This window comes from Sphaerodactylus townsendi, linkage group LG04 (assembly GCF_021028975.2).
Source record: "Sphaerodactylus townsendi isolate TG3544 linkage group LG04, MPM_Stown_v2.3, whole genome shotgun sequence".
Lineage (NCBI taxonomy): Eukaryota > Metazoa > Chordata > Lepidosauria > Squamata > Sphaerodactylidae > Sphaerodactylus > Sphaerodactylus townsendi.
In genome coordinates this window covers 97,854,122-97,915,069 of record NC_059428.1, presented here as the reverse complement: position 1 = coordinate 97,915,069, position 60,948 = coordinate 97,854,122, and the positions used below count along the sequence as shown (strand labels likewise).

Genomic DNA, 60,948 nt, shown 5'->3' with positions numbered 1-60,948 from the left:
AGAGAGATTTTGACTGGCCTAGAATTATGTTAACAGAATTCTGGAGAGGGAGATTTGGAGGACAAGAATTCCAAATTTCCCACTCTCCTATGATTCCCCATTGGTCCACCAAAATCAGTATTGTCTACTCACACTTGTGGCAGGTGGGAACTGAACCTAAGACCACCTTCACACCAAGCAGGTACATGACCATAGAGCCACAGTTCTTCCCTCTAACATTCTAAGGAGTATTTGTACCATATAAGTATCAAAACAAATGTGATAATATAATACTATACTGAAGAACAGCAAGTGCACCAGCAGCAGAAAAATACTTGTGATATTCATTTCTTTATTTTATCAATAGAGGTCACTGCAGCCCTTCACTGCACATTAACAGTCACTCTCTATAATAAGCAAATGCAATCAAAGAATTCCAATAACAAATGTAGTTTAAACTTTCAGAGTGCGGAAGCCACTTTGAAGGACTTATGAAATAATGATGATATGATTTTTAGGATGGAATGGAGTTATTTCATCTGAAAGCTCAGGATTTGAAAGGGAGAAAAATTTCCCAGTGTAAAGACATGGCACCCATTTCCAATTCATAGTTCTCTCAGCACATAATCTGGAATCCTATGATCACATGTATGGAAGAAATGGGCTACAAAATGTTCTTCTCTTAAATTGACTTGCTTGAAGAGTGCAAGTTAGCTTATCTCAATGCCCTGGCCAGGGCTCTGCTGGCTTTGAGTGCAAGAAAATGTTCAGAGTGCAAGATAGGATTGGGATTCTGTTGGTGTAACATCCACCCCACTGCCCAACTGCCTCCCTGCCTGGACTTGTAGAGGTGGTCTCGAACATGGTATTGAGGACTCGTGGAATGGTTGTCTTGGAGGGGCTTCAACATCCATGCCAAATCTACCTTGTCAGGAGCATTTCACAATTTCATGGTCTCCATGATAACCATGAGTCAGTCTCAGGTAATAACTGTTCCTACACATGGTGAAGGTCACAGTCTTGATCTGGTGTTTTGATCTGGACAGGAAGAGGGTGATCTGAGGGAGGACTGAAGAAAGTCTTGTCATGGACAGACCACTACTAGCTGCGGTTTAGAGTTAGAGGGGTACCAAGATGTTGCAGAGGTAGGGGATTGATTAATCTGCCTAGCTTCAGCTCATTTGAAAACCCTCTGTGTTGGCAGCAAAGAAATGATATTTTTCTTCCTCCATTGCTTTCAGCACAGTGTAGATTTACAAAACACTTCTGAGTGTTCAGGAGCCTATTGGGGTCTGGGCAATAGGAGGAGGTGAACTGCTTTGCAGCTGGCTGTCTTTATTTGTTCTCTACAATCAGTTTCCTTACTCATATCTAAAAGGGTGGTAATCCATGCACTTAATTCATGACTGCTAAGGAAAATGTTTGAGTTTCCAGTACGTGAATGTACTTTAAGCATCAATACCAAACTCTGTTCTCTAAAGAAAACCCGAGGTACTGTATTTCTATCTGCATTTCTGGTTTTTTTAGATAATTCTTTTTGCTTAGGATTGTGAATAAATCCTGCAAAACTTAGACCAGTGTGAGTAAAAGTATAGGAATTTTATAAGTATATAAAAGTATAGCAAAAGTATAGCATGGAAGCACTGCATCTATCAGACAAACTTTCTACAACTGGAGGTGAGACAGCACAATCCCGTTTAATGCAGATCTTCTGATGTGGAAAACCTGTCATTAATCCCAAATGTGGGCCTTCACAACTTGTTCATCAAGCCAAATGGCAACCTACCAGCTATGTGTTACCGTCTGCTAAGTGCTTGACAATCCCCTATTAGGAATATGCTTTTTCTCCCTATAATAAACATTTTGTTCATTTTCATTATATGAATTATTGAGTATGTTTACTTTCACTTTTATTTCCATTGGGTTCAGAGGAAAATATTTCTGGCTTTAATTTCTCTGTTTTTTATCCCACAGGGATGGAATTTTCAGGGCTCATTTCCTTTATCAAGGATCCCCTTGTGACAGATTTGAGACTGGTAGGAGCAGGGGTGCCAAAGGCAAAGTGCAAAGCAAATAAATGCAAAATAGGAAAGCTAATAATAGCATCTATCCATCCATCTCATCCACCAGTTTTGCTATTCTAAGAAACACAACAAGTGGAGCTTTTGGAGTTTGATTTCCAAGATGGGGCTGCCATAAGTTGGCTGCAACTTAACAGTCCCTAACTATTATTATTTCATTGATGTGGAAATGAATGGACAACCTTACCTCCCTCAGTTGGAAGTGGAAAACAAATTTCAAATTCCTATTGTATATCATGAAGATAAACCTGATATTGAGAGCATTGTTATTCCTCACTAGTATCCATAATTGAGGTGTCTAAGCTAAAAGAGAAGGAAAAATTTATAACAGCATAGTTCTAATAGAACTCCAATAAATAATTACCCAGCTTATTCCAAACTGGCAGCCAAGGGGTGCCCAGCTGCCACTCCCAAAGAGGCTTCCTAGTGGCATGGGGAAGCTCAAAAAGTGAAAATACTTCCCAGCCACTGTGAAGGATGACTTCAGTCTAAATTCTCGGACACCGGCGTAACACATCGAATGGTTGAGAAGGAGCAGATTAATGTAACCCCCCATCCCTGCTCCCAACCCACCTCTGCTATGCCAAAGGCAGCGGCAGGGCTGCTGGGACACTGGTTCAGCATCCGGCGCCGCATCTCAGCACTAGGGAGGGCTGTGGTGGGGTAGATGCCCTGGGGAGGGCAAATCCATTGGCACTGCCACATTCTGTTTCCAGCAGCCAATTCCTTCCCCTCTGGATGGGGCCCTAACTTAGTCACTAATCAGCTCAAATGTATTCCTCAATGTATCTTAGAATACAAATGGGATTCCATTACAGCTAGGGGTGCCAGCTATGACTTGAGAAATTTCTGATTTTGGTTGATGAGGTAGTTGATGAGGTGAGTGAGCTCAGTGGGTCTGTAATGCCATAGTACCTGCCCTCTGAAGCTGCTCTTTCCTCTATGAAGGTTTGGGGATCGCTAGCAATGCTGGGATGACTGCAGGACTCACATGTAGGTTGGTAATTTTATTTATAGTTTTGATCTAGAATTACTTCTCACAGTTGTTTACATGTTACTTCTCTCCCTTCCCCCACCCCCAAATAAAAAGAACAGGAAATTATAATCTAAAATAGCTCCAGTAGAAGGATGGGCCGCAATAAACCAAAGCTGATGTTGACTCTGGAAACTTTACACAGTTGAAACCGATACTCAGATGTTTCACCATTAGCTCAGATCGTCTCAAAAAAAAAAAAAGGTAAGGCAGGGTAGGCTGTGTAGCAGTCTATATTTCCACTACTCTTTCAATAAGGCAAGCCTGTCTATGTTCTGCAGGACAGAATGCTCTGAAGCAATAAAAATCACGAGTTCCTTTGCACAATGCAGCTCAAAAGATGGCTCGGCATAGCTGTACACTTTCAGTGCAAGAACCTTTCCTGCTGTAGAATATTAAGGTTTTTTCCTGAGCTGCTTCCTGCTGTTGCCAGTCTTGGAATCCATTACTGAATCTGTTAGAAGACCCTGGAATTGAGATCTGGCACCTGGTATGGCACAGGTGTTTCCCTGCAGCTACCAATTGCTTCAAATTCCCTTCTCAGTGAGTTACTAGATTCAACAGGAATGGGATGGCTCTGCATAACAAGGGATTTCAAAGAGATGCAGGAAAGTAAGACTGTGAGTTAACCAAAAGGATGAAAGGGTGAGAGGAACCCTCCAAACCAGGATTGAAAGTACTCCAGAAGGACTGCAATGTTGACAGCAGTGGAGAGACTGTTAAAGGCAGAAGAAAAACCAGCCAGTTAGGATTATAAAAGCCTTGAGAGGCAGATTGGGGGGATTTCCAAATTGCCTCAATTCCTGGATTCCTCTCAACTTGTTCCTTCTATCAGCAAGTTTTATCAACCAGTGCTTATCAGCAGGGTAATAAAACAAGCTACCACAGAAAAAGTAGGTTTTCTGCATAAGCAGAAAATCATTAAAAAAAGGAATTTTTTTCAACATGAAGGCCCAACAAATGTTGAGTATATTCATTGCTTTCCAGAGCTACGTTATGTTGGGCACGGTCAGGAGTGTATCTAACTTAATCCCACCACCCACACACTCTACCATGCTTAAGCTTTTGAGGGTTCTAACGTTTTTAAATGTTTAAAGAGTCTCCACAGAGGATTGATAAGGATCTAAGGGAAAGTACTTTCTTTGTATGTAAGCAACACTCCGCTTCAGAACCAAGCCTTTAAACTGCAAAATGACAGAGATTCAGACAGGTTATAGTATCCTGGAAAGGGAAGTGAAATTTGGGCTATCATAAGACACACACTGTCCAGTGGACTATATGAATAGAAATGCAGCTATGTTTCTAGACTGAGTGGAGGGAGAGAAATGAAGAGAAAAGGGAAGAAGACTGATTATGATGGGTACAGCAAGAGGTAGGTGTGATTTACAGTGGTGTACCACCAACGGGGTGGAGTGGGGCATGACGCCCCGGGCAGAGCCACGGTGGAGGTGTGGCCAGGCCGCAGAGGAGGAGTGGTGGTGGGCGTTCCGGGGTGGGGCAGGCAGTGCCGCTGCAGGGACACGGCATACGCGTGCCCCAGGCAGAGTTTCCCAATGCTCTGCCTCTGGTGATTTATGATTCTTAAAAAATTACATTGCTCAGGTTGGAGTCAAAGATGGAACTATTGCCTGTCCCTCATACAGCTTAAAGCCTGATAAAGATTTTCCAGTATGAGCTATTTACCTCAGCACTCATCAGGTTAACAATGGCCTCCCCATAACCTGTAAATCAGAAACAGCCTAACACTCTCATCCAGAGCTAATACTCTCTTCCTAGCCGCCTATTCCTAAAAGCTGTAAAATGATATCAGCCTTCAGGCTTCTGCAAATCAGGGTAATTGCAATGCAATTCAGGATAACAGTCAATAATGGAACTAAGTGTTCCTTCAAAATTGTATTTCAATTTAGATTGGAAATCTGCCAATTTTGTTTCCTTTCCAGATCAATACAACCACTCTCTCTAGGTTTTTTTCCCTTCATTACATGTAGGCAAAGTAATTAGTTCATTTTTTTTTGCAACTACAGATTTAGTGTCGCTCTTACAAACACACATTGTTCTTTTTTGCTGCCATTTAAAGTAAACAGTTTTATTCCATGACTCATTCTGAGCCTGTACAAAAGTTCAACTTGACGTCACCCCTGAATTAGAGACACCTTCTTGTACAGGTGCTATGTACAGGTGCTTTCAGATACATTCATTGAGCTCCACCAAAGTAAGCATGACCCCACACCACCTGTGCATAAGCTATCCCCATTCGCCATCAACAGAAGAGCTATGGCTGTATGTGGCAAGTGAATCCAGTCCATAGAGGTTGCTATGGTGTCAGACATCAGATATCTCACCTGTTGTAGTGTGAAAGATGTCTGGTGTGGTCCACAGCAGTAAAGAAAGGCACTCACAATAGACCCAGAAAGGAAACAGGTAGATGGAGCTAGTGAAACACTCTTTCTTGCTGCAACAGAAGATTTAAAGGTATATCTCTAGTATCCAGCTTACAAGGTGCAATTCCTACAGCTCACCCATGACAAAAAAAAGTTGTGCTACACAGTCTGTTCCACTGTACACCTCCCCCCGCCCCACCACCACACACCTACACCATGGGGTTGAACAAGTGAGGAGCTTGATTTGAAGAGACTCATTGTCAGATATATGTTTCTTTTGTACTATAATGCTTATTTCACAACTTGATTGTCTTCAAGGTAGGGTACATATGACAATTTAGAAAGTGGAGTTTACTCTTCCACTTTAGAACTGCATCTGTATTAAAGAGCTTTACTGTCAGTTACGATTTAATCATGGGTTACTTTCCACAGTTTCTATTAGGCAGTGATTCAATTTTATAGCCACATCACTAGATCCCTTAATTGCATTGTATTTAACATATCAACCCAGGCAGGCATTGTGGCTGTTTGATGCTGTCTGTATTATTTGCTTTGACTCCTACCAGTTTGAACAGTTTGTCTATGAATGGCAGGCAAGATTCTTTACTATGGCTCACCATACTTTTTAAAAATGTGCAGGGATGGATATCTGTATGCCAGGTCAAAGAAGCAAGATTTGGATTTGTTTCATGACTGGAAAAAATGCATAAAATGTGAGTGATGCTTCCACCCGGGCCAGGCACTTTAGTTCCTTGGCCCCATCCTGGCTGAATGCTCTGCCTGTCCATCTGGGCCCTGCGGGACTTTGAGCAGTTCTGCAGGACCTGTAAAAACTGAGCTGTTCCACTGAGCTGCATTTCTATTCATATAGTCCACTGGGCCCTCGTGGGAGACAGCCACTGATAGTGCCATTCCCTGTATTGTAAGGCTCCAGAGCTGCCATCTTGAAAGTGGTTTTAATGAGTATGAGCATGGACATGCGCTGGATATGGTTTTATGATGTTTTTATCTGAATTCTTACGCTGTATACCTCCCAGAGCCCTTCAGGTGTGGGCGCTATAGTAAAAATAAATAAATAATAAAGATCTATTGCACAACACCAACAAACTAGTCCACAAAGCTATTTATGAAGGAAAAATAGCAGGCCTAAGACAAGGCAGCTACGCTCCTTCAGCTTATCACACAGACAGCACAGAACAGCACGTTCTATTATTGGCTCTCTGGGCATTTGCCCAATACTGCAAACTTGCAGAATCAGGAGTACTTACTTCAATTGCACCCCAAACCAATGAAATTTAAATCTTTTTCACCATGTGATCAGTGCCTCTGTAGGCAACCAAATGGTGGGAAAGAAGCAGTGTAGTCAATGCCAGTCAATGCACACTTAGGCATGTGGGAGATACCACTAAACCAGGGGTCTGCAACCTGCGGCTCTCCAGATGTTCATGGACTACAAACACCATCAGCCCCTGCCACCATGGCCAAATCCCATGGCCAAATGGGATTTGTAGTCCATGAACATCTGGAGAGCCGCAGGTTCCAGACCCCTGCACTAAACCAATACGTATGTATGTAAACGCTGTCAAATCACAACTGACAACTCCAGCAAGAGGCTTTCAAGGCAAGTGAGAAGCAGCGGCAGTCGGCCATCTCCTTCCTCTGCAGTCTTCCATGGCAATTTCCTACCCAAGTACCAACCTGGTTTAGATTTTGAGATCTGATTAAATCAGGCTATGGGGTATCATTCCACATGTACTGGTAAACCAAAAGGGCTAAGCAAATCTTTATGGATCAGAAGGTAAGACTGCAATGATAATTTCATGTGAAGCCAGTCCACAGAAATACATTTATTTAATTTAAACACTATTTTTTGAGAGTTAATACCTCCCATTGTGTGTTCTTGAATTGTTCAGCACTGTACAGTATGGCAGAGTGGCCTATGCTGATACTAATCAACCTGTTGTTGAGACGGTTTTCAGTGCAGAGATCTCACGATGCACATAATGCCTTAAGACAATTGCCTGTGCTGCTGCTTCATCTCAAGAGAGGTACACTCAACCTCAAAATGGAATGTATTTTAAACAATTATTATTCTAAGGAACCAGTCTTACAATTGACTTTGTATTTTTCAAAGAGTTCTTGTAAATAAATGGTCCCTAGTCAAGCACAGCCTTGATCTAGATGGCCTAGGCCAGGGGGTGGCCAACCTATGGTGTTCCAGATGTTCATGGACTACAATTCCCATCAGCCCCTGCCAATTGGCAGTGCTTGCAGGGGCTGATGGGAACTGTAGTCCGTGAACATCTGGAGCACCATAGGTTAGCCACCCCTGACCTAGGCCGTGCTAATTTCATTAGATCTCAGAAGCTAAGCAGGTTTGGCCCTGGTTAGTATTTAGAGGGTAGACTGCAATGAATACCAAGTCACTGCACAGAAGCAGGTAATGGCAACCACCTCTGTCTGTCTCTTTCCTTGGAAATCTTATGGAGTCACCATAAGCTCGCTGCAACTTGTTAGCATTTTCCACTACCAGTTAAACATAACGGTTTCTCTGACTGACTGCTTTTAGTACAAAAACAACACCTCCATCCAGAATATCTCTGTCCACTGTGACATATACCAAAGAAAGACTAGGTTTAAAGCTGAAAGACTGGAAGAACAAATCCATATTTAGATTCCATTAAATGGATGAGACTTTTACATAAACTGCCAAAGCATAAACAAGTTACAATTTCCAATCATTTTATTTTCCACATAATATCTGTGTAAACATTTCCTGTCAGCTAAACTGGAATCAGAAAGCTGTCAACAGTTTCTGACAGAACACAGCCCAAGGAATGAAAATTGCTATCTGTTCTGTAGAGGAAGAGGGGAAATAATCACTCTTTTCTTCTAGGAAAGTGTCTTTTCGCTGCACCAATGTGTCCTTCATTTCTGGTGTCTGCTGCCCATCGGACGGAGGATGTTGAGGGGAGTTCTGCTGTGTCCATCTCATCTGAAGACTCACTTTCCTGAACATCATTTTCAAGCACTGTATTCAGTTGAGGGGGTAAAAGTGGTTTTTCTGCCATAAACACTTCGGCTGACTGGTTTGCTCTTCTTCCTTGACTTGTAAATCCAGCTGGACCAGCTCTTAAATGCAGCTGTCTCATTGGAAGCATTTCCTGCTGTTGCTGCTTATTTGGATGTGGTCCTGGCCGAGGTTGCGAACTTAATGTAATGAATACAGACTCAGAGTCACTGCTGTAGTCTCCTGAATTAAAATTCGAGTGATTAGTATAAAAAGAGACAATCCCAAAAGTCAATTGCAGCATTTTCACCTCCTCATTCGTAGCCTGAAACAGAATCTCTTTTGAAGTACAAATAGGTCATTTATCAATGAGCAACCATAATGTCACATAGGGAAGGAATTTGCTCTCTCCAATGGCTTGTACAAAGTAGATGAAATAATTATAAAATAGACTTAATTGGAACAAATCTGTGCAGATCAAAGAGGCCACCTTGGAAGGTTGGGACCATCTCTCACATTACACAGATGTAAACTTGGGTTTGTTACTGCACTCACCAGGGTGCTACATCTAATCTTATATCTATTTTGAAAGTATTTATGCTACATATTTGCAAACATGTTCCTTGCATTCACATTTTACCCACTGTAGAATCTTAGAAGTGCATGTATACAACGTATGAAATGACCTTAAGGCAAATTTCTAGTCCGCAGGTATAGGGAGATATATGTGCAATCATTGAGTAGTATCTTCAAGAGCATAAAATTTTGTATCCTGATGCCCCCAAGTTTTCATAGCCCACTAATTTGCTCTCCTTGCTTCCCTATTTGTAGCATAGTTATCACTTTTACCAGTTCTCATGGAAAAAGGAGGAATCCAGATTTAGCTTATGGAATTCAGGAGGAGGCAGGACTTCCTTTTGAAGAAGCCATGCTGGTTTTCCTTATGTAGTCACGATATGGAGTAAGAACTGGCCTCCCCACCATTCTGGGTAGTCAGGGGTTTAGAAAATAAAACGCCCTGTGTGTTCAATATAGGAAAACTGGGTGAAATTCTCCACATGAAGCTTGCTGGGCCAGGCCCAGTTCTCTCAGCCCTCTTAGAAGCGGGCAATGGCAAACCACCTTTGAATGTCTCTTGCCTTGAAAACCCTACAGGGTTATCATAAGTCAGTTGTGACTTGACAGCACACAAGACCCTGATTCCCATTTCTCAAATTCTATTAACTTCCCAATCATCAAGATTTTTTTTTGTTTCATCCAGGCTGTCTATATTCCCTACAGTCACCCCACCACCACCATATCTTTTTGGCTAAGTGTTGCCTCCTGTTTTGCTTCATAGAGATTCTCCACATTTGAAGGGGCAAAGGGACAGATTCAAGTCCCATTGCACCTCAGTTCACATATTCAACTGCCTGAAAGAGACGCAGGTAGTTTGCAAGCTTGGCTTTTGGCCATGCCATAATAAAATGATCCGAGTCAGGCAATTACCATGCGCAAAGCTTGAAATTATCACAGCAAGGGATGTAGCCACTGTCGCTATCTGGGATCCCTATTATACACATTGTATAATGGAATCAATGAGTTATTATACATAATATAGGTTCTAACACTGCTATGGTACTTTTACCCCCAGTTCAAGACATTCAATCACATTATAATTTTCTATTTCAGCTATTTCTGATAGGCAAACCTATCATTACATAATTGCTTTGGTTACCATTGAGAAACAGGAGGAGTTTCAGGTCACCTGCAATTAATGGAGTTTTAAAGGTCTAGGTTTTTTTTTTACCAAACCTTGTTAGCATCAGGATATCAGAGGGCAAGTTGTTTACCTTTATGGAATGACTAAAATGCACACGAACACCTTAGAGATACAAAGGCACTTCTGGCTACTTACAGCAGGTCTGCTTGAGTTCCAAAACATATAGTCAACCACTCATTATTAAAAATTATCAAACAGGTTTTTAAAAAATCACCTAGGCACAGTCCTCCAAACATGACAAAAACATCAGTGTTCGGGCACCAAATGCAGTTTCGCCACGGTACACTTTTATTCCTTTCCTTTCTGAGAGGTCAAAGGCAGAGGGCCCAATTCAAAATTTGAAATGGCTATTAGTAGCTTCTGAAACAGGCTGGAGTACTGCAGGACAAAGGGATAGAAATGCTCATATTCCGTCAGCACAGCTCCACTGAAGGGAAGAGACCATTTATTTCCTTTGTCCAACACCACCACCACCTCCTCCTGCAACTTGTCAACTTGTGGGCCCCACAGCACAAAGAATGATCTTTCCAAGCATTTCCTGAAGGAGCTTCAGGATTGGACCAGAAGGAGGGAAAACACTGTGTTACTCGTACATAGAGATGGTTGGAGTCAACCCACCAGATTTACCACAGAGAGTATTCCTTATTATGCTTGTACAGGCAAGATCTAGGGATATCAAAAGTCTTATCTGTCTAGAGTTGCCTTCTAAGGACCTTGAGAAGCACCCCCCCCCCCCCCCCTCACTGAAAGGTACCTACTTTTCTTTTTCCCCTTCATGCTGCTTTAAAAGATACTTTGGCTGCATCCATGTATTGACCTGTTACGCAATGGCACTCTGTCCTGTGGTAAGCACACATTCCCTTTAGGTTTCAATTATGGACATGTTTTCTCCCTCCCAAACTTACTGAGGCATAGATCCAATATTCCCCGCAGTTTCAGAAAGCAGGGAAACCATGATGTTTTTTCTGCCTGCACAGGGTAACCAAAGCAGAGCACCATCTGCCTGCCTGCCTTCCCTGTCTGCCTTCCCTTGCCAACTCATGGGAAGGCTCTCACTCTCCCTTCTTTTTTTAAATTTTAACCACAATGTTCTATTGCAGAGGTGAAAAAACATCAAAACAGCCCAAAAAGTTTTTAAAAATTTAAATGATGACAAAGAAAAAGGCAGTAATGAACCCAGTGACCAGGGATGATTCGCAAGCAGGGGCAGGCAAAATGGCAGCCAGAATCAGAGCAAACAGTAGGGTCTCCTCACACGTGCAATGGACCACGGGGAGACCCCATTGCAGAGCAGACAGCCTCATGGTATTGTGCTATTGTTACCATCAATTGCAATTGGATTGTTTCATCCACCTGGAAAACCTAGTTATGAACAATTACTGTAGCACAATTATAGTGAAAGATCCATGATGTGAGGATGAAGCCCTTTTAAAAAGATGGCAGTTCTACCTCCCCTATCATGTTTGGTTTTCAGAAGACTTAGGCACAAAGTCTTGCTGATTACCCTTCATGGAAGAAAGAAATGAGGGCATGGAGTTAAATGCTGTCACTGTGAAGCAGGCATGTCAGGATGTGCTAAGAGAAAGCTCCAGCCAGCACCTTGCTGGCTACATAAATTCTCCATCCTGATTCAAAACCATTATAGGCACTGGCAACCTGACAGTCAATATTAAGCAAGGCATTAATGAAAGCATCAACCTGTGGCTTGTCTTTCATGGAAGGGTCAGGGGATGGAATTGGGTAATTCAGCAAGGTGTGGGGTTCCAAGAGGGCCAAGCCCGGCCTGCCAGCATATTACCATGTTGAGGTCTATTTATGTCACAGACATTTTTTTCTTGACTCAAGAAGAAAAGAATAGCCATGACAAATCAGACTTTGGGCCACCTTCCTGTCTCCAATATACTAAGCAACTGCCACAGGGAAGGCCACAAAAGCAGGTCACTGGCAACAACCTTCCCCCACTGACTGACCCCCAGTCTCGTTTGATTGTATTATGGGATAGTGTGGGAGATTGTACCTGACCAAATGACACTTAGACTGTGTGGAAAAGTCTTACCTGATAAGTCATAATTCCTGACTTTTCTTCTAGCTAGTTGAGAATTGCCGAAGGGCAGAGACAAATAACGCATGTTTCGTACAGCAGCCTGTGGACAAAGAACTGGTGTTAAGGAAAGAGGCAGTCTTAATGATTCTAGAACCCCAGGCAAAAGGTGCCCAGCATCACTGCCAACACCTACCAGATCTCCTGTTGAGACCAAGCAAGGTATGGTCCTCACCTCAAGTAAGATGGGCAAGAAGCCACTGCTGCTTCTGGAAGCCAAATGCTCAAGCCCAGCTTGCCTTTCTTGTCCTTCCTTCTTAGGGGCTGCTGCCCCTGCTTCCCACTGACTAAAACTACCCCAGTTAAGGGACCTTTTACAAAGCAACAGAAAGCAACAGCAGCTTGTACTAAACATCCCAAGGTTCTATTTGGCAGCAGAACCTTGAGACGGCTGCAACAATCCAGGCTGAAGTTACAGGAAGTCATTTCTGATGTACTTCAGAGTTGACTACAAAAAGAACACATTGTAAAAATGCTTCTAGTGGGAACAGATCTTAATAGAAATTCATCATGATGAGAACAGAATTGATGGATAGAATCAGTGGAACTAGAATCAGAGGGATTGGGGTACTGTGGGACAGTTCTAGTGAATGGAAATTTAGGCTCCACTTTTATTGGAAGAAAGTTCTTGAAGTTCCTCATAAATTTCATCCTTCTTCCAATTATGCCTTCATAAAACATGGCTGCATTAGCTGGCCCCCAAAGTTTGAAGTTAGGGATGAATTTCCCTTAAGATCAAAGTGACCAGATGTAGTTTAGAGCTTAAGGGTTGTTTTGAGTGACTTCCAGCCCACAGTGTGTGAAAGACTGGTATTCAAGGGAGAGGCTGAACACAATTATACATTTGCTTTCGGTATTGTTGCAGGTTTTTTTTACAAGGGACTTGCATACTAGACAATTACTCATGCTTGTAAACAAAGGAACTAAACTCAGACATTAAAAATAGGAAGAAAAGGAAGGTGCCCTGGGAAAAATATACCTTTATATCTCACTGTAGTGAAAAGAACATGAATAATCACAGTCAAAGGGTGGTATTTTCTTATTATCTCTTCCCTCAGTAGGAACAAAACATTAAAAAGTTCAAAGTACAGAACTAGTGCAAATCCTGAAAACATACAATGAAGTTGCGAATGGATGATGTAAGATGTCTTTTACCCTGAATGCATTCTAATCGAAATTAGTCTACAGCAGAGTACAAACTAAAAATTTATTGTAGCACTAGCAGCAAAGCCCATTGCAGAGGAGATGCAATGGGTCCTAGCAAAGGGTTGAAGAGGAAGCATCTGCACCTGCAATGGGCATTACTGGTGCTGTAGTGGTGCCCACCCCACCCTTCCTCGTGGTGCAGCACTTACCTGGGTCTGGCTCAGGGTCGGAGAGGTGTGGCTTGGGGTAGGTAGGAAGGTGAGGATACAGAGAGGGTACAGAGAAGTGGCTTTGGTGGGGGAGGGAAGTAAGGTGAGTGTTGGGGTAGGGGAGGGTGGCAAGGTATGGGTAGTGGTTGGAGAGGGTGGCAAGGAGGGGCTAGGGGTAGAGGGAGGGTGGCAAGGGGGGTTATAGGTTCAAAGATTGTAAAGGGAATTTATAGGTTAGAAGGGGTGCGCCAAAGAAGGTTACAGGGAGATTGCCTGCAAAGGGGTGAGTAGGGATTGGAGAGGGTGGCAAGGACTAGCTAGGGGTGAGAAAGATGGTAAGGGGCAGCTAGGGTTGGAGGAGGGTGGCAAGGGGTAAGTAGGGATTAGAGAGGGTGGCAAGCAATGGCTAGGGGTGGGGGAAGGGTGGGAAGGGATGGCTAGGGATTGGGGAGGATGGCAAGGTCTGGGTAAGCCCGGCATGTGGGTGGCAATGGCCAATGGCAGTGGTGGCGAACCTATGGCACTCCAGATGTTCATGAACTACAATTCCCACCAGCCCCTGCCAGCATGGCCAATTGACCATGCTGGCAGGGGCTGATAGGAATTGTAGTCCATGAACATCCGGAGTGCCATAGGTTCACCACCATGGGCCAACGGGAATGCAGGATGCACAGGACTTTTGGTCCCTGTGTGTCCTGTATAATAATTGGCTAAGGGTTCGTTGTTGGACATTCGAACCCTTAGATATTTTTATAAAGATATAATCTATTAGTAGTATCATCGCTAGCATCATTTTTCCTAAAATAGAATTTGCAATGGAATTGTTGAGTCTCTGGGCTATATTTCTGAACTGGAAAGGGTTTAGAGGCAAGAATTAGAGGCAAACAAACTAATATTGTCAGTGTATACATGTTTCATTGGATATAGATACTGTAGTCTTTAAAGTGTTCGTATGGTCACAGCACATTGTGACTGTGGACAAAATGTGCAAGCACTACTGTAGGTATGCTGCAATCTGAGGTACAGAATCTACAGTGAATCATCGATGTGAATAAAGGACACCTGGCCCAGACTGAAGCAAGAATATGTAAATATAGGTAGCAAAAATAGGTCTCACTAAATCCAAATCAGCACATGGGTTTGGTATTGAACTATGCCTTGGGAAAAGAGCTTTCAAAGAGGAACCCCTCCTGAGACTTTTTCACAGCCTGCTTTTCACTAAATGCTGCAGCCTATACTTCTTCTTTTCCCTTCGTAGCTTTCTCTCTTTTGATCAAGTCCATTGATCTTCTTGAGAAAAACAGGTTCTATATTTTAATTTCCTAATTGTTGATTATATTGCAGTCTTTGCTTCCTCATCTTTATAAAAGTATATGCAATGTAAAAGCAAAAATGTATTTCATGGGATTAACTATTTGAACAATCACAGAAGCTTTGAAGTTCCAGAATATTCTTCAGAAGAAGAATAGCAGAAAACACTTACCAGACAACTGATCAGACAATACTAGCCAACAACCTTTTTCAGTCACATAACTTATATTGAAACTTACTAGATATATTAGAACTGTAGTTTTCAACTTGTTAAATAAAAGGGGCTTTTAAAGTTTGAGGTTTACAAATGGGGATATCCCATTTTTCCAACTACCTCACACTGTTGGGAGGAATGTTTTTTAACTTTTTTATTTAAAGGAAATGCTTTAAAGAGTGAACATTTCTTGCTATGGAATGTATTAATCACTTACATATTAACCACACATAAAAAAGATGAGAAGACTGCCAAATCTATCCTTTCATCATCATCTTTATTCTACTAGAATACAGAATCAAGGGCCCCATCCGCACACGCAAAATAATGCATTTTCAAACTACTTTCGCAAGTGTTTGCAAGTGGATTTTGCCATTCCGCATAGCTTCAAAGAGCACTGAAAGCAGTTTGAAAGTGCATTATTCTGCATGTGCGGAATGAGCCAAGGTTTGAAGAATGGGAATCACAAAGGAGAAAAATGCTCCATGGCCCAGTTTGCATGATCTTTGTATTTGTAGACAATCCAGCTACCTCTGTGGCTCATTTCCACAACTACCACAGTATGTACAATAGCTACCTGCCCTCCCCAGGGTAGGCTGTTTCCTTTCTTCATGAGTTGTCTCTGACTTTGCTGGCGTCGGATAAAGATTTCTTTAGCTTGCTCCTGATTTGTGTCATTGGCAAGTCTGTGTCTGTTGTATGACAGTGTCTGAAATGAGAAATACATTTTTAATATTCTTCCCAGTAATAGAGATGCCACCCACAGATGCTTGTATATTTTAATCTAATAGACAATTCAGCCAAACCTGAAGATACTTAAATCCAGTGACTGGAGCCACAAACAGACAAGGTAGGTCTTTCTTCAAACCTGAAAATGCCTAGCTTTGAAAAAAAATCCAAAACCTAAAAAAAACCCAAACACTGGGGGTTAAAAAACCCAAAATTATAAAAGGAACACCTATAGCTTTAAAAAGCAGAAGGCTTCAGTGGCAGTTGATAGCCAACCACAGCATTCACAGCTTGAGGTCTGTCAGTAAAGGTCAGGAGAAGGGGCAGGGTCCTATCCAGACCTATTTTAGCATTTGAGGGTGGAGCCAGGCTTGGCAAAAACCATTGGGTGACTTGACACTATCTGACTTCACTGACTCACCAAGGTCTGGCTGCTTGCTACCGCACAACAACACCCTTTGAAATAAATAGTGGTAACAGCTTCAGAGTAGGGTCTGTGAGACCTAGTTTTAAATTACCAGTCTGCCATGGAAGCTCATTAGGTGATGTTGTGCCAGTCAAATGCATTCAGCCTAACCTACCTTACAAGGTTGTTGTGAGGAGGAAAGGATAATGATATAAGCTGCTTTAGTCCCTAATGTGGAGGAGGACATGGTGTAAACAATGAACATAAATAACAAATATAGCTGAAGATGGGAGGCAGATAAAAGACAAGTAGGTGAATGGCTAAGGAGAGAATGAGGCATGGACTGTGGAGAGGATATAGGAGTTGCCAGCAGGAAAGAAAGGGGTCCAAGAGGGGAAGGGGCACAAGAGAAAGTGACATGATACAAGACCTGAAAGCTCCCTACTATGCAAGTGGGCTTTGGTCCAGAGGCTGGCTTCACTCAACTGTGTCATAGTTTTTCTAGGCAAAGGCTATGGGGCTGTGGGGCAGCAAAGGTTGTGGGGCAGCTGAAGATAGAGGAGCAGATCAGCTGTTTGGTAGGTTGGAGGGCAGGTAGGCTGCTTGGTGGGAAGGAGAGATGGAAGCAGGAAAGGGGGAGAGATTATGGGGGCTTTCAGGGAATGGAAAGAGGAAATAGTGGGGAAGTGGGAAATTAGATGTCCCACACTCACAAGTCCTTGCAGGCCTTGCTCATTATTCCTAATATAGGATTTGACCAAGACACTGAAAGCTGCCGTTTTCTAAACATACACATGATTCAAGTTTAGCCCAAAGTGGCACAATATATTCTATGTGTCTGAATGAGAAATGGACAAGCACAGCACATTTTACGATTTTTTTTCTTTATTTTTATTTCTACCCAAATGCTGCTCTGGTTTCAAAAGTATTTCAGAAGACAAAGACATAATGTAACACCTAAACTGCCTTTAGTGTTAAAATCGACAGAAAAAGGGGAAGCCAGTTGTACAAAATAAATACAAATCTTATCACTCTGGAATGGGGTGGGGACGTAACAGGAGCTCAATTACCACTTTACACACACACACAATGGGTGAATGGCAATGGGGACAGTTGGGGCCTCCAGTATGGGATGGGGGCAGCTAACCTGGTTGCCAATTGGTTAAGGTGCCTCTGGCTCTGTTAACTGTTCCTTATTCTTAAAAGCAACAACAAGCAATCCGGCACACGTACATTCTGGGTTTGAGCTTTCATAGGCTTGAACTGATTTAATCAGATACAGGAAGTGGCTTGGGAGTTTGTTAGGTGGCCAAAACTAACACTGTGCCATCAGACTAAATAATTAAAAACACAATACATGCTGTCGTCAGAAATACTTGTATCCCAGTATGTTGACATCCAGGGACAGAGATGAACTCTAAGTCCCAGTGGGGACAAGCATACCTGACTCACCCACACAATGTATTGTTCGGTTTGCATGAGCTAAATCTAAAAACATAACCACAACACATGGAAAATTACTTCTTATAATAAAACATACTTGAATGATATTAAGTATTTTTCATACTTGAATAATATTAACAGCCATCAGGGTGGCTCATGCTTTAAACACCATTTCCCATCACAAACATCTAACATACATATGAAACGTGCACATTTAAACACTTATGTACCTGTGCCAGAAAGTCATGACTAGACCGGTGTTCCCTGAGCCATGCATGTTGTAGGGATGTGGGCAACAAACAAACAAAAATAATTTTCCATTCACAATGCTAGTATGAATTAAACAGCCATGATGAGATACTCATATTTTTTGTTAAGATTTGCCGGAATCAAATATTAGCAGTAGCAAGGTTGAACTTTCTACCTTGTGCATAATTTTGTCTAGAATTATCACAGATCTCAGTTCGATCTTTCAAGTTAGAGGTCTTTCAAGTTAGAGTTCCTTGGCAACCCTACGGGACTTTCTAACAGTCAAACTCCCTTTATTTTAGCATTCACGTTCTAAAAGTTAGGAACGTCTGCCACCTAGCGCAGATTCCTGCTGTCTGCAGTTGTAGATCACAGCCGACAGGAAAATTACCAGTGTTGATGTCTCTGGTTTTATGAGCTATGGGGAGGACATGCAGCAAGTGTGATCTCAATTTAAGGTAACCAGCAATGCTTTTATTTTGGCAATCCCTATCCATTGCTAAGGTCTGAAGGAATGCAAGCATGCTCTTTTGTTCTATAACTATGGAACTTGTTACCAGAATCAGAAACTCACCCTTTGCCTTACTTGATACAGATTGTGTGTTAGCATATTACGCATGGACTCCACCTCTTCAGAGGAAAGTCTTTGTGTCCTTTGATTTGTATAAACCCTGCAAACAGAAAGGGAAGGCAAACATTGCACTGACTAAATCAAATGACCAACTTTTTCCCTACAAAGTGATACTATGCATAGGATATTATTAGTAAAACTTCGATGCATATAGGATGCCTATTCACCAGAAACTATAACAACTTGTTCATAAATCAAAGGAGGAAGCACTAAGCTTTCCCATGGTAGGGGAGCGTGTATGTGTGTATTTGTGAATGAACTGCATGTAATTCTCTACAATTTACTTGGGAGTAGCACACACAGAGACAATCATGGCTCTCAATAGTTGTACAATAATTGAGCGGAAGTCCCCTGGAGTCCTGTAGGACTTGTTTCTGGAAAGAAAAACATGTATGTGGAGTGGGGAACCTTTCTCTTACTGAAGACCCAAATCTAATAGCCTGCAAAATGTCTTGGCAGAATTCTTTGTGTATGCAGACTGTTCAGTTTAATAGATTCGGTAAAGAGACTAGGGAAGGCATGCTCGTTGATTTGAGTAAGACCGCAGGGCGGGAATTTTGGCATTCACAAGAGCGTATCTGTATCCAGCCATAGCAGTTGCACCACCATATAAAAATGATCATGTGATCTAGCTCTGCTGGAGAATTCAAATATTCTCTTTGACACAGAAACAATCCTAAACATTCTGGGTCACATACTCATATAGATAATCTACGATATGGGAGATCACAGAAACAATCAATAGAAGTGTTTGCAATTTTTCTAGCTACCACATTTGTGGGAACTGCTGCCTAGTATGTCCACAATTGGCTGGTTCATGTGTTAATATAATAGTGCTTAACCAAGAATAGTTAGAACTCCTCACCTATGTATACCATCAATTAATGAGCTACTCCTAGTTCTCTAGGCATGTCTACTCATGCACATTGAGTTTCAGGTAAACAATGGACAATTCCACAAACATTATGAAAGCAATTTGTTATAATGGTAAAATACAGATATAAAAATTGAAAATGCTTTTCATGGAGTTAGCTATTAACTGAGAAGACTGATAAACAGTGAGCATATCTGCTTACGGAAGGCAGGACATGGTTTCTGTTTATTAAGTACACACCTTTCCCATTTTTATTTCACGCTGTACCATGTAAGTTACAAATCTGTTTCCAAATAAAACAAAGTAACCTTGTTAGCAACCCAATAAAATGATTTTTATTGAAAACTCTCCCCCAGTCATTACCCTCTGAAGTTAAATACTAAGTCTTAGTACACATGTTTTTATTTGCATTCTTAAAATACAGTTTCTGTGAGCCTTTTTAAAAAGTGGACTATAACTTTCTCCAACATGCTTGGGACCTGTGAGGTATTCTGGGCTGGGAGAAAAGTAATCTGAAAATTTCCACTCCCACACGTACACACCCTTCCAGGATTCTATAACTTCTCATACTTAGACTAATTTTTTCTCCCATCATGCTTTCTTCTCTCTTTAAATGACATGCTATATTTGATGCCACTTTAAGTATGTTCAAACCATCCACTGCTTTTTTCAGTTGTTAATTTACAACGTCATGTTGTTCTGCATATCTGTGGAGTCTCCCAATCCTTACTTTTGCCAGTGACCCAGTTTTGTCATTGGCAAGAGACAGCCACTTTAATATTATATAACAATATATGTAATTCTCAATATAAATATTTAAATAAAACAGATTTGAACTATAAACAGGCAAGACAGATGTTTCTACAAGCATAAGAAAAACTCTAGGTTTACAGACATATCTGAACTCTAGAGGGGAAAAGGAAAAACAAATACACAAATATTCCCAAAATAATAGAAGTAAGACCTGTGGCTTTAAGAAATGAATGCTCTGAGTAGCCATTGCTAGGCAACTATAGTATTGTGAGTTGAAGCCTTGGTTTTTCTTAGTAAAAGGTGCAAGGGGGGGGGGGGGCAAGGCCTTTTCAAGGGAGGACTCGTAGAGGCTAAGTCCAGAAGCAACCATTGGGTTTCTGAATCTACCATTGGGTTTCTGAATCTACCACTCAACTTGCATGGTCCAAATTCTGCTGCTTGCCACTGTTCAACAGCAGCCACCACACAAAAGCCAGTGAGGACAGTGGTTACAGTTTAAGATCTGAGAAACACAGATTCAAATCCCTACTCTGCCAAAAAAACTCACTGGGTGACCTTGGGCAGTTATACGTTCTCACCTTAACTTACTTCACAGCGTTGCTGAGAGGACAAAATGGAGGAGGCAAATGATACAATCTGCTCGAGTCACCATTGTGGAGCATACCAGGTCAATGGGTGTGAAGGAGGGTACAATGCCAGAACTATGCAACTGAGCCATTGCTTTTTCAGGTAGAGACTGCCAGGGAGGGAGAGAAGGAATGCTGAAGATGGGGGAGTAGATAAAGGGAGATTGGTTGTTGTGTGATAAGAAGAAAACAAAGCAGGGAAAGTGTAGGATTTACTGGGACTTAGAGACGAGAAAGAGGTAATAGTGCATGGTAAAAATGAGAGTCATTGTGGGTTCCCAGTTATTCAATATATCTAATTCTCAACATAGCCAAATCTGTGGATACTTAAAGCCAAAGATGCAACCATGCACAAACAAGACAGATCTTTTGCAAACCTGAAAAAGCCCCAGCTTTGCAGAAAAATCTTAAAATTTAAAAAAAATGGGTTTTTTTTCAAAATCCCAAAATAATAGAAAAGATTTTGTTGTCTGAAAGAACACATGCACTCTGCAGTGGCTGTTTGGGGTGGGGGGTTGGTTAGGCAACCATGATAGTACTGCCAGCCATTAAGCCCTGGTTTCTGTCAGTAAAAGGAAGGGGGAAGGACCAAATCCTTTCCAAGGCTTTTTAGCCTTTCAGGGAGGACTCAGGGCGATTTTGCACGCTGAAATTGCCCCTCTGTTGGCACGGGGAATGCCCCGATGCAGTCGGGAGTTTTGCCCAGCCCCCGGAGGGAGAAACCTTGGTTTTTAGAAAGGAGTGGGAAACTTTGGGCAGAAAAGCAGCATGTGCATGCACCGTGAACAGGAGAACAGCGATCCCATCGCACATGCACGGTTTTTAGATTTACATTTTAGATGGAGGGGGGTGGAGGATGGCGATCCCATCACACATGCAAGGATTTTAGATGGGGGGGTGAGGGCGCCAATTCTCAGCGCTGTTTTGTGTTCAAAACTAAAATAGTGAAAGTGAGTGGAAGGAATGGGGCAAGTTTCAGCTAATCCAAATGCAGGGAATGGAGGCTGCCCGAGCATGCATGAAAGAGACTGTGGAAGAGCTCGTGGTGCTTATCAGAAAACCCCGGGCTTGTGGGGAACAATCCGGAGCTTCCTTCACCATGTTCAGTGGCAGCTACCCCCTATAAGCCAGTGTGGTACAGTACACAGAGTTTCAGAGTAGGAGCTGGGAGATCTAGATTTGAAACCCCACTCTACTATGAAAGCACACTAGGTGAGCTTAGGCTGCTACACATCCTCTGCTGTTGTGAGGAATAAAATGAATGAAGATGTTTGGGTCCCCATTGTGGAGAAAGATATACAATGAAGTAAATAATAAATATAGCTGAGGATGGGAAGCAGATAAAAGATAGGTTCGTTGATAGGTGTGAAAGAGAAAAGGGACATATGAAAGGTTACCAGGAGGTTGGAAATAGTGTAGGGTGGGGGACAGAGAGGAAAGTGAAATGCCCCCTTCAAGTTATTCACCACAGAACTGGCCCTTAGTTTTTCTGGGTAGAGGCTGCCAATGGGAGGGAAGGAGGGAAAACTACGGACATAGGGGAAGATAAAGGTGGCTAGTGAGCAGGAAGAGATTAAGAGGAAGGAAAAGAGGAGACACTATGGGGTCTTTCAGGAAAGGAAAGCAGGGAACAGTGGGAAGTGGGAAATTTGATGCCCTCCACAAGTCCTTGCAAGTCTCCTGCTTGTAGTATAATAATGAAAAATATTGTGTACACTATATCTTGGTAGCCCTCATTTGTGGTTTCAAGACATTCTGGTCTCTGCATATACAGACATAATTTGGGGGAGTTAGAAGTTAGATCAATTTTAATATTTATGCTAGGATTTATGAAAGATATTATTGCTACTTTGGACTGTATTCCAGTGTACTGTAAGCAGAGTTGTGCACTTCTAAGTCCATTGATATACAGATTTAGAAGGGTATTACTCAGTTTTCTTTTGCAACATCATAGCAGAACTAACATGTTTTCTAACAGCCTGTCAATTTGATCTTTACAATTTGTTTCTATTGCTTCAAACTTATTAGAACCATATTCTCTTCAAAACTTACCATGGAGAACCTAGAAAAGGCCCAATTCAAGAAATACAAACTTCAGTCAGAAGCTTTGGGTGAACCAAAACAGATCAACCATGTTTGAATGACATGACGAGACCATGAAACATGGTAACACCAGTCTATTATAATGATCTGGGTGTCTGGGAGACCAAAGTTTGAATCACCACTCTGCCATGGAAGATCTCTTGGTGGCCTTAGGTTAACCATTCTCCCTCAGCCTAACTCACAGGGTCCTTGTCATGGAATGATATACTACAATGTTATGTACAGGTAATCAAATGAAAAATAATCGATGTACCTGTGAACCTGCCCATAGTATATGCTAAGTTCTGAACTGGCAAGCTAATTACTCTGTTCATTGGTAGCTCCTCCACTCCCCCAAAAGAAATTTCATTTATCCTTCTTTTCCCCCACTGAAAGAGGATACTCACAGAGCAGGTAATTTGGAAGAAGTTGACTTCATCATTCCACTCTCTACCATCTCAATTACTTCCTTTAGTTCCATTTTCTTATATAGGGAAACAAGGCTAGATTTAGGTTGGTGTTTGTGTATTAGGATCCTCTTCAGGAATCTGTTGTCAAACCTCTTAAATCTGGATCAGAGCAAGGATTAAATAAAGATAGTTGTTAATTTCTACTGAATGTCACTTTGTATTAACTGTCTTCAAGCAGATATGACTTCTGAGATCAAATGGCAGACATCTCCAGATCAGGGGCCTGCAACTTGCGCTCTCCAGATGCTCATGGACTACAATTCCCATCAGCCCCTGCCACCACTGGCCATTGGTGGCAGGAGCTGGTGGGAACTGTAGTCCATGAACATCTGGGGAGCCGCAGGTTGCAGACTCCTGCTCTAGATTATCTAAGGATTGAAAACCTAGTATCAGTAGGGAAGGAAGAGAAGAAGAAGAGTTTGGATTTATATCCCCCCCTTTCTCTCCTGTAAGGAGACTCAAACGAGCTTACAAATTCCTTTCCCTCCCCCCCCCCTCACAACAAACACCCTGGGGTGTTCCCTAGAGCTACCCTATATCATACTTTGGAGTTTCTCCTGGTCGTAGCGATGCCACTAATATAATGTGTGCCCCACCCCCGCACACACACACACCATGTCTCCACCTCCATTGCTTTTGCTGATTGCCAGGTTTGGCCTAGAAAGCTTTTAAGTCCATTGAAGAACCATATTAAGCACATGGTTAAACCACTTCCCATAAAATCAATATAATGTAACTTTTACATTTTTAATATTGAGTTGTTACCACAGCAAATGAATAGTTAAGATAGAGTGCACCTATTGCTGTGCCAGAACCAGATGACAATTCCAGTTAGGACTGAATCTTCCATGAGGACTCACATGTGGAAGGTGTGACCTTGCACATCCACACATTTTTCCTCAAGTAATGTGGGTTTTTTTTCAGAAGAAGTTACTTCAAAGGCTCTAAATTTTATTTTTTTGCTAGCTTTGGAAACTAGCTTGGGTGTCTGGAGCAAGAGTCGAAACATCTTGAAGCAAACAGGGTTTAAGTGGAAAGATCAAGAGCTTGTTTTGGAGAGGTCAGTCTGATGATGAAGAAGAGACATGAGAAACACAGTTATGCTTTTCAATACTAATGCTGGGGGTTATTTTATCAGCCCAGTCTGTCTAGTCTTCTTTCTGTTTCTGAAATTTTGAGATCAGTAGGAATTTAATGAAGAGTAGTAATAACCTCAGTTGAGGAGCAATAGCCTCTTCACATCTTGGTTTTTTTTCTTTATTTGTAAAGCTAACGGCCTTAGTTTTAGAACTAGGGACATAAGAGCACACCTTCTTAATAAGGAAAAAAGAGACAGACTGTTCCATAAACTGCGGGGAATTGCTTCAATGAAGAGGAAAGTCCTGCATGTGTTCACTGCCTTTTTATGTTCCAAAAGGCTACACAAACCATTCCTTGGAGCACTGGAAAAAAAAACTGAACAGTCATTACATTTGACCAGTTATATGAGAAGACCATGCCACATGTGATCTTCCTGATATACATGACTGAAAAGGGCTTCTCTTTGAAAGCAATATTAAAGCTTACTCAGCCATACACAGGGAACGATTTGTCTTATCAGTGATTTCATAGGCATTATCCAATAGGAACTTATTATTGTGTTTCCCCCAAAATAAGATGGGTCTTATATTAATTTTTGCTCCAAAAATGTTTTAGGGCTTATTTTCAAGGGATGTCTTATTTTTTTCTGTGATTTTGCCACCCCCAGGTGACCAGATCAGCTGCACCGGGGAATCTGTAACTAGGGCTTATTTTTGAAGTAGGGCTTATATTTCAAGCATCCCCCAAAAATCCCGAACAACCATGCTAGGACCTATTTTCGGGGTAGGTCTTATTTTTGGGGAAATGGTAATAAAAATATTTTTGTCACTTTTTAACCCCAATTTGGCCCCTGAGACAGCAAATGTTGAATATCATCAATGGCTCCCTTGAGCAAGGAGTCTTTCCGGATGGGTTGCAGGAGGCAGTGGTCTGCCCACTCTTGAAAAGACCATCATTAGATCCGGGCGATCTGGCCAATTACCGCCCCATCTCGAATCTTTCGTTTCTGGGGAAGGTGATTGAGAGAGTGGTGTTGGAGCAGCTTCAGGGTTTCCTGGATGACGCATCGGCCTTCGATCCCTTCCAGTCCGTGCTGAGCATGGGACGGAGACTGCTCTTGTCACCATCACAGATACGCTCTGTATGCAGCTTGACTGAGGCAGATCGGCGCTGCTGGTTTTGTTAGATCTTACCGCAGCATTTGATATGGTCAATCAGGACCTTTTGACCCACCGCCTGGCCACTTCCGGGGTGCGGGGCACTGTCCTTCAGTGGATTGCCTCGTTTCTCCAAGACCGGAGCCAGCAAGTGTGGTGCGGGGATGAAGCCTCCCAGAAGGGCCCGCTTCATTGCGGAGTACCCCGGGGGCACTATTATCCCCACTATTATTTAACATCTATATGCGACCACTTGCTCAGCTGGTATGGAGTTTTGGGCTGATCTGTCATCAATATGCCGATGACACTCGGCTCATTCTGTTGATGGAGGGGGGAGCAGTTGCTGCCCCAGCGGCTCTCCAGCATTGTTTGGAGGCCGTAGCTGGTTGGTTACAGTAGAGCAGGCTGAAACTGAATCCATCGAAGACGGAGATCCTGTGGCTAGGCCACGAGGGAGAGGCTGGGGATTTCCAGCCACCAGTGTGGGAGGAGGTCTCATTGGCGCTGACCTCCTCCATCCGCAGTCTGGGGGTCCACCTGGATTCATCTCTTTCAATGGAGACCCAGGTGGCCCTTACAACCCGAACTGCGTTTTTCCACCTTCGTCAGGCCCGGCGGTTGGCCCCCTTCCTCTCCCAAACGGACCTGGCCACCGTGATCCATGCAACAGTCACCTCCAGGCTAGACTATTGTAACTCGCTTTACGCAGGCCTCCCCTTGCATTTGATTCGGAAATTAAAACTGGTCCAACATGCAGCGGCGCGTTTGCTCACAGGAGGCGCCTTTAGAGAGCATATTCAGCCTGTGTTGCGTCAGCTGCATTGGCTTCCGATTGAATTCTGAATCATCTTCAAGGTGTGGGTTTTGACCTTCAAGGCATTACGCAGCCTGGGACCCTCGTACCTTCGGGACCGCATTACCCCATACGTCCCTACTCAGTCTAGCCTCAGATGGCAGAGGTCTACTCAGTCTAGCCTCAGATGGCAGAGGTACCCAAAGAAGGACTTCTGAACATGACTGGAGTGGACAGGTGGGTTCACATGGGATACACACCGTGTTGCACACAGGATTTGAGTGACAAAAATGGTCATAGCAAGGAGAATGAGTCACATATGACAAGCACTACTAAATTCCACTTTGAGCTTTGAATTCTCTAGAATAGAGGTGCAATAAAAAGGAAATATGTCTGTTTTGCTTTGACAAAGGCTCATGGAAGTGCAGTGATTTGTAAAAATAGAAACCCTACCACTGCTTAGCTATATTAACATTAAAGGTAATCAATAAAGCCATGACAAATAATGGTAACACCCTACCTGAGAAAGAACTGAATGTCTTGAAGAAAGTACAGAACTTGAGGAAGTGCAGTAGCAAATAGAAAAAATATAATGAAGACAAATATACTAGCATGTATTTAACAGCTTGGCAGAGGCTTATCAGGTGAATCAGATGTTTTTCCACATTCCTACATTCCTGCTGGCTGACCTTCGGCCAGTCACAATTCTTCGGAACTCTCTCAGCCCCACCTACCTCACAAGGTGTCTGTTGTGGGGAGAGGAAGGGAAAGGAACTTGTAAGCCACCTTGAGTTTCCTTACAGGAGAGAAAGGTGGGATATAAATCCAAACTCTTCTTCTTCTTCTAACCATCCAGTCAAGAACATTTAAGTGCCTCAAGCTTTCTTAAGAGGAAACAGAGATTTCAGCTGATTACCCCTTACACAGCAGTCCATTGAGAACTCTCACCAAAATCCTAAAAGTCAGTGAACTGTACATAATAATGTTCTGCAGTGGGGGGAAACAGAATTGATGGACATCGCCACCACCTCTTTAGAGAATGGAAGTGCCTTTCAGAATATGGCTGGATGCGATCAATGAGTTTTAGGTTTGACCCATTTCACTACATTAGACAATTTGTTTTGGGGGCATTCTTACTTGTCTCTCAGTTGGTAATGGCTCCAATGTCCACATATGTCTTCAATTCCAGCACTGAAATGGTCCATCAACTAAAAAGACACCACATGAAATAACCAGCCTGAATATAATGTCAAAGTAGTTCCTGTAACACTACTGTTTTTATCCTAGTAATATAATTGCAAGAATGGGAACTACCAAGTTTGTCTGCTTTTTCCCAATTCCCTATTAATTAACACACGTCACCCCGATTGCATGCATCAAAAGCAATGCCTGATTTTAATCACCCTAGAGGATAATAAAATGATTCCTGCTGACCACTGTTAAACTAAAGTTCACACTAGGGTCTAACAAGATTAGCCACAACTGGCTGAATTCAATAGGGTAGCTGTAACGGAAGAGCCCCATGCCAGCAGATCTTCACAGTCTCATGGGCCTGTGAAAATTCAATGTCTGCAGAAGTAGTTGCAAAGCATATCTACCTTGACTAGAATGTTACAGTTACATGGGTAAGGATTATCAATGGAAGAGGGCATGTTTTGCATCAGTTTCAACCCCTTTCTTCTCCAGCTGGAAAGATCTCAGGAAACTGGGTTGGGAAAGACCATATCCACAATCACTCATTAAGGACAGTATCAGTTCCAAGTTGGGAACTACCTGGAGATTTTGGGAGTGGAGCCTGTGGAGGGCAGGGTTTGGGGAAGAAAGAGGAAGGACTCCAATTGAGTACAATGCCATAGAATCCACCTTCTAAAGCAACCTGTTGCTCCAGGTGAACGCATCTCTTCAGGGGCGTACTGCCCAGGGGAACATATGGGGTCAAATGTCCCAGGCTGCAGCAATTTAGTCACGTGTGGGATGGAAAATCGCCCCTCCCACACCCCTCCTTCTTCCCTTGGGTCCATACACTGACTTCAAGTGTCAGAATACCTGGTGCAAAAAAAGTTGCTTGGTCATGGTGGAAGAAGGCAGCCGCCCATACGGGGAGGGGAGCGGAAAACTCAGATTTTGCACCAGACTACATTTTCCCTAGATACAACTCTGCATCTCTGTCACCTGGAGATCAGCTGTAATAGTGGGAGATCTCCAGCTACCATCTGGAGGCTGGTAATGCTAGCTATGTGAACTGCTCTGTATAACGAAGCTTTGAATGCTCTACTGTCCCATCTCTCCACCAAGAAATGTAATTGGCCGCAACTGAAGGAAGGGCTCATGCACTAGAAGCAATTTTATATCATGGAAGTTAGATGTAACTATCATCCAGAGGTGATGATTCATCACTTACTCTAATAGTGAAATGGCTGGCTCCTGTGCCAAGCCCAAAAGCAACATAGCCAGGCCACCAACAGTCAAGGCAGGCATCCCTTACAATATTACTTTGTAAATTATGCAACAGGAAAAGTCAAAACAAATTTAAAAACATAAAGGTGAGGAATAGATATGCTCAAGGAACATAGGGTCCTCAAAGCAAAATCAAAAGAATGGAGAGGGCAAATTAGCCTAATTCAGCCTCTGAGTGCTCATAGAGCTTTGGTAGGGATGACCTGGAGGATTTCCAGTTTGTTTCATCATCTTACAATTCTTCCCAGACTCCCAATTTTTTGTTGTCTCATTTCTCTTGCATAATTAAAAAAAATACATTAAAAAAACTCTTACTCGCGTATGAATTTCTTCATTGATGGACTCTTTCTTATTAGTCTTCTTAACACCGAGGAACTCTACAAGTGGCCTTATGGTAGTTCCCTTTGGAACAAAGAGAGAGGAATACTTTTGACTCTGCATCAAATGATTCATGACATTGTGAACAGCGAGTGTTTACTTCATATTCAATGTCAAAACAAACCCGTCAGACAATGGATTCACTATGAAGAAACCTACTTGCCTGGATGAAAACTGTAAAGTATATCACTACAATAGTAGAAGTTATAAACATTTTCTTTCTAGGGAAGAAAACTGCAGGAAGCAAAAATGCGAGTGAGAAACTGCTGGCTCCTCGTACACCACTGTAGATGATAATAAGCTGGTCTTTAAGAGTGAATCGGGAAGTCCGAAACTTGTTGCTGATGCAAAACAGAAAAAGCACACCTAAGAGAGTAACAAAAACTTTGCAATTAACCAAGAAAAGTAACAAAATGAAAACTATATCCCTAAAGGTGGTTCCATACAATCAATGAATCATTAACACTAGACCAGAGGCGTAGCAAGGGGGAAAAGCATCTGGTGCACTGGTGTATCCTCCACCCCTGCCACGCCCTGGAATGCCCCCGCCCCAAGAACGCCATCACCACACCCCCGCAGGGGGCGCGCCCAGTGCATCGTGTACCCCCCTCCCCGACATCCCCTTGGAGCTACGCCTCTGCACTAGACACAGATTGCTATTTTGTCATACAGTAGCTAAGTATTAGATTTGAATATAGGAAATACAGGTTCAAAACAGCACTAAATTGTTACCTACAAACTTACAACTCTTTGAATCTATATGTACTGTGATCCCTAGAAAATTTAGTTGGATAAGATCACTAGCTATCTTACAGAATAGGCAGCATTCCTCAGAAAAAGTCTAGGAATCTCAGGAAAATCTTTCTTTACAAGATTGGAGAAATCTCACCAATCATGTACACCCAACCAGTGATCTGCTATTTGTATTACAAACCCGCACAATCCTTGTATAGGCAGTTACATAAAATCCAAAATAGCGTTAATTGACAAAACTCACATTTTTCCTCTAATATCTACAGATAAGTCATTTCATTTGTTAATAGTTTAGAAAGATATTCACAGGAATTAACAGAAATGAATAGATTACTGATTTATAACGTCTGTAATTAAGATTTTAAGAAAATCTATTGAGTACAAGGGACAAAGACATCATTTTTAAATGAAAAGCATTCACAGATTTGAAAACTACTGCATCAGCAGAACAGTAGAGTTATGCGGATTTACTTTTTGTCTGAAATGTAGAAAATGGTTTATGACAATTTGTCAACTTAATGCATTTTCAAAATATTATGTGATTAATTGTAATGGATTATCCTCTTCTGAGTATGTATTTTCTAGGTTTTGAAATAAAAAGTAGTGTCAGAAATAAATGTAATATTTTAATAACTTCCTTCTTTAAGAAATTATTCAGCTTAAATTACATGTTCCACTACATTGCCTTTCTAGCTTTAAAATGCATTTACAACTTTCTGCATTCTGTTTGAGTTCTAATTCTGTTGGTAAGGATTCAGGCCTTCTGGTACTGGCTTCTTCCTCTTCAGAGGTGTACTATGCCATATCCTGGCAATCTTAGCCTCATCCTAGCCCTCTCTCATCCTTTTAACTACACCAGTTCCAGCCATAAAAACCCCAACCTTTTTTAAAAAACCAAAAACAATCTACATAATTTATCTCCCAGTTCAACTAGCATGACTGGTTCTGCTATACCTAAAGTCTCCTGAATGCATTGTTGAAATATTGGGTCAGTATAGTGAGATTTTTTTTCTGAGATTTCCAGACTATTCTCATTCAAATGCCCACTTGGGAAACCATGAAAGGAAAAATTAGTTTATATTTGCCATGCAATCTCTTTACATAGCTTTCCCAGTGTTGCTCTTCTTTGGTCAATTTTTTTCTCTCAGCGAAATATGCAGTTCTTCATGAAATGCCCAGGCCAATGGGGTGAACCTGCTGAACACCTTGTTAAACTGGTTATACCAGTCAGTTCTGCATTTTCTAGCCACCCTCTCCACTTAACAATGCTTTTAAAAAATCCATCCACCTGATCTGACTTGATTAAAATACTTCCTTACTTAGTGCCCTCCAAAGCATACAGAAGACCAGAGTGAAGCAAACAAAGGCCCAGTTCCATTCGTGGTTCCGTCCGACTGTGGACACGCCCATGAACACAAAAATCAGTGTCTCACTAATGCTGCTCAGCATCTTCATGAAGTATTTTATTGTCGTATAGGAATTTTGAGAAACATTCTCCTCTACGTATTTCTTCATGGTCACTGCACATGCAGTTATCCTGTTAATTCAGAAACATCAAGGAAAGGATGAAACCACTGGAAACAGTACAATAAAAAAGGAGGAAGAAAAATATATGGTTTTTCCATTGCACTAGCAACTTATGGATCATTGTTCTGGGATTCTTTTTGTCACTCTTCTCAACTAAATGTATTTAAAGTGGTCCTTTAGGCTTTCATTCATTGTACAACAAAATCCTGGTTTAAGACTGGATCCATCCATGTACATAGTGGCCAGATTGTCCCTGCTGACCTACATGTGTTTTCACAGCCAAATCCATGGCCCATCTTTTATACAGAATCCTCATATGGATAAGTAAGTGCCTTCAACCAGGTTATTGAGAGGATGCAGTCTTTTTTTTTTTTTGCACTGCACCCTAGGTGTTCCTAACTCAGTGGCGTTCCCAGGCAAACTGGCGCCCTGGGCAAAATCTTAGTTTGATGCCCCCCCCCCCATGGGCAGAGAAGCCCGGCCACGGCACTCACCCTTTCCAGACGGCTCACAAATTCCAAAGGGGGGACGCACACTCCGCGTTCCCAAGAGCTACCCACCCCCCTTCTTCCTCCCATCCAGCTGCACTTTCTAGGGGGGGTGGCCATCTAGGTGCCCCACACGAGGGAGAGGGGAAAGGCAACAGCATCCCCCTCCCACGCAGCCCCTCCACAAGCAGGTGCGCGGCACGGCAGGGGGGACGGGGAACGGAAGGGCTGCTCTGCCCTTCCGGAGAAACCTGAAACCTCTTGCAAACACCAGGGGCTGCCCCACTGGATTGGATTGACAGGATTATATACTCAATGAGGAATGGGTAGGCACATCCCTCAAGACCTGGCCCCCTCCCAAGCTTTGGACACAACTGCCCCGGGGCTTGATCTTGCCGCCCAGCCCGACGTCTCCCTAGCGCTGGTGGCAGGCGGCGGACGGGCGAGTGAGTGTGCCTTGCCCGGGAAGGGGGCCCTGGCTGTCGGCCTGCTTAGCGGCTTCTTCTGGGGGGGCGGGGTCAAGCACAATGGGAGGGGGCGGCTCTGGGACCAGACAGGCAGCCGTCGCCGCCAGAAGCCAAGCTAGCCCTCTCCGCCTGCCTAAGTTGCAGCCCAAGGCAAGAGCTCCACCTGTCGCCCATCCCCCGCCCCAGAGGCGGCGGCGGCGGCGCTGGCTCTTGAGGTGCACGAGCCCTGCGGGCGGCTGGTCAAGATTTCTCCAGCTGATGAGGGCTGATGAGCCACCACCGACCCCCCCCCCTCAGCCCTTCAAGTGGCCCGTGAGGAGCAGAGGAGGGCTCTGGCACGCTCCCTCCACAGCACCAGGCTCTGCTGCCTGTCCACTCCAGTCTCCGGCACGTTGGAGCCTGGACCAGCCCGACTCCTGTCTCCTTCCCTTTCTCCCTCTCCCGCACACATGCGCGCAGGCATGGGCTCTCCCAGGCCAGACCGCTGCGGCTGTTCCAAGCCAGTCCCGGGGGAGCTGCGCGTGCGGGGGGCCAGAAGGGATGCCCTCTGCGTGGTCCTAATGCGCTGCCTTGTGGGCCAAGGGGGCCGGCCGCCTGGCCGTGCAGGGAAAGATGGTGGGTGGGGTCAGGGCAGCCACACGAAACTGCGGAGGCGGAGCTAGCTCTCCCCCGTCCTGAGTGACTGCAGGCAGCAGGCTGCTCGGGTGGCTTGTGGGCCGGGCGGCAGGCGGCCACCATGCAGAGTGGGCGGGGCTGATCAAACATTGTGTCGCCCATCACGTGACATATAATTTCTACGCCCAAGGCAGCTGCCCATTCTGCCCAATGGGCGGTCCGCCTCTGTCCTAACTCCGTGCCTTAGAACTGGGCAAGGGTTCCTGGAAACCAGGACATGGATTCAGTCCATAAAGTTCTGACTACACTGCACTTTTTAAGTGATTATCCTCATTATATCACTGCCTTGCTCTCAGATTCCTATACAAGTAAGTAGCCAGAGCCAACTGAAGAAAATAACATCTACTGGTATTTCTTTTGACTCTCTCCTACGTTTGGAAGGGAGCTGGCTTTTAAATAGCATCCTAGGTATAGAACAGCAGTCCTGGCACAAATGGAAAATAACAGTCTGTTCTGATGTGGCTCCTGAGTAAACGGAGCTTGCTTTTATACTCACGCCAAAATGCCCGAAATGTAAACAGTCTCTGCAGCTAAGTATGACAAATAGCTGAACATGAAGACAATGAGCGGTTCAATGGCAGAAATGTTCCGTGTGAATCGGGTTGTGAACGCAGCTGCAAACCCAAAGATGATGCCAAACAGCAGCCCACCGAGACCCACCACAAAGAAGCGAGCAAATCCAGCCAAGATGTCAATTGACTTGATGTCTTCATATTGGTGCATCTGAGTAAAGCTAATGAAGATGTTGTATAAGACCTGCATGGGGAAGTAATAAAATGATAGCTGTAACTTTGATATCCAGCAATGCATGTGGCAGGCATCACCTAGATGAACTGCACTAACATGTTATGTTAAGCAATAACATAAGTCATCTGGTATTTATTACTCCTTCAGATTTGTTCACACTTATACTCTGTCATGCTCATTCATCTCCTACCTAGAATTTTGAAAATCTAGATCCCACAATCCATAGACCAAGCACAATAATAATGTTGGAGGTTTTGCAAAGAAACACGTTTCACAACTTTCAATTTCCTCAGTTAATTTTTAAAAGCATTTTTGGAGAGAAAGAAGGGTTTGGATTTATGCCCCCTCCCATCTCCTGTAAGGAAACTCAAAGGGGATTGCAAACTCCTCTCCCTTTTCTCCCCATAACAGACCCCTTCTGAGGTAGGTGAGGCTGAGAAAGTTCTGAAGAAATGTGACTAGCCCCAAGTCACCCAGCAGGAATGTAGGAGTGAGGAAACAAATCTGGTTCACCAGATAGGAGTGCACCTACTCTTAACCATTACACTACGCTGGCTCTTGTGTGCTGATGCATTAATAGAATTATTGCTATTCTAGTGTAGTATTAATATGATTGTTGCTTTTCAAACAGCATATGCTCATAATATGTGTGTAACAATGTACTGTCAACCAGCTGATTAAGAGCTGGGCCGTACATGAGACATTGTTCTTGACCTATCCCCAAGTCTGCCCTGAGGACATTCAAGCAGAATGCAGTGGGAGAACTCCCTGGCTCCTGCCCACATCCAATAGTAAAAGAGGCACGGGCAGAAGCAGCCCCTTTGGGGTAAGACATGAACCCACAGCCAGATACCAGTACAGTGACCCTGCAGCCCTCCAGCTGAGTGAGATGTGGAAAGCCAGATGCCACCTTGCTTACCTCCCTCATCCCCAGAGCCTCAGGAACAGAGGCGGCGGAGAACAACTTATTTTTATATAACTCATAGATAGGTAGACAGAGATTATACTCTGTGTACAACAGACCCCTATACATTGAAGAATGACTAGATATGATGAAGTATATAAAATGTTAAGTTTACCACAGACAGCATTCTTGCTGCTTGCCAACTTGATGGGAGAAAGTTTGCTGCTTGCCAACTTGACTGGAGAAAGTCACAGGATAACTCTTGATATCCTGGACTTACCCAACGGGAGATTGTGCATTATTATCTGTTCACAGAGCGGCTTTTTCTACCTGTGACTGGGGTACTATTGGATTTAAGACTGGTTCTGTGCATTTAAAGACTGCCTTAAGGCTTGCCCTTTATATTTAGTTACTGTTGACTTACAGCGATAATGATGATGTCCCAATAGAAGCGTCCATGTTTGTAAGGCCATACTATTGAAACATCTATATTTATGCTTTGTATTGGATAGCAGGGATTGGCCATAAGTGGAGCCTACGGAAGGGACCTCTGTATTTATTGTTCATATATTGTGCTTTGGACTTTCACATAGAGCATTTTTGGTATCACTAAAGCACCTGACACTTCACAGGGTATTTGTGATATTATTAGCATCTTAGATACAGTGGTTACTTTCCTTTTTTTGCCTTTGTAAGCAGCTGCAAAGGGCACAACTGCTTGGAAGCAATGTGTTGAATTGCTGCTGACCTTGTGGCTCCTGGTTTGAACTACTTGACTTTGGCCTAAACCTCTGGACTTGTGTTTTTGGTTTACCCTTGGGCTTGTCACTGTGAGTCTTGGAACTTCTGTGGTTTGACTATGGAAATTGGGCTCTGTATGTGTGCATGAGAGTAGGTTCTGGGGAACCGTCTTCTCCTCCCTGGCCTTATATCCCTTTCTCCACATTCAGTGTGCTCCCTGCCCCCACACTCATGCATTTCCCTTTGTGGTCCCTTTAAGGCCCCCTCCTTCCCCCCAGCTGTTCTTGATTGGCAGTGTCTTCTGGAGGCAGTCCCATGCAGAGTAGAACAAGTGAGCTGAATCTTTCTGCCTTGCCTTCTGCAGCCACAGCTTCACGCTAGCCATGACTTGCTGGTCTCTCTGAGCTGGGGCTGCTGTGGTGCTGCTTGCATTCAAAAACAGGAGTTTAAAGTTATGTGTGTATATCTTCTAACCAAAGGACCCTGTGGCAGTGGTTTCACACCACAACCTTTCTATTTATTAGGATAACACCAAGGTTTCTTCATGGTGCCATTCAGCCAAAACTGCTGAAGCCCTTTGGTATGAATAACTGCTGCTCTTGTATTAATTAGTACCTACTGCAGCAATGTCCCCTGCCAGTGTCTTAATTGAACATGCTGTGTATTTATACTGGAAAAAGATACTTTTCCTGTCCATAAAAATCTTTTCTACAAGTATTTCAAGGGACAGTACAGGAGTGCCAGTACAATCCTAAATGAGACCCTTCTAAGCTTGTGGACTTCAATGGACTCAGGACTTCAGTGGACTCTAAGCTTGTGGACTCAGTGGATTCTGCTTAGGACAGCACTGTAAATGTCCAGTGGAAATAGTAAGAGCATTTAAAAACATAGCTTTGCTTAAGGACAAACCATTTATGTACAAAAATTGTTTGTGAAGATTCAGAACAGTCCAGTCAACAAGAAGATGCTTGTCTCACTCCTGCCCTGGACCTAGTTCCTTGTACATCCTTTTAATGAAAAGCAAAAACTGGCTACTATTGAAAGCAGTGTACCTCTTCTGACCTCTATTGCTGCCAAATAACTATAAGCCTGACATAAAATGCTGTAGGACACAACAGTACTTACCACAGTTATTCCATCATTCAACAAAGATTCCCCAAATATCATCATATAAAGCTGTTCATTAACAGACATCTCCTCAAAAATGGCCAGGACTGATGCTGGGTCCACAGCGGAGATCATGCTGCCAAACAGCAGACTGTCGAGTAAATTCACATCTTGGAGGCCAAAAGCTGCAACACGGCAAACCCCGTACATTGAGAATCCAATCCCAAAGGCATTTATGAGGGACCCCAGAGCAGACCACCAAAGAATAGATCCAAAATTTTCAAAAAATGGACGGGTAGGCATAAAATACCCTCCCTCCAAGATAATGGGTGGCAGGAGGTACAGGAAATAAATGTTTGTATTCATGACTGGTGGGGACTTGTGATGTGTCCCAAAAATAATCCCACCAACCAAGACACCTATTGCAATGAGGATGCAGCTCTCTGGCATGAGATGGGGCAGTCGATGGTACAGATGGAAACCTTGCATAAAAGACAGAAAATCCAAAATCATATTAGTGAGGGGGCTCTTCTTGATCTCAGACACTAGCATGAAATGCATAGTCTAATGGTTACAGTGCAAGACTATCATACAGGTGGTCCAGTTTCAAATCTCCACTGAACCATGAAAACATTCTGAGTGACCTCTAGAGTTACCAATTGAAGCCTGGCAAAATGGTGGTAGGGTTGGGGACATGGGATTGGGTAACATTGACTGCATCAATAAACTGCATCACTAATTGGCTGCATTTTTAATTGACTATATCATAATGTCATTTCCCCAGAAAAGACAGTAATGACATAGGGTAGCCTCTAAGAACCCACCAGAAACTCTGGGGTAAAATCATAGAATTTCCAACAATTCCTAGAGTAGCCTTACATAACTGCTGAGTTTTCCTCAGAAGTGACATAGCAACACTGACATCAGCCCTCAGACTAGTCAGTCTTTCAGCCTAACCTACCACATAGGTAGGATAAAATGGAGGCAGGGAAAATAATGTTGTTAGTCTACGTTGAGTTTCCACTAGTGAGAAAAATTGAGTATTAAATGAATAAAAACCCAAAAGGGTCAGAACATCACTGTCTTGCTGGAAACTGAGAAAACATATTTGAATTTTTAAATATGGCAGTGGTATTCACCTCATCTGAAAGACACATCTTAGCAACCAAAATATGTTGGAAACTTAAGAAAGATGAGAACTAATGCAGCACAATCCAGCAAACTTAAGCATTTGCTTAACTTTCTGAAACCAATGAGACTGAAAAGTGCTTAATTTTTCTAGCCCCTAATGATGCAGGAAAAGAAATTCTGAAAATATTATTGTCATACTTGTGTACCTTTAGAGAGAAGAGGCTTTCTCTCTGGCATGGAGAATACAGCGATATGTCACAAACTCGCAGTGAAATCCCAGCCAGGCACATTTTCTTGCACTGCCTTAGAGCCAGCAGATAATGAGCTGTGATAAGGCCATTACTTTGTTTGTCAGGGAGTCGAGAGTATCAAAAAGAGCACAATGCAGTTAGAGTGAATAATTTAAGGGGACTGCCTGGAACTGGTTTTTGGGGGCATTAGCCACAGTCTCTTTTCTGCAACAGGGGACTACTGTCACATTGGGGAATGGTGCTCAGAAAAGTCTGAGATGGCAGGCCAAAATCACATGTGGCTTCTGAGCCTCAGAATATCAGAGCTCTAAAAACAAGCCTATAGGTAAATCCAGAACTGCTGAGGAGGCATAAAATCAGGGGAGTCTTATGCCCCATCACCTCTGAAATAAGTTAAAAATCCTTTTGAGAGTATCTAAATATATTTTGTGCCAAGAACAATATCTTCTGTGAAAGCTGAGGCCAACACTACTCAGAAGTGCAGAGTTCTTTTCGCTTCCTAACCACACATATTTACATACATGGTATTAAAGAGATAATTTAAGGCCCTCTCCTTCCCCCCAGCTGTTCTTGATTGGCAGTGTCTTCTGGAGGCAGTCCCATGCAGAGTAGAACAAGTGTACATGGAAGAAGTGATTTGTGGGCAGTTATAGCTTAGTAATTTCCTATTTTAGTATCATATGAACTAATTATCGCTATCTCCTCCCCAGTCCCCAGTTTTCCCAACACATTTTTGAAACCCATTGTTCAGCCTTATGTTCTGCGACTTTTCATAACACAAAAATCCAGGTACATAACTGAAAACTGCAAGGGACTCCCACCACAATCATAAACAAATGAGTTTGCCATGGATAGCTGATGATATGCCATTTTGCAAATATATGGCTCCTTCTAGGACTTCTAGGCTTATTTGTAGTAACTTTGGCATGTGTAAACTGGATATGAGAGGCAATCATGGGCAGAAAATAATCAAATGATCAAAAGATCATTTTACATTTAGCATGTAGTTAATTTCCATGTTATTTTTATTTTTTAGTCTGGTAAATATACCACCTCCTTCAAGCTACAGATTTAACCACTGAGGCATACCATGTGGTATATACCTAGAGGTATGTGGGAAGGCTCTTTATAATAAAGCTATTCAAAATAAGCCTCCTTAGATTTAGGATTTAGCCCCTCCCCAAGGTAGTCACATGCCTCACCTTAAATTATCAGGCTATCAAAAAAAAATCTTTTGCCACAAAATAATATAGAGGACATGAACAAATTATGTATTATAATGTTATGACATTAATGCTAGGGTTTTGATAATAAATACATTTACTGTATAATCCTATGCAGAGTTACTCCAGTCTAAGCCCACTGAAATTAATAGGCTTAAACTGGAGTAACTCTTTTTAGGATTTTGTTGTTAGTTGCCTTAGTCCAAGGGTCTAAGAAAAATAGTCTATATTTTGAAATGTTTTACAGAGGGGTTGTTTTTGTTTGATGAAAATTGCATACTTTGCACTTTAATGACTGCTCCTACATGAAAACCGAAGAAGACTATCTTACCTATTTTTGCAAGGGACGCCAGAAGTATCCAAAGGGTGACTTCATACGGGATTTGTACATATTCATAATCAACTGTGAAAACATGAAGTTTCTCATCTCGTCCTGATTCAGTGGCATCCAATGGGCCAGGCCCATGAGAAGTGGTAACATTACCATGTGCGAGATCCAAAGACGCTGTAGCAAAATAACCCCCCTTCGCTGAGAGTAACAGCAGCCAGCTCAAAACATTCAGACATACAAGTTTCAGAATTCCCATGTTGAAATTCCTTTGACTTCTGTATGAAGTACATGCTGTACAAATGTACTTAGAGCATTATTTTTCTGCTATTGAAAGCTTGTTATACTCCTGGGCTCTTATTGATCATGCGGAAGACTGGTGGAGTATCTGATATTCAGTTTCTTCCCTTTCATGCTGAGATGGAAACTGAAATTAATCTGAAAAAGAAATCAGGTATTTGCAAACTTCTACAATCTAAGCATGGCTTTCATTCAGAGTCTCTCACTCCATCTGGAAGGAAAGAAATACAGCTTCATGCTCAACACCTTCTTATTGTAGACTGACCTACTGCAAAGACTCACCCAGTCACAAGAATATCAATGCAACTTGCTCCCCTCTTCTATCTCCTGTACTACCTTGCTCCTGGTATACCTGAGTTCAGTCATTTGTGACTTTGCAGCTTGCTAGTACACATGTACATGTCAAATACGGCAGAGACATCTAGTGGCCACCAACAAGTGTTACAGCTGATGTATAGCCAAAGGCTTTCACAGCGCGATTCAACTGGCTGGTGTGGGTTTTCCAGGCAAGGTAGCTGTGATCTGGTAGTGTTTGCTCCTCGCCCGCATCTATGACTGGCATCTTCAAAGGCATGTCGCAATAAGATGTGTTTCTCTTCATTTCTGAAATTATCCTGACTGCATCTTTCTGCCCTTGATCCAACCCTGCTCCACCCAGTTTATCCTTCCTGCTGGACCCAAGGGCTTGTCCTGCCCTGCCAAACAGTTTGTTACTGAGTAACTGGCCATAGAGGAATTACAGTATTATTTAATGCACATTTGTTTCCATATTTATTTTATTTCCATCGCTCTCAATAGAGCACCAGAACACTTAGAAGCTTGTTGCTTGAGCGGTGTGAGGTACAGCACCGCCACATCAGAGAACCAATAGTTCACAGTTTCCACTCCTTATATTTTAACAAGCATCCACAACCACAACCTTGAAGAACAGGTATGACTGCAGAGATTGCAAAGTAAAATACACATGAAATGTCAATTGAACATGAAGTCAAAAAACATGAAGTAAAACATGAACATGAAGTAAAAAACATGAAGTAAAATGTGAACATGAAGTAAAAAACATGAAGTAAAATATGAACATGAAGTAAAAAACATGAAGTAAAACATGAACATGAAGTAAAAAACAAGAAGTAAAACATGAACATGAAGTAAAAAACATGTAGTAAAATATGAACATGAAGTAAAAAAAAACATGAAGTAAAATATGTATTTTAAGTGAAATTGTTGGGAGGGGATGGCCTTGGGTAGAAAGACGGCATAAAATGGTTTAAATACATTTCAAATAAAAATAGATCAGAATGGCAGATAATCAGCACTAATGATGGAACAGAGGTGGGAGATTTGCTCATCCTATTTCATAGCAGCTTTATGCAGCTGTCCCACACGCATGGGCACTCATCTCATGGGTTGGGACAGCAGGAATGAGTTCGTTGGCTGGAGCTTCCTGCCTCCAAGTTATCACTGTGTTATCTCCACAGGGAGATCACATGGAGGTAGTGCACACATGCACATACACTCCCTGTGATCACCAACACTGCTATTGGCACATGGCTTATCATGGGAACAGGGAGTGTCTATGGGTACTTCCTCCACATTTTTCCCTGTGCAGGCAATTCAACTACTGTGGGGAGGCAGGAGTGGGACCAGTACATTCATGGTTTCTCTCCCCCCGCCCACCACCACATACTGTGAATGTTCACATATTTTACTTGATATCTGTATCCATTACAGATTGTTCTAACCTGCTTGCCAGAGCCCTTTTTTGAGTAAGTTTAAAATACAGAATTAGTTTTTAATCGTTCATTTTATTTCTTTTACTCCATTTATACCCCATCTTTCTCCCCAACAGGGACACCAAAATAGCTTACATCATTTACTTCTCTTTTATTTTATCCTCACAACAATCCTGTGAGGGAGGTTTGGATGAGGATGTGTGTGACTGGCCTAAGGTGACTCAGAAAGCTTCTATGGCAGACTGAGGGCTCCAACCTGGGTTCCTCATATACAAAACATACCCCCAACCACAACCACTACACTAGACTGCCTCGTCCTATTTACTGTACCAGGTGGGTATTACCCAAATAAATATAATAATTACTGAAATCAAAAACATACCATAGCACCGCTCTATTCATCCCCAGAGCTTTAGCAAGCAATACCTTTAAAATATGGATTTCTTTTGATGTAAATTATTAGTAAACTAGCGGGCCCAGCCACTCTTCACTGTGGCTGAGGGCAGTGAAATCTGAAAGGAAGGGAGGAGGCAGGGGAGAGGCATGACGGACGTGACAGACCGTTTGGGTGGGAACGCTCTTCCTTCCTCTCCCTGTGAGTTTTGGAGCCATTGGTGTGGCTGAGAGTACCTCCTCATTCTCCGACGGGGGCCGGCTTGGTTGTTCCTAACGCCCCTCTGCGCAAGCGGGTTGCCACCGGCAGTCCATGCAGGGAAGCTATGAGGAAAGTGAGAGACTGCGGACCTCCCTATTTAACTTAACTGCTCTTCCCCTCAGGGAGGACGCAGCCACTCACTCCCTTCCTTTTTTAGGCGGACCTTGGAAACCAGTCTGTGGCTTCACTGCAGCTCACTGTGGGGAGGTAGGCAGGGAAGGGAGGAGGAAGAGGAGAGGCGTATCAGCTTTTCCAAACGGCTCGGCTTGGAACGCTCCTCCTTCAGGTCCTGGTGTGCTTCTGGGGGATTCCGGTGGCAGGCGGGTTCACCTGGCATGTGCACGCACACTGCTGCGAAGGCGGCCAAGCCACGCCCCCAGCACAGTGGTCCCTCATTGGTCCACTGTGGGTTTGGGGAAATGTGCCTTTTACCGGGCTCTGGTGTGACCTGTGAGCCCGGTGAAGATCCGAAAACATGCCCGCAATGGGAAGCCATGCCATGTCCAAATTTGGGGGCGATCCGTCCAGCCATTTCCGCATTAGGGCATGAGTAACAAACTCATGGTTAGCTTTATAGATAGATAGATAGATAGATAGATAGATAGATAGATAGATAGATAGATAGATAGATAGATAGATAGATAGATAGATAGATAGATAGATAGATAGATAGATAGATAGATAGATAGATAGATAGATAGATAGATAGATAGATAGATAGATAGATAGATAGATAGATAGATAGATAGATAGATAGATAGATAGATAGATAGATAGATAGATAGATAGATAGATAAGCAAAACAGTACCAGACCTTAAGAAGCTAATATGAACATATGAAGCTGGAATATACTATGACCATTGGTCCATCTAGTCCAATACTGTTAACTGTTATTGCCAATAACTTAGTGAGTCTTAGTGAGTGATTATTTCCAGCTTTGCCAGCCAACATGTTCAGAGAAGCCAGGAATCTATTGAACCTGTGCTCTGAAGTGCAGAAATACTGTCCTTCCCCCTTGTGAGTCCTAAATTTAGGGAAATTCTTTTCTTTCTTTTTTCTAAATAGATCTTCAGTTCATAAGGTGGCGGTTTCCTGTTATCAAGCAACTGATGGGAGGAAAGTTTGACGGCTCCTTTCCTCAGCTGTTTTTATGCGTTTCACCGGCATGTGAAATCGTAGTTTTTTCCAGAAATGCTTATTGGCAGTGGGAGAGGTCGACATTTTCCAGGTAATCCTGGGCAAGATCTTGAGAGCTTTCTTCACTTTGCGAGGTAATGATTCTGGCTCCTGGCAAAACTGGAACTCAATTAGAATGAGCTTTATTGTTGTGTCTTCCAAAGCAGTTTTGACTGCTGCTTCAAGTTCAAACATGGCTGGTCCATTGACATAGTTTGGGCTTAAGATCACCACTGTCCGTCTGCTCCTTCTGATAGCATTTACAATGTCATCAGTGTATGCTGAGAAAAGAAATTATTATCATTAATGCCATATTCTATTTATTTTTTTATTTCACTTGTGGTCCACCTTTCTCATTGAGTCTCAAGGTGGATTGCATAAATATTACAAAATATGGCTCTTTCTACTAAAATCTCCTATGGAAGCTTACTATGGTAGACAAGAAAAAGGAATAACTTATTCTATAAAGGAATGATTAATAAGGAAGAGAATATCAAGTCATGGAAAGAGATGAAGGAAAGATAATACAATGACTGATTTCTTTGGGATTATCCTTCAGAAATCTAGCCCTGCTATATACCTGGAACAACTTGTTAATTACAATTGCAGATGAGTCATGACTAGAGTAAGGTGTAACTCTTTTCCCTCAGTACATCTTCAAGGTCGCTTTTCTAATATTCCACAAAATGAGCATTGTTGTCGATTCTGTCCTGGTACAACTGATTCACTTTCTCATACTTCGCTTTACTATTCAAAATACAACAACATTAGAACTGATTTGAGGACTGTATTACCAACAGGATTTATGCTTCTTTCTGATAAGTTAAAAATGGCTAAGCTTCTAAATAATTCTAATGTTGAAATCTTGGAAGCTGTTGCTATATTTTTACTCTGTGTATTACAACTTGTGCAATAATGACCTTCTTATTGTATTTGGAATTCTTGACACACACCGGTTTTATGTCTAATAAAGATTTTGGATTGGGATTGGACTGATATACTTTCAATTAATGTGCAGAAGCAGAAGGGAATTAAAATCAGAGGGAGGACATTTAAGAGACAAGACAGAATTTGAAAAAGAGATTTCACCAGACAAACAACACTTATTGGGAAGGATATATGAAATCCTTCTTAAATATGAAACAGAAACAGAGCAAGTAAACGTCTGTATGGTAAAATGGATGCAAAAGATCCAATAAGAAATTACCTTCCAACAATGTGAGGCATTATGGTCCAAAAAATATTACAGTTACTATATGTCAAACATTAAAAGAGAACTGGTACAAAGTGTTTTACAGATAGTATATGACTCCCAAAGATATTATGCAAATGAGCAAAAATATTAATAAGCTTTGCTGGCAATGTCAAGAAGAAGTTGGATCCTTCTCTCACATGTGGGGTACAAGTGAAAGAATTAAAAGTGTTGGTTCATGAGAAAATGCAAAACATATTCAAGACTAAATTCTCTTTTGCTGCTAAGATAATGTACTTGGTATTCTTCCTGAGAATTTTCCAAAGTACTTAATGAATTTTCATTAATGTACTTAATGAATTATGTTTGTATATGTTAACAGCTGCCAGAGTGTTAATAACATCCAGCTGGAAGACCAAGAGTTGCCCAAATATGGAAACTTGGGAGGATAAGGTACGAGAATATGCTACAATGGCAAAACTGACAAACTTCACAAACAGAAAGTCGAAATTTGAATTTGATGAGAAACGGCAAACATTTTTTCAGTACGAGGCTGAATCAATAATGTAAATGTTAAGGTTATAAATATTTGTTAAATTTATATGTATCAACAGAGTTAATAAAATCATTTAAGAATGGAATGCTAGATGGGATAAAATAAGATAGAAGGCTCTCTCTCAAATCAGTATTATGTTTATATGTTAATTTGTTAGATTAATACATTCAGCTTGGTTGTTGTGTTTTATTTTTATGGTTAGCTATTTTTCTGTTTATTATTGTTGAGCTACTTTTCTTGTTTTTGTGTTTATTATTTTCTTTTTCTGTATAACTATTTTGAGCAAATCAATTAAATATTTTTTAAAAATGGCTCCTTCCACTTGGCCACAGATAATGAATGGCAAAGCCATGAGAAATTAGTATGGCTATTCCATGCATATAGTAGTTCTGCATCTGAAGGAAACAGTTTGTGTTCCTAGCTTGGATGTTTGTAGTTAGCAGAGAAAAGTAGTCTTGGGACTCTACCAATACCCTGGTATGATATTGCTTTGGAATTACTGTGATCTTGTCTATGTGGTATATTGGTTAATCTGGAGAACCAGGTTTGATTACCCTCTCCTCCACCTGAGCGGTAGAGTCTTATCTGGTGAACCAGATTTGTTTCTCCACTCCTACATTCCAGCTGAGTGACCTTAGGCTAGTCACAGTTCTTTGAAACTCTCTCAGCCTCACCTACCTCACAAGGTGTCTGTTGTCAGGAGAGGAAGGATAAAGGGTTTTGTAATTCCTTTGAGTCTCCTTACAGGAGAAAAAGGGGAGGTATAAATACAAAACTCTTCTTCTCTCTACTCTGTTTTTTCATGCTGCCACATGTTATAATGTGTATAATTATAACATTTCCAAGCACTATAAGTCTGCCACATTACTTCCAAAGAAAACTGACTTTGTAAAGCTATCACAGAACCTTCAGCTACATGGGGAAGGGTTGAAGCATGAAACACAACTTTGGATCTCTCCTAACTGATCTTGAAACTACCATGTGTTTCTGTGCTGTACTTCCTACCAGTGGACTACTAGAAGTGCACAGAGGTAGATGTGCAAAAGGAAATGAAGACCCCTGTGCTTCAGTTTTTCAGCAAGCAAACTGTTGGTGAATACACCAGTATTTTTGAGGTAGAAAGTAATAATTGGAGCCAAAGCTAGGAATTTGTTTTCTTATAATCAGCCAGTCTTACCAGTGGGACGTCTACAATTCGCATTTCTAAATTAAAAGATGCTTTAAAAGAATATAATTATCTGGCTATAGAAGAAGTTACCTCCTCCTGGAAGGATGTCCCGTTCAGTGAGACACAGCTTATATCCATATCTGTTTTCTAGAATCTGAGGAAGGACCTCCACGGCAAACTGTTCCTCATTCAGCAATGTCTGATCTGATTCAAGAAAGTCTGGTTTTGCATAGGACACAAATGCATCAAATTCCTTGTTATCTAGATAAAACCATAAAAATAAAAATGTCATAGTGAAGGAGCATATATTCTTTGAAAAAAAAAGAACAGTGTTTTGCAGGTAAATGCAGGGGGGCAAGAGGAAGTGGCCTTGCTTTAATTATCCCCTCTTAAAATATGTGAGCAGTAGGACAGTGGCAGGAGAAATACTTAAAGGGCTTGAAAAGGTACAAGAAAGGTACCCCACCCACCAGTGCTTCTATTACAAACCTCCCTGCAGAAATTATCTCATTAATGATCTGTGACTCCATGGCCCTTTCCACACAAACCAAATAAAACATTTTGAGGCAAAAAATAAAACATTTCCTCCATAGAGTTCCACATGGTTTTATTTCCTGCCTGAAAACATTTTATTTGCATGGTGTTCCCTAGCAATTCTTTTTAAAAACATTTTGAAAACAATCTCTTTAAACATTCTCCATAGCTCTCTGCAGTCCCCAGACTTCCTCAACAGTGTCATTGTTTAAACTCATGCCAGCCATCTTTTGCTGTATTTCTGTCAGGTGTTTTTTTATTTTATTTCAGGGGTGGGGCCATGTTTATGTGGCTAGAGAATTGCAGCATGAGGCTTTGAACCTTCATAGCTACAAATGTAAGTTTTTTTAAAAAAAATGGAATGACCACAAAATTGCAGCCAGGAAGTGTTTTCGAGAGGGTGAGTGCAGATAAGTGGGGCTTTTTGAAAACATTTGCAAAATGTTTTCATGGGCTTGTGCAGAACGGGCCCATAGTAAATAAACTTCTTTGCATGCAGAAGATCCCAGATTCAATTCCTGGCATCAACAGTTAAAAATGATCAGTTAATAGGGCATGTGAAAGACTTCTGCCCGAATATGATAGACATCTGCTACCAGTCAGAACAGACAATGCTGACCTTGACAGATGTATAAGACAGCTTCATAAGTTTAAGGAAAACGAGACACTGGGGAATTTCCAAATAAAGCTCCCACAAGTTAATATTAGGTTCAAAAACAGCCGTAAGGAGGCCTGAGTCAGATAACCAGAGCTGGGAATTGGATGTTTTACACCTTTCCCCCTGTGCTATTTTCTCTACCCTGAATGGGCCAGGTGCTATTTGCTCTGAATAGAAAAACATGGCAGGCAAAATCCAGCTTCAAGAAAATGTCTGTGTGGGAAAAGTGCATGAGAAAAGGGTTGAACACTTGCTAATGACAGACTTCTTCCTCAACCTGCTTTCCTTCCATACAACAGATTTGCATTAAAAAAAAAAGATAGGTAAACCAATTATATCTTTCCTGGCCTCTTTGGCCCACAGTAACTTTGCTGTATCACTCTCTCTCAGCCTCAACCTTCTTGTCCCATTTGTAATGGATGAGGAATGATACTGGGATATCATAAAGAATTGTGACAGAATGAATACATTTTTGTTTAATAGACAGGATAAGTACCATAATGGTTGTCCAGACACATAGATTAGGCTGAGCAGGGATTTTAATCCAGGTTATCCCTGGTCAAATGCCTAGCTCACAACATATGTCATGTGCAAATACATGTAGCAAAGCACCAATATCCATTCGGTAAAGCAATTCCAGAAGCAGTTTCAGAAAGGTGCCTGTCTTTTATTGCCCACACACCACTCTCTCCCTACACCCCAAAGAATTCTAAATTTACACTTCCAGAGACACCTGAAGTCCCATGTGAGGAAAACTATGGTTTGGGAAAGAAACTGGAGGGTTTAACGCCCCTCCCCAAATCGAGTCTTTATTGGAACAGCTTGTCCTTGAAAAAAACGGAACACCACAACGTTCTTATGCATATTTTCTTGTAACACACCTTTTGACTTGCAGGTAAAAAGAGTACTCTTAAAATAACATAGGCAACTGACAAAATGTTTCAAAACATAAAATGTCACAGTTCTGAAATCCTTACCACCCACAGTTTCATCTTTGGCCAGGTAATTCCTATACAGCAGCACTATTTCAATCCAATGCTGGTAAGCTAGTATACTTCCCACAAATAGTCCAAGCAGAGTAGTAATGGCACAACACAAAGTGAGCAGGTAAAGAACTAAAAAAAGAGAGAGCATAAAACAGCAGTTCTAAAAGAATAGCAAAATGTATAATAATCTGAAACATGCAGATAGGAGACATCAGTTTAAGACATTTGTTGATAGATTTACAAAATTTGTTCCCTGCCTTTCAAGCCTTCATGCAGATTTCTGAGGCATTTAATAGATTTAAAATATAACAACCACATCTTAAAACCATTCAAACCAAACAAAAACGCATAATTAAAATAACTACAACACCTGTAAAATATAAAAGCAACAACTAAAATACAAGGCAGGAAGAAGGCATCGCTCAGAGTTAACCAGATGAAACAGAAAAAGTCTTCACCTGCTGGCAGAAGACACCAACAGAAGGGGACAGGTGAGTTTCTCTAGGGAAACAGTTACAGAGTTTGGGTGCCATGATTTAGAAGGTCTTCCTTCCACATTGTCACCCACCTAATGTCAGAAGGTAGGGGCAAAGCAGGACTGTGGAAGATGACTGTAACAGTTTGGTAGATTCAAAATGGAATAAGAGGTCCTTCAGATATCCTGATCTCAATCCATATAATGCTTTAAAGGTCAACACCAGAACCTTGGATTGGAGTCAGACCTGGAACAGACTGGTAGATGGGTCAAGATTGGAATGGCATGGTCCTTATGAGCCACTCTAGTCAATATCCTGGCTTCAGCCTTCTGTATTAGTCCCACAAAGAGAAATTTAATCTGGATTCAATCAGGACACACATTATAATGGCCAGATATTTTCTGTCCAAGGAAGGCTGCAGTTGGCTAGCCATTCAAAGCTGGTAAAAGACATCCCTGGCCACAGCTCAGCTGCCACCTCTTTAACCAGCAGTAGGTCCACAGACATTCAGCAAGCTCTCATGGCAGAGCAGAGATTCAAACGTGGGTTCCCCAGATCCCAGCCCAACAGTCCAACTATTACAGATTGGATGTTATCTCATTGCAGAATATAGAAAGCATGAACAAACCCTTTTCATCCATGTGGAATAAGGACCTGTACCACCATAAAAAGCAGAACTGTCAGATACAAATGGAACCTGTCCAACCTTTTCTTCCCAAACAGAGAAAGCAAGCTTTCCAAAAATTAATGATAAATTTCATTTCATTTGCTACAGAGCACAATGAATCAGTAACTGTCTCATTTTTTCTTTCTTTGTATCAATATTTATATCCTGCTCTTCTTCAATGGGAACTCTAAGCAGCTTACGACACTATTATTCCCTGCTCCATTTTATCTTCTCAACAACTACCCTGTAAAGTAGGATAGGATGAAAATGCGACTAGCCCAGGGGTAGGGAACCTGCGGCTCTCCAGATGTTCAGGAACTACAATTCCCATGCTGGTAGAGGCTGATGGGAATTGTAGTTCCTGAACATCTGGAGAGCCGCAGGTTCCCTACCCCTGGACTAGCCCATAGTTATCTAGTGAATTTCCAAGGCAGACTGGGGATTCAAAACCTGGACCTTCCAAATCCCAGTCCAACACTTTAACCATTTTGTCATAATATAAGTTGTGGTACAGAGGGAAATGGTACATTCTTTATTCCCTCTGAAGATCTTTGATCGTTAGAAAAGTAAATTTTCTTAAAATCTGTCAGATGATGATGATGAAGAAGAAGAAGAAGAAGAAGAAGGAGAAGAAGAAGAAGAAGAAGAAGAAGAAGAAGAAGAAGAGAAGAAGAGAAGAGGAGGAGGAGGAGGAGGAGGAGGAGGAGGAGGAGGAGGTGGTGGTGGTGGTGGTGGTGGTGGAGGAGGAGGAGGAGGAGGAGGAGGAGGAGGAGGAGGAGGAGGAGGAGTTTGGATTTATATCCCCCATTTCTCAAAGGGTCTTACAATCTCCTTTCCCTTCCCCCCTCACAATAAACACCCTGTGAAGTTGGTGGGGCTGAAAGAACTCTGAAGAAAAGTGACTAGCCCAAGGTCACCCAGTTGACATATGTTGGTGTGCATAAGCTAATCTGGTTCACCAGATAAATCTCCACAGCTCAAGTTGCAGAGTGGGGAATCAAACCCGATTCTCCAAATTAGAGTTCACCTGCTCTTAACCACTACACCATGCTGAGCAGCATAAGCCCAAATAGGACTAATAATATGACAGGCTATTTGCCAGTGATACCTGTATTCCTTCTCCTCTTGAGTTTGAATTTCCCCACAGATTTCCCAATAGAGTTTTGAGCCAGGCAGACAAAGATTGTGTATAAATCCTGCTCAGTCACTTCCTCCAGCCGGAAATTGTCAATGAAGGTTTCACCGCCTAGTTTATTTGGAAAAAATCTAAATAGGAAAAAAAGCAGGGTTGACAAGGAACAGGGCCACAATGACAATTGTCAGGAAAATGGGAACTCATTCTTCCTCCTAACACATTTCCTTATTCAAAATGCTTCATCTCAACTGCTTTAAACTCTAGTAAGTGAGTTGGGAGGGGGGTGTTAAAACAGGGAAATTGCATGGGGAAGAGGACTGTAGCCCCAATCCACATCAAAGTGTGCCCCCTCTAATATATACTGGGATGGACGGTTTTAAGTTCCACCCTCCAGGAGCCTCCGCCAATCACTTTCAAACAGTGGAGTGTAATACTGAAAGGGGGAAAAAGAGAGATATGGCAGTTTAACTGCAGGCCATCTACAAGTTGGTACCCTCAGAAGACCCTGTTCAGATGAACAAAGCTGTCACAGCAGAACATCGGGGGAAAGGAGGTCTCACAGAAGTGAGGGTCCACAGCCATGAAGACCTACGCATGTGATAGCTTATACCTTAAAACTGTGCTCAGTGAAGTACCTATATGATGGAAGTAAGATGTGTGCTCCATCTAGCTTCCAATAATAGCTGAGCAATGGCATTCTGCACCAATCGCAATTTCCAAATTGATTTTAAGGGAGACCAATGTACAGTGCATTACAGTACTCTAGGTTTGATGATACCATGGCGTGGATCCAGGTGGGCAGACCAGCTGTATTCAAATCAAAACCTTTTATTGGCATAATAAACAGTACAGATTAATAGGTGTCACAGAGTAATACAAATTTAATGGCATCACACACGTACATTTCAGAGATAGTACCAGAATTATTATTTAAAATATAAGATCTGATAGACCTTCTTTATTAATAAGTAGAGGGGTCAACAAGTTGGACCCGTCTTATAAAATGACTGCTTCATGCCGCAATCGCAGATTCTGTCCTGGTAGGGAATTTTTACATGTCTTCCTGTTCTTATAGCTCAGTGGTGGCGAACCTATGGCACCTACTTACACCAGCACTTTTATTGGGATAATTAGAACATGACACATGTATTTCAGTATATGTTAATAATACAGTTTCTAAAGACTCTTCTCTATTTAGTTGCTAGCACTATAAAAACATTGATCTGATTATTTTCATGTTAGATAATTCCCATACCTTTTTTCTTGAACCAGTTCATTCTTTTGATTGGTTTGTCTGTACCACCATAATAAGGATGAGGCATTACTTTGAAAGCCAAATTTTACTTGGCATTTAAGCTCAAGAGTTTGCCCTGGAGAAACAGGAAGACACACACCAAAATCAATAAAGAAGTTCACACATACTAGCACGAACATTGAATTAGAAATAATTTGTGGCCATTTCAGATGTGTATGTGTGTGAGACAAGGAGACTTAGAACTTGATGACTGGAGATGAATGTACAAAGTCATATTTCAGAAAAACACATTCTGCCTGCAAGTCATTGCTTAAGAAGAAGAAAAAGAAGAGTTTGGATTTATATCCCCCTTTTCTCTCCTTCAGGAGACTCAAGGGGGCTTACAATCTCCTTTCCCTTCCCCCCACCCACAACAAACACCCTGTGAGGTGGGTGGGACTGAGAGAGTTCTGAGAGAACTGTGACTTGGCCCAAGGTCACCCAGCTGGCATGTGTTGGAGCTGGCATGTGTTGGTTCCCCAGATAAGCATCCACAGCTCAAGTGGCAGAGCGGGGAATCAAACCCGTTCTCCAGATTAGAGTGTACCCGCTCTTAACCCCTATACCAGTGGTGGTGAATCTATGGCACGGGTGCCAGAGGTGGCACTCAGAGCCCTCTCTGTGAGCACGCGTGCACAGAGTTCATCATTCCCCCCCCACACACACACACACACACACACAAAAATATCTAGGCTGGCCTGGGCCGCTGGACTTGATTTGCGTGCACCTCAGTGAGCATGGAGAACTCGGCTGGCAGGCCTCGTGCCTGTGCTCCAGGTGGCTGCTGACCGGGAGGGAGGGGCAGAGACAGCAGAGATGCCAGAGAGGCGCAGAGCGGCGCATGTGGGACTTGCTGGAGGCTGGCCCTGCTTGAGGGGGCTATTCAGGTTAAATTGCCGCGTTGGCACTTTGCGATAAATAAGTGGGTTTTGGGTTGCAATTTGGGCACTCGATCTCGAAAAGGTTCGCCATCACTGCACTTATACCATGCTGGCTTAAGGCTACATCATCAGGTTATGGTCATGCATGAGGGAAGCAGTTCCAGCAATGTCATCTTTCAGTGCACCAACTATAGTTGGGAAAGCATCTGAATTATATGTCACTATCAATGTAGAAGCCTCGATCTGGATTGCCCAGGCTAGCCTGTCCTCGTCAGATCTCAGAAGCTAAGCAGGGTCAACCCTGGCAACTGTTTGGACAGGAGACCTCCAAGGAATGTCAGGGTCATGACACAAAGGCTGGCAATAGCAATGTCTCTTGCCTTGAAAGCCCACCAGGGGGCGCCACAAGTCAGATGTGACTTGACTGCCAAAACAAAATCCTTTTTGGAGAAAAAAATAAGCAATCCCCTAAAAAGCCTACATACCCCTCAGCTGAACCAGACAAGGCTGAAATGAAACAGCTGAGCAGAGGAAAGGCTTTAAAAGCATAGAGGCAACCCAAAAAATGATTTCTGGTTACAGTGCTTAAGTTACACATACTTTAATGTTAAATCGATAATAGCATTGACCCACTCCATTTGGCAAAGGTTGAAGCCTTCTTCTAACTTATGGGGCTCTTTCTTTAACAGAAGATCTACAGTTGGAGGAAGTCTTCTTGGGCCGGAGTAGCTTTCCCCAGTCTAAGATAGGATACCCCTCTATTAATAAACAAGTTGTTATCCCATTTCTAGGCCACAAAACAAGGATTTTAAAAAAGTAATACTTCAGTTTACCAAGGTCTACTTCCAGGTTCTTCTCACCAACAGGATCCAGAACTACTGGAGGGTTGTCAGAGTCTTTTGCTGCAAAATGAGAAGAAGGAAGTGAAACTATGAAATCTATTAGGAAGCTCCTATTGGACATCTACATCCTCAGCATGCACAGACTGTGGCCTGCTTTAGCATGATAATCTGCCAAGAGAAAAAAAATATGTCTAGAAATCACAGGTACATGGATTGCAAGGGAACGATCTGCCAGTAGTGAGTCCTACAGCAAACCAACTCATTCTTAGTAGTTTGGATTGGAAAGCTGTACACAGATTATTCAACATTAACCTTTTGGTTTTGAGGGATAAAGAGATTTTCATTCCAGGTCATGTTCCAGACATTAAGATCTGAGTTAAATACATCCTATCTTTATCACACATTTGCTGGCATTTCAAACAACTTTTTTAAAAAAGGTATTCTTAGAGTATTTCCTTCCATCCACTTATGAGTTGCTTTTAAAACCCTACTGGGGCAAAGTTAAGTTACTTGTATTTTTCCTCCACTGGGAATAGGGGTGGGAAGGGGCAGGGTACTAAATATAAAAACTTGCTTAAAACACCGGACACTATACTGTGTAACTGTTCTGGGCATTCCTGTTCTGGGCTTTATGCTGCAACAACTATTTTTGTGTAAATATGCATGCCTTGTTCTAACAAGGACTGTAAGCATCCTTACACAACTCCTGAAAGCAGTTGAACATCAGGTTTACATGCGGTGAGAGGCATCACTTGTGGTCTCTTTCACATTCAGCATACATTCCCTTTGAGTTTGATCCTCAATGATGCACACATTTTCTCCTCTTCAGAACTCACCGTGCCCTCAGTTCATAGAATCCCTGTGGTTTCCAAAAACTTAATTGTGAATTTTTCTCTCCACAGTGAAAGCAAAGGAGATCACTGGGCATTAAGTTTTCTTTGGGTTTTCTCACACTTCCTTGCCTTCCTCCACTCATACATGAGCAGTTTATCCCATCCTTAAGGCCACCAAAATGATCAGAAGGGCTTTCTTTAAAAACAAACAAATGCTGAAGGACTATAACTCCAGCCATACACCCTGGAAACTGACATGAAATTTACATGGTTTAGCAAAGCAACACTAGACCAAAGACAGCACACACACACAAAAAAAGCCTTGGGCAACTTCCCCAAATGGAGGTTGAACAAAAAGAACAATGAAGCAGCAGGCAGGCAAAATGACAGATTGGCTCAATTAGGGACACTTTGCAGGGGGAGAATCCCTGTGTAAACAAAAATCCACAGAAAAAAACACACCACGAAGAAATCAGTGGCAGGGTAAGTAGTGCATCCATAAATGGCCCTAGCTGATCTAATTTACAATTACAGTAGGTGTCATCATCTCTTAGGCTGGAAGAAGTTCCTCTTCACACATTGTGGAGCACACAGATTGGGTCAGCAGTCTCCACACAGTAACTGGTTGGGATTGTGATAGTGCTGCTCATGCAATCTTTCCTCCTGTGTGAATTTCCCAATCTGCAGTAGTTTCCTGAGTACACTGACTGGTCCATCCCAGGATCATTTCAGACAAGGGACAAAAAACAAAAATGATCAAGTCCTTTCTTCACATGTACCAGAGTCATGATCTTAATTGGACACTGTACTCACAAGAACTGAAGAGAACCAGCAGGTCACACAGGACTTTTGCATAGGACTCAGAGTGGGTTCTGTATATCTTAGCCTGTGTATTCCATAATGTATGAAGAGCCTTCCCCCATCTGAAGCACCCCTTCTGTTGAAGCAACAGCCATTTCAGCTTCAGGAAAGCTCAAGCTTTCCTTAGTGGAGTGGTTGGATACAGGAAAATCCTGAGCTTACTGGCCTCAACATTACCTCAAAATACATTTATGTAAAAAGAGGGCTAATAAGTTTTTGAAATAGTACAACAGAAGAATAATCCACTTTGAACAAGTCAAGTTAAAACAAACACACATAATAAAAGAGAAAATAGGATGTGAAAGACCAAATTGAAATCATGTGTGGCAGAAAAGGACTTTAACATAATACAGTCCAATGCCAGAATATAAAGCTTGATGTTTATTGTTCAGAAGTATTAGTTACTTACAAGTGACGTTCACCTTTACTATCGATCTCATATTCCACCTGGTATTGTTATCCATCAACGTATAATCACATGTGTAAATAGCACTATCTTGGTTATAGGCAGACTGTAATGAAATCATATCATGCTCCAATGTCAAGCCCGGTCTGGTTTTTTGAGATTTCACTCGTTTCCCATTCTAATGAAGGACAAAATGTACACACTGGTTAAAACAGCACATGACCACTGGCAACATCTAAATCTCTTACATATCCTCTTAATCTATTTCCTAATTCCTAAAGCAGCATGTCTGCAAAGATCAGGGGGGAAAAGCAATCCAAAAAGGACAACCCTCTTCCTCTTGGTTCTGCCTCTTTCTCTCACAATTCTCTCCTTCCCCTATTCTTTTTTTCCACCATTTTACAATACTTTAAACTTCAGCAACATTCACCATGAGGATCGGCATCCCAGTGGTAAGGCCTGCCCTACCATTTCATACCATTCAGCTTGTAAGCCAGGGCCTTCAGATCATGAGTTTTGCTGCATTCCTTCAGTGATTGATTGGATTTTAGGCTGCCCTTCCTCAGCAGGCTCAGGGCAGCTTACAGTAAAACAGCATTATGAAAATTATACAATATAATCTAATCTCCATGCCATATGTTCCCTCTGGGGGATAAAACATTTCTAACAAAATATCATTCCCACCCCCCAGATCTAGCATTCATTCATGAAGAATTCTTGAAGATCTTCACTGGCAGGCAGGAAAGTTCATAACAAAAAGAACTCCAACTTACTCAGTGTTTTATATCAAAGGACAGTGCTAAGGGCCAAACTAGATAATATGTATGACACAAGTCAGGTCCCCCAACTTGACTTGCAATGCGACAGTGGAGAACTATGTTCCCAAGTATGCTAGTCATGACAGTGGCATATCTGCCTGGGGCCATGGGGTCACCCATGTCCACGAGCGCATGCCTTTAGGTCATGTGGGTGGTGCCAGGCACCCCCCAGGTGACCAAATGGCGTGCGCCACAACCACTAAGCTCTGCCCCCTCCAGCCTCCAAAGTTGGAGCTCTTGAAAGCACGGAGGCAAAGGGGGATGGGGCCACACCCCCAACCTCCGTGCAGGCCAGGAGGCAAGGCTGGCGGGCATCGCCCCATGCCCCCCTCCATGCAGGCAAGCCAGATCTCCTGGTCTGCATGAAGGTCAGGGACATGGGGCATGGCCCCATTCTGAGCCCCCTCTTTAGTAGGCCCAGTCCTGCCTTGAACTGTCTTTTCCAGTTATGGTGATCATTTCAACAACATACCCATTAGCCTTTGCTAAATATGCACATTACCACATGTAATTTGTATATTTAGCAAAGTCTCATGGGTATGTTGTTGAAATGATCACCATAATTGGAAAAGATAGTCCAAGGCAGAATTGGGTCTGCTAAAAGAACCTCCTTGAAAATCAGGGGGCAAGGCTCAGCGGCGGGGGCCCACCCCCAAGCCCCACTCCCCACCTCCGTGCAGGCAAGCCAGAGCTTTTGAAAGCTGGTTGACGTGGGGAGGGACATGTGTGCGCGGGGGCGCCAGGGGGTGACCAGAGAAGGAATTTTCTCCAGGCGCAATTTTCTACCCATACACCTCTGAGGCCTGAAGGAACTGGGGGAGGGTTTATCTCACTGTAGAAAAGCTGTAGTGTACCAAGGCTTGTACAAACCTACTCTTTGTGTGTGTGCACATACCAGAACACACAAGTTGGTTTACACACCCTGTATACACAGAAGGAAGACAAAAAAGAAAAAGAAGTCGTCCAGAGTGGCAAAGGGGGTTGACAGGTGACATTAATTTTTAAGACCTTGAGGATTTCTATCATAAATAATAATTGATAAACTTATGATGATTTGTGCGCTCCAGAAGATATACATTTACAAAGATATGAATAAAAGGCCACAGAGTTCATGTTGAATTTTTTAAAAGTGAGAATGTTTGTTTCAATGCCTTTTCTCCCAAACAAGTATTTTTCATTGCAGCTGTAAAAAAAAAAGTCCAGTTCTGCCTTTGCCTACTCCGAAGGAAGCAATGCTTACTTTGTACCATTTAACAGGTAAGGTCTGAAAATGACTGTAACAGCTTTTCCCAGGACAAGCAATAGATCCTCCATTTTCAACAATCAAGCGCAGGTCACTCCTGAAATTTATTGAACAATTAGCTGTCTCCTTCGTTTGAACATTTATGAAAATATCAATGCATAAGGTTTTTTCCCTGCGCAACACAGAAAAGAAGGTCAGTTGAAATCACCAATCGAATCATATTGGATAAAAAGAATACAAGCTAATTTAGAATATGTTGCATTTAGACAGCAGTACAACAGTTACCAGTCCTGACCTGCATGGCCCAGGCTAGCCTGATCTCATCCAGTCTCAGAAGCTAAGCAGAATCAAACCTGGTTAGTACTTGGATGGGAGACCACCAAGAAATACCAGGGTCATTATGCAGAGGAAGGCAATGGCAAACCACCTCTGTTAATCTCTTGTCTTCAAAGCCCCGCTGGGTCGCCGTAAGTTAGCAACTTGATGGCACTTTACACTCGCACACAGAGCGATTAGCAAGGTAAAGCTGAGAGCCCCTTGAAAACAAAATGGCTGTATGTACATTAAAAAATAAGGGCACAAACCAGCCAAAATTAAGCTAAGAATGTGTTTTAATTTCTCCACTATCAGCAGGGCTTAAAAGAATTTGCTAAATAAATAACTGCCCTACAGAACACAAGAAATGGTGATTATAACAAGGAGGAAAATAAATTGTTGGGATTTTAAAATATTACAGAAAGGATTTTTCTATCCCAGTAACAAACCTATTCATGCAGGTATATGTCCCTGAATCCTGAACCCTTATTGGATTAAACCAAAGAACATTTCCACAATAGGCAGGATTTACAGTTTTATGGTTGGGTAACTTTTGGATTTTGCCATCACTTGATTGCCGGAACCACTCTACCCAACTGTCATAATGGCAAGAATGATTAAATATTGAGGTAGGATCTTCAAGAAGTACACCACACGGTAAGACAAACATCTGGTCACTGATGGCCCGGTACCTCACAACGGCATGCTTACGCTGACATTCTGAAAAGACAAACATGTCAGTGCAGTTCAAGAAGAACATGGTTGTTGTTTGTAATTGTTTCACAGTTACTGCTGAAATATTATGCCAGCTGTTTACGGTTGACTTTGTGCAGAGATCTAAGTCTAGGATGGAATTAGAGCCTGGGGGATAGGAACAGTTGGGAAAGGAAAAAAGTCTATGCCTCTGCCATTGAAAAGCTAAAAAGGGAACCCATTCAAATGATGAGATGCTTATTTGAAGACCTCGCTTGTGAAAACCAGTCCTTAGAGCAAGACATTCCAGTACAGACAGGACCATTTTTTCAAACTCCCTAGGTTAATCTTTAAAAAAAAATACCCATCCATGTGGAAAATCAGGTAGTACAATGCCATGAAGGTACTGTACCATCCCAGATAGTAAGCATTTGAACTCTGCTAAGTAGCGTACTACTGTATCTTACCTGTATTACCAAAGTCTGTGGCCTCTGCTGTATTTATTAACAGCAAAAAAATCCAGCACAACTCTAGCATTGTTTCCTAACATTGCATTTCTTCAACATTTATCCTTCTGGTATTCATGACAAGCAGAACTTCACGGGTGGAAAACTTTTCTGAAACTGTTAAGAAAATAACAAATAGGCTACTTAGTGACTTTGAAATAACTTTATTAACTGGAAAGATTTCTTTCATGAGCATATAACCAACCCTTTATAATACAGGATTGAGGTATACTGTTCATATGGAAACATGGAGGTGCCTTGGAACAAATACGACCACTTTATTCTATTATTTTATTTATATGCTGCCCTTCCCCACAGTGGGCTCGGAGTGGCTTACAAAGGAGTTGAAAATTCCCAAATCTAATTTAAAACTTCACAGTCACACCATATTGATTTTAATGTGCTCTACCTATTTATCTGTACACCGCCCTGAGCCCTCCGGGGGAGGGCGGTTTATAAATACAACAATAAATAAAAATAAAATAAATAAATAAAAGCATTCTCAACTAAGGGAATGAGGAAAGCAGGGAGTGGAAGTGAAATAAAGGAAAGGAGGAAAGAAAAAAGTAATAGGGACAGGGAATGAGGAAGAATATCATTGCTGTCCTTGACCACAGGCCTGGTGGAACAGCTATGTCTTGCAGGGCCTGCAGAATGGAGAAAAGTCCCCCACAGCCCAGGTCTCATTCAACAGAGCATTCCACCAGGCCAGGGCCAGAAACAAAAACACTCTGGCCCTGGATGAGTACACACAGATGTCTTTTGGGCCAGGGATCACTAGCAAGAGTTCTTATCCATAGAACAAAATGTTCTTCAGGAGGTATATATCGGGGGGGGAACCATTAGAAGCATGCTGAACTCCATTGTTATTTTTAAAAAACATTGATAAGCTTACCATGTTGCTGTAGATGTTGCCTCCTATGGAGCAGCTAGGTCCACAGAGTATCCGCCAGTACCATCACTGTGTTCTGAAGTCTGCACGGGGAGCAATTTATTCCTGGTCAATGGAACCTTGCTTCAGGGCAACTCAAATGGCAACTCCATGCTGCTATGGCAGCAAAATTACTAGACATCTGGAAATGCTAGAAATTTGGAAAGCACAAGTATCTCTCTCAGTAAGATCTCCATACTGGCATCCTGGGTACAAATCTACTAAGAATTCTGGTCACTTGTATGGAAATAGTCAATCACCACACTATACAATAGCCCACCATCACTACCTGCCATCTATAAAGTACACAGCATTAACTAGATGAACACTAACTTTGAAACCAGCATAAAAATGTCCATATCCTTCTCAGCTTATTTCATAAAGCTGCTGG

The 60,948-nt window shown here is 42.3% G+C and overlaps 2 protein-coding genes across 2 annotated transcripts; both read right to left on the bottom strand.

The window, feature by feature from the left end:
- Positions 1–8,231: 8,231 nt before the first annotated feature.
- SLC9A4 (solute carrier family 9 member A4) lies at positions 8,232–37,229 on the bottom strand. Its single transcript, XM_048494333.1, has 11 exons — positions 36,783–37,229; positions 33,762–34,021; positions 31,428–31,645; positions 29,519–29,721; positions 29,293–29,379; positions 27,658–27,728; positions 23,428–23,589; positions 18,629–18,725; positions 15,805–15,936; positions 12,303–12,390; positions 8,232–8,727 (listed from the first exon to the last, which is right to left on the bottom strand). Exons 1-11 carry the CDS (start codon positions 37,212–37,214, stop codon positions 8,354–8,356), a joined length of 2,124 nt encoding a protein of 707 aa, XP_048350290.1. The 5' UTR covers positions 37,215–37,229; the 3' UTR covers positions 8,232–8,353.
- A 5,939-nt stretch (positions 37,230–43,168) lies between these two features.
- LOC125431341 (interleukin 18 receptor accessory protein) lies at positions 43,169–59,187 on the bottom strand. Its single transcript, XM_048494105.1, has 9 exons — positions 58,877–59,187; positions 58,110–58,284; positions 56,055–56,229; positions 53,943–54,011; positions 52,190–52,304; positions 50,908–51,065; positions 48,648–48,785; positions 46,569–46,739; positions 43,169–43,843 (listed from the first exon to the last, which is right to left on the bottom strand). Exons 1-9 carry the CDS (start codon positions 59,185–59,187, stop codon positions 43,485–43,487), a joined length of 1,671 nt encoding a protein of 556 aa, XP_048350062.1. The 3' UTR covers positions 43,169–43,484.
- Between the last annotated feature and the right edge of the window lie 1,761 nt (positions 59,188–60,948).

Excerpts from the sequence above, each read along its gene's own strand:
- SLC9A4 (XM_048494333.1), bottom strand. The coding sequence starts at position 37,214 with ATGCCAGAGAGCTGCATCCTCATTGCAATAGGTGTCTTGGTTGGTGGG. Across the intron at positions 29,380-29,518 it reads ACTTTACAGTTTTCATCCAG|GGAACTACCATAAGGCCACT; the intron begins GCAAGTAGGTTT and ends TTTGTTCCAAAG. Across the intron at positions 18,726-23,427 it reads TCTTCCAAATTACCTGCTCT|GGTTTATACAAATCAAAGGA; the intron begins GTGAGTATCCTC and ends TTCTGTTTGCAG.
- LOC125431341 (XM_048494105.1), bottom strand. The coding sequence starts at position 59,187 with ATGTTCTTCTTGAACTGCACTGACATGTTTGTCTTTTCAGAATGTCAG. Across the intron at positions 52,305-53,942 it reads GAACCTGGAAGTAGACCTTG|GGCAAACTCTTGAGCTTAAA; the intron begins GTAAACTGAAGT and ends CTGTTTCTCCAG. Across the intron at positions 43,844-46,568 it reads GGACATCCTTCCAGGAGGAG|CATACACTGATGACATTGTA; the intron begins GTAACTTCTTCT and ends TTCTTTTCTCAG.